We start from the raw sequence: 72089 nt of genomic DNA on the forward strand, positions 1-72089 counted from the left end.
TAAAAGCTGCAGCTACATTTGCAATGCTTCACAAAATAGTATGCCGTACTTTTTATAGGCATTTTAATGAGCTCTGAGTAGGTTGGTATAAGAGAATGTCTGATGAATTCTATAATGCCAAGAAAGATAAGTGGTCCCTTTTTATGTAAGAGTTATAAATGCCTACAGACATTACCAATTTGGAGTTGGCACCCCTAATATACCAGCTGACTTCTGACATAGTAAGAAAAACCTACACCTAAACCAAGTGTTTACCTCTAAAATGAAAAAAATTGAAGTTGCCGCAAATACATATGATTGGTTAAATGTCTTGGAGAATTTTAATGCTAACAAAGTACCTCACATAACCAAATATGTCGATTTGGTGTAAATTGAAGGTGGAAGGAGCAGAACAGAAAGGAACGGTAAGGAACTAATAATCTCAGCTGCATTGGGACTAATGCGGAATAAGTGTGTGTACTGGACTGGGACTCAGACCCAAGATCTCCTGCTTGCTAGGCAGGTGCACTCCATGTGTCCATGTGTCCATGTGTCCATGTGTCCATGTGTCCATGTGTCCATGTGTCCATGTGTCCATGTGTCCATGTGTCCATGTGTCCATGTGTCCATGTGTCCATGTGTCCATGTGTCCATGTGTCCATGTGTCCATGTGTCCATGTGTCCATGTGTCCATGTGTCCATGTGTCCATGTGTCCATGTGTCCATGTGTCCATGTGTCCATGTGTCCATGTGTCCATGTGTCCATGTGTCCATGTGTCCATGCGTCCATGTGTCCATGCGTCCATGTGTCCATGCGTCCATGTGTCCATGCGTCCATGTGTCCATGCGTCCATGTGTCCATGCGTCCATGCGTCCATGCGTCCATGCGTCCATGCGTCCATGTGTCCATGCGTCCATGTGTCCATGCGTCCATGTGTCCATGCGTCCATGCGCCCATGCGCCCATGCGTATCCAGACTGAGGATTGTGGATGCATTGCCCATCAACTAAAATCAGTTATAGGAATGTGTGGGGTTTGTTCTTTCAGACAGGTCCGAAAGGACACCAGTCATATGGTCATATAAATATATTCACTTTCAGTTGATCGTTAGCTACAAAGGTAGTGTACGTTATATAATGTACAGTGATGGAAATTAATTAGCGCGTCGCATCTTTCCATAGAAAATGGACCTGGTGCGTTTCCTCGGCCAGTAATTCCGGCAAGGATGACAAAACAGCGAAAAAGTTGTATTTTAAAAAGATCAGGATCTATTGCAAAGAGGAATAAAAAGATATTGTGATGAAGTAGAAACAGAACCTGAACAAGAACCTGACGTCGGCGACGAGGACGCTGAGGAAGATCCTTACTTGCCAGATATTCCAGAACCAAAGAAGTGGCGAAAATTCCGTTTGTGAACGACCTTCATCCCTTCAGACAAGTATTTTAGAAGTAGAAATCAAATGCTTTGTCTAGTATAAAATATGAGATCTCAGTGATTTATTTCAAAATTTTAGGATGTTTTTGGCCCATTCACGTCTTCAAAATGAAAATTTTGATTACAAGATACCATAAATCAAAAACACCAATATTTCAAAAAAAAATTAGAGCTGCGCAGGGTACCCCTAATTTGTCTCAGTTCGTGAACAATTTAAACGTTTTAAATTTTGTACATTAAAATGTGCTATAGGTCTAAAGGGGTTAATCACTTTATGTGTAATGTTAAATCTGAAAGTCTATACTATTTGAGAAAGGACATTTAAACGGTAACAATATACAGAGCATTAAAATGCGTTCTCTCCAAACACATTTGCCATTACCAATATTCAACCTGTAACAAATCTTACAAATTTAACGATATACTTTTTTTTACAAATTTTTCAAATTTAAAGTTGAACGTAAAAATTACAACAGTTCGAAATCCAAAGTTTTCGACTAGAGGTCCCTTTCCGCTTTCTGCCTCACAAATATTGGAAATAAAATTAGTTTCCCCTGGAAGCCGCCAGACAGACAACGTACAACGGCGATTGGGTGTCGAGAAGTGCATGAACTGGGATAGATGTTTAGTATTATAGATACGTGATAGTTCGGAACCTGAAGTCTTTAGTCATTTCTTTGTTGTTCATGGGACAGCAAGCTATGGCGTCTTTCTCCCGGATGTAATGTATTTACGATATCTACAGACTAGATTAGTCTTTGCGTTTTTGTTACAATGCTTGTGCATTGTAGTGGCCCTTTTTTTAATTTGTGGTAAGTTCTTATGGGACCAAACTGCTGAGGTCATCGGTCCCTGTGCTTACACACTGCTTAATCTAACTTTAACTTACGCTAAGAACAAAACACACGCCCACACACACACGCCCACACACACGCTCGAGGGAGGACCCGAACCTCCTACGGGGGGAGCCGCGAGAACTGTGGAAGGTGCTGAGAGCGTAGTGGCCCTAACTTTTAGTTTTCTTTATCGTTTCATAATCGCTGTAACTCACTCCGACCCGACTTCAGATGGATGCGTTTAACCAATAGTTATAGTTCATGTATACCCTTCGCTATCATAACCAGAAATAAAAATGTGTTCTTGGGCTGTCTTACGGGACGCTGAGTAATTACAGAGTGTCCATAATTAAAGCTCCAGTTTCAAACCACTGTAGAAAGAGAACCACTGCTCAGCGTGACCTCCAATTTTAACAGCATGTTACTGAGGCAAAGGGAAACGTCATGGGATAAAAAAGCTTAACTGAAATCTGAATAACAGATAGCGCTGTAACCGTCAGAATGCGCATACCAACAGACGTACAGCACACGGCTGTTCCTCAGTCTGCTTCCGAGACGTCCAGCATGCTTGTCCCCATGAAGGATCGCCTACTGCTGGTAAAGCTCTTTTACAAGAACGGTGACTGTGCGTTAGCAGCCCTGCAGAAGTACTGGGCACTCAAGGGTATAAAAAAAAAGGCATTGGTCCGATGGCTGCTAAGGGTCTGGAGAAAATGACTACAAAACTCTAAGAGATATCCTTTCGAAAAACAGTGTGGCAGAGGGAGTAAAGCAGTTGATCCAACGTCTGTCTGAGATCAGTTGCCCGAAAGTTGACATGCTTGCAAGCATGGTGCATAAAATCCTCCGAAGCATCTTGCATTGCTACCCATACAAAATCACCCATGCTCATAAGCTGCATCCTGTTGACCTGCCAGTAAGACAAACGTTCGCTCTGGAATTGTTTTCTCGCATCGACGTTACAACGAATGGCTAATGCACATTATGTGAACAGACGAAGCGCATTTCCATCTTCAAGGACATGTCAGAACTGCAGAATATGCGTAACGGAAAATCAGCGCGGACATCAACCAGTAGCATCGCATCTGGCAAAGGTGACTGTGGTGCGATTTGGCGACATCGTTCATCGCAAAGCCTTTTAAGTAGATGAAAGGAAGCCACAGAAAAAAATTGGAGAAGGAACTGAAGTTTAAGAAGGAGAAATAAAAACTGGGGTATACCATAATACTTTAATTCTATCAGCGATGGCACAGGATATGGATGAGCAGTTGAACGGAATGGACAGTGTCTTAGTAGGAAGATACAAGATGAAAAATCAACACATGGGTAATGGAATGTAGTCGAATTAACTCAGGTGACGCTGAGGAATGAGATTAGGAAATTAGACACTAAAATTAGTGCATAAGTTTTGTTATACTTTCCCAAAACTAGAGAGGTCAAATTCGTAGATAAAAGGCAGACCGGCAATGGCAAGAAAAGCACATTTTAAACTGCAGCCAAATTTCCATATTTTGAATGAAATGTGGCTGTAAAATACGTTTAATAAAATGTCACGACCGGTTTCGCGTCACCTGGGGATGTGTCTTCAAAAATGGCTCTGAGCACTATGGGACAACATCTGAGGTCATCAGTCCCCTAGAGATAGAGCTACTTAAACCTAAGGACATCACACACATCCATGCCCGAGGCAGGATTCGAACCTGCGACCGTAGCAGTCACGCGGTTCCGGATTGAAGTGACTAGAACCGCTCGGATGTGTCTTCAATTGACGCGAAACCAGTCGTGATTTTTAATAAAAAGCATTGTACAAAATTGAAGTGTTAGTAAGTGTTTTCCGAATATATTTGGAGTGTAGCCTTGTGAAACGTGGACTATAAGCAGTTCAGACAAGGAGAGAAACTTTTGAAATCTAATACTACAGAAGAATGCTTCAGATTAAATGGCTAGACCGCTAGATCGTCTAACTAATGAGGAAGTAATTAGTTGAATTCGGGAGAAAAGAAATTTATGGCATAACTTGACTAAAAGAAGGGATCGGTTGATAGGGCACATTCTGAGACATCAATGAATCAGCAGTTTGGTATTGGAGGGAAGAAGGGGAGGGGGTTAAACCAGAGGGAGAGTAAGAGCTCAGTGCACTAAGCAGGCTCGAAGGATGCAGAGGGCAATAGTTATTCGGGGATGGGAGGCTTGCACAGGATAGAGCATTATGGAGAGCTGCATGAAACCAGTTTTCGGACTGACAACAACGAGAAGTGTGAATATTTTTGAAACACACTGTAGTTCGTTTTAATATCCTGGGTCATCCTTCCAGGATTCGAAAATTTATATCAGCGCACCGTAAGACAAATAAGGGTTGTCCCACATCGGTACTTACCTTCTCTCCGGCAAATGAGAGGTCTGCCATGTCATCCCACGCTCTTTCTTACAGTTTCGGTAACAGGAGTCGTGTTTACGGGCACAGTTACAGAGCGTGTTACATTAGTCTCGTAACTGCCATCTCGTCTTTGAGCCCACAGCTTCTTTACGCTACTCATTTCGTGTTGCCTCCCACTCCATGATAAGACCAGGGAAGGAAGAGGGAGGACAGCAGTAATTACGTTGCCGCACTGCTCCGTCACAGTACAGACGAGGAAGTCGGATATTCCAGTTTCGATTTCCGATCCGGCAGAAGTTTAATTTGGTGCAAACTTTGCTACTACACGAAACTTGAGCACTCAGCAAGTAACGATCTTTGTCACTAACACACCCACGCACACCCACACACCCCCACACACCCAAAGAACAGGTAAATTCCTGAGGCTGCTTATGAGAACGGTTAGCGCTCAGGGTAGTTTTCGGCATGTAGAAAGGACATTGAACAAATAATTAGTCGACAGATGACTCACTTGATCGTTTTTTTTTTTTTTTGTTTCGCAGGATTTGATATTGGTTCTGATCTTGTATAAATGATGGTAGATCATATATAAAGTAGCAGAGATAATTATTTCTATTGACAGAGACATTATTATAATCAAGTTTAATTGAGACTTCAGCATTTGAAAATGGAAATAAAATTTTATTGCAAATTAGTAGCCGGTTCCCCTGCAAATGCGCTTTCCTTCAGATAAAAGAATATATGTTATTCTCTAAGGTAAAAGACCTGACTACGTCATTACAAATAATTAATGAATGTGAATTCATACATGAAAGAGAATATGGTAAGTTTTTAGATGTCTCAACTCTGCAGTATTTGTATTACGGTAAGACCACATTATTTACGCGGAAACAACAAAAACGTGGCACTTCCAGTTTTCATTAATTAATGCCATACAGAATCATATTCTGGGGCACCTGGTCATTGAGGAAACACGTGTTTACTGCACTCGAGCGAGTTTTCAGGGTAACGTGCGGCGTCCTCTCGAGAAACTGTTTTTATGGAGTTCCTTAAACAACTCGGGATATGGCACAAGCGTCACAAAGATAAATCCCTGCCGCGCAGCGTAGCCGCGCGGTAAGACGCCTTGCCACGGTTCCCGCGCCTCCCCCGTCGGAGGTTCGAGTCCTCCCTCAGACATTGGTGTGTGTGAATGTGCGCGCTTGTGCGCGCTTGTGTGTTGTCCTTAGCGTAAGGTAGTTTAAGTAGTGTGTAAGCCTAGGGACCGATGACAACAGTTTGGTGCCACAGGAACTTACCACCACAATTGTCCACCCTGATAGCTGAGTGGTCAGCGCGACAGAATGTCAATCCTAAGGGCCCCGGTTTGATTCCCGGCTGGGTCGGAGATTTTCTCCGCTGAGGGACTGGGTTTTGTCCTAATCATCATTTCATCCCCATCGACGCGCAAGTCGCCGAAGTGGCGTCAAATCGAGAGACTAGCACCCGGCGAACTGTCTGCCCGACGGGAGGGCCTGGTCACACGACATTCGCATTCACCGCCACCATTAATCCACTATGAATCCCAATTCGAAAACAGTCTTAACATTCATAAATACCATACTAGAAGGATAAGTAAGTCACACTACCCGTCACTCACAAAGGGAACAACAGATTTGTTAAGCATGGATTTCGATAAGTCTTAGGTATGCTGCAGAGGGACTTTTCCTAAGTGCCTGGCTGGAGGCTGCTCACGCAACGGCCCCTGGTTTCCGAGAAAAGCAATGTTTCAGTTCTACACGTAACTGCTGTATCCGTAACGTTAACTCTGTTTCGAATGAGCAGGTGTACTGCAGGCGTTAATGTTCGTCACTACCATGAAGGCGGTACTGGTACAAACCCTATGGGAGAACTTTATTTTCAGATTCATCGTGCAAAATAAAAGTCAATAACCTATGTCATGCATTACTTTTTATTCAATAACAGTCATTTTCGGCATACCAATTTCATTAATAAATCAGTCATTACAGCAAACTTTCTCCAAATGCGTATTTCGTTTGTTACGCAACATATTACAGACTTGCCTCACTCGCTATCGCTTGCATCGCTTACTGTGCTAGAACAGAAATCCAGATGGTATTTGTTGTAGAGGCAGCCGAAACAAATTCGTGGAGCACCACGGACATTTAATGTAAGCTACTGTCTTGCAGGAACAGGGATTTTTCAGAAGTGATACCGGAAAAAACAGTTTGAATTCAGAAAGACTGTCCTTTCTTCGATCAACTTCGATGCGAGCAACGCGTACTTTGTCATTCCTGTGGAAGAAGGTACACGAAACAGGTGCAGAATTAAATAATTTATTATTTTTCTTGCAATCTTTCCTCAGAGCAATTTTTCTATTCGTGTTAAGCAAGTTAAGAGCATATTGAATTTTATCGTGAAAATTTTAACGCGCCGGTAAGAGTAAAGATCACAGGATTCAGATATCAATACCGCCAACGAGGTAGCCGTGAACCATAACCGCTGCCCTACGCTCTCTCACTCACTCGAATCAGAGTTACGGATATAGGAGGTAGGCATGAACTTACAACATCGATTTTCTCGGAAATTAGTGGCTGTCGCATGATAAGCCGCTAGCCAGCTACGCAATAACTTTCCCGCTACAACACAACGAAGACTCATTCAAATCCGTGATTAACTGGTCTGATGGTCCCTTGTCAGCCTTAGTGTAGCACAGAGAGGAGGTAGAGAATCTGATAGATAATTGATACCCAGTATCATGTCATTTTTAACTAAGAAACAGTGCTACCAATAATAAAACTCTCTCTTTCCGCATCATAGCGAAAAACCGCCATTATCATGCATGGTACATGCACATAATTAAATTGAACCTGCAATTCTTTTGCAGAAATGGGATATCTTACCATACCGACGTTTCCTTGATTAACTGTAGGAATTACTTACGTCAACATTTTGAATTTTCGCGAAATTCATGCAGTTAATATTGCCTTATTCTGTTACCCATTCCATTGACATACATCACTCTAAAGACGGCAGCAGGTACTCATGGGAAAACTTTACGTCTCAGATATAACAGCAACCTAAAAGTTTAAACTTTCTGTACATCGTATGAGATACTTAGTGAAATTGTCTAAACGATTCATTGATTTTGTTATACAACATTTGAAACATCTCAGACAAATATTATGTTAATATTTATAGTATTTTCAGCAGGTAAATAAGACTAAGATATACGATAACCTGCATATTTCGCCATGTATCCAGCTTCAAGGAAAAACAGTGCAGTTTAGTGTTCTGTAGATATCGCAACATTCGGCGGCAGACAAAAATGATTTTTAGTGAAGTCTAGTTCTAAGCTGTTGTATCCACTATCTGTCACTTCAATTGCCTGTCACCAGTCATTTACTGCTGTCCCACACAAAGGAGCTATGGTCCCCTGCCACCACAGGAGGCTTTTTCATCGTAAAAAAAAGGGAAAGTTCACGAAGAGCAGTGACCAACTGTGGAGCTTCTTTACAGAGACATAGGTCCCGATTACTAAAATATACATCAGGGGCCTACGGTGCTATGCACTTACCACATATCCTTGCCCTATTATCGTCCAGTGACATCTTAAGCAGAAAATGGAGGAATGGTCTATCACTAAGAAGTAATCAGTTTCAAATAGAGGTAAGTTGCATTAGTTTTGCAGTAGGCTTGCACTTGCGCAAGGTAGTTTAGCATGGAAAACTGCATGAAACCAGCATTCGGTCTGAAGATAACGACAGCGACGTTTACTGTCATCCTGAGCCGGCCGCGGTGGTCAAGCGGTTCTAGGCGCTTCAGTCCGGAACCGCGCGACCACTACGGTCGCAGGTTCGAATCCTGGCTCGGGCATGGATGTGTGTGATGTCCTTAGGTTAGTTAGGTTTAAGTAGTTCTAGGTTCTAGGGGACTGATGACCTCAGATGTTAAGTCCCATAGTGCTCAGAGCCATTTGAACCAATTGTCATCCTGAAACGGCTTCTGTTTTCCGTTAGTAGATGAGAGACTATAAAGGAATCATGAATAAACAGCCTACCCTGTCTCACTGAGTTGTTATGCAAACGTTGTTCGTTCTGTAGCAGAAAGAACAGGATGCGAAAAGTAATCAGACTAACGGTCGTCAAAAAATTCATAAGAGAGATGAAACGCTAACTTCCGCCGAACATACGCGGGAAGAAATTCGTCGCAGAATGTTCAGGGAGCACCTCAGTATTTAAAATAACTTGGGGAAGTTGCGGGAGACCTTAATGAGGATAGCCGGACGGGAGTTTCAAATCCTGCTAGCATCTCCATTATGAATTCTTTTCTTGAATATTTCATCACGACTTTCCGCCTGCATCGAAGCAACACTTCTTCGATGTTTAGCTTAGCGATCCGAAATTACTTCTGAAAGACAAACGAAAACGTAGGGAGTAACATCATCTTTGAAGGTTTGGTTCACGGTTCCTTAGGCCTCTATTACAGTTTAGTGAAGTGTTTGAGGAACAAGGCTATGCCGAGAACGATTTCCACCCCGCAGAAGTTGTGTTTTCTGCTACGATACAAGACAGCGTCGTGTGATGTGTCCACCGTCTTCCTCTGGAGAACACGCAAGTGCGTAAGCACGTATATTTCTGTCTCATGTTTCTTACCTTGAGGCTGGTGGGCGCAGTTCCATTCCTGTGCCGCTTCCAAGCACGCTCAACAGATCTCAATGCACGCGAGAGAAACACTGACAAGAAGCGCAAGCCCGCCACACAGTCTAGAGTCGCCAGTTCACGGCCACACGATAAACTTTGCACACCACGGTGCAGCTTTCCGTTTAATACGCCAAACAGCGCCCCATTTTCCCAGACTTGAGTGATTCAACAAATAATACTTTGATAATATAATTTAGCTACCAAGATTTGTTTTTAAATTATTCATCTTCGCTTGCGTACTTATTAAGATCCAGACCATTCAGTTCAAATATCGACGTTCAACATCTTCGGTGTCAAACAAATACACTGTGTGTAAACAAGTTATAAAACTGCAAAACTTTTAACTGGGTCTGATGGAAGAGGCCGTTTGTAGAAGAGAAAGCCTTACAAGCATGAAGGACACGCTGATATTTACTTATTTTACTTTATTGTATTAATTGATGTCTCCTGCGCACACCATACAGACTGTAGCTTCTTACGTAGATTATACATCTGGGTAAAGGCCACTAATAGCTAGTAACAGTTCACACTGAAACATCACGGTAATGACAAATGCAACTTTCTTATTATTGAGGAAAAAAATATAGAGAAAATGCAAATAGACCAATTTGTTCTGAAGAGAAATATCTAATCCTCTGATTATACAACAAACTACATAAGGTAAACATTAAAGAATATCTAGAATATCGATACAGAGTCCACAAGCTCCATATACTAATAGGCAATTATATGAATAGTAAGGCTGGGTGCATCCGAGCCCAGGCTGCATTCTCGCTTCCCACGCCCGGGTTCCCGGGTTCGATTCCCGGCGGGGTCAGGGATTTTCTCTGCCTCGTGATGACTGGGTGTTGTGTGATGACCTTAGGTTAGTTATGTTTAAGTAGTTCTAAGTTCTAGCGGACTGATGACCATAGATGTTAAGTCCCATAGTGCTCAGAGCCATTTGAACCAGGCTGCATTACTGCGAATTCTTCCTTTCCCCTATTTCATACACTGTTGCCATATTTCCCCTTCCCAATCCTATGGCATAGTCCAATTATCGTAGGCCTACATATAAAATGGTTGGATATTCAGAATAGTCAATGTGCTAGTGTGAAATGGTGAGAGTTTGCTGCGCAGACACTGTCTCCACATACGCGTACACCATCTTTACTCAACCACGCAAACATTTGGGGTTACACGTTCCTGGGCGAGGTGGGGGTCTCCGCTGGGGGCCGAACCGCACAATAACTCTGGGTTCGGCGTTGGGCGGCGGTGGGGTGGGTGGGCTACGGCGGGACGAAGCCTCTACATCGTTTCTAGGTCCCGGCTCAATACACAACACACACAATCATCATCATCATCAGCAGCAGCAGCAGCAGCAGCAGCAGCATAAACTGAAGAGTAGCATACTGGAACTAGCAAAGGCGTGAAAAGCGATGCACGTAAAATTTGTATCCCGCACTTTAGTTCACCTGTATACGTCAACTGAAGAATGAGATATTATTACTAGCAGGGAGACGAAAAACAGTAACAAACGCTAAATCTGTAGTTTTTTAGTTGACCTATATAGGATACTAGTACTAGCTAAGGCGAAAAATGTGACAACAATTTTATCCTGTACTTCAATTGATCTACATAGGTCAACTAAAGAATAGGATACAACCTTCGTAGTTCAGCTGAGATATATTCCAGTGCTATGTATGTCTCTCTTTGCTTTCGCTAGCATGCTTGCCAGATTGTGTGTGTTCCAAGCATAGAAACCAAGCTGGCCACTTGCTTTTCCCCTGAGGTCACATGCCATGTCAAATCCAAGACATCAGTTTAAAATGACGGACAATTCTAATAGTCCAGCTACAATGATATCTAACAAGGGAACCTCCCCATCGCCCCCCCCCCCCCCCCAGATTTAGTTATAAGTTGCCACAGTGGATAGGCCTTGAAAAACTGAACACAGATCAATCGAGAAAACAGAAAGAAGTTGTGTGGGACTATGGAAAAAATAAGAAAAATATACAAACTGAGTAGTCCATGCGCATGATAGGTAACATCAAGGTCGGTATGAGCTCAGGAGCGCCGTGGTCCCTTGGTTAGGGTGAGCAGCTGCGGAACGTGAGGTTCTTGGTTCAAGTCTCCCCTCGAGTGAAAAGTTTAATTTTTTATTTTCAGACAATTATTATCTGTCCGTCCGATGCGATCACTTTTTTAGGAGTCATTTGATGGTGAAATACTGTTAATGAAGGTGGATTTGATAGTAATTTAATTTAGTTAATTTAACTAGTACTACTACTGGAAATCAGAAATGAAAAGGTGCAGCTCCAATCTTTAATAATAATATAGATCTGATTATTATTGATGGAATGAATTCTGTTTCTCGTCCTATTGGATACTTTATTTGAATCAACAAAATTGAAAATAATAGTATATACGAAGACAGTAACTTGTTCTCGAAAGAACAGTTACTGTTGATGACCGTTCAGCTTTTCCCTGGAGTAAATGATAACTAACTGACAACCTCAGCTGCCGACAGGTGTTGTTGAAATACCTCGATGTGGGCAGCTGAAAATGTGTGCCCCGACCGGGACTCGAACCCTGGATCTCCTGCATTTTCAGCTGTCCACATCGAGGTATTTCAACAACACCTGTCGGTAGCTGAGGTTGTCAGTTAGTCATCATTTACTCCAGGGAAAAGCTGCACGGCCATCAACAGTAACTGTTCTTTCGAGAACAAGTTACTGTCTTCGTATACAAGGTTATTACAAATGATTGAAGCGATTTCACAGCTCTACAATAACTTTATTATTTGAGATATTTTCACAATGCTTTGCACACACATACAAAAACTCAAAAAGTTTTTTTAGGCATTCACAAATGTTCGATATGTGCCTCTCTAGTGATTCGGCAGACATCAAGCCAATAATCAAGTTCCTCCCACACTCGGCGCAGGATGTCCCCATCAATGAGTTCGAAAGCATCGTTGATGCGAGCTCGAATGCGTGAGGATTCTCTACCGCCCAAATTCGCACATTGTGTCTGTTCACCATTAAGAAAAAATGTTGCTTCATCACTGAAAACAAGTTTCGCACTGAACGCATCCTCTTCCATGAGCTGTCGCAACCGCGCCGAAAATTCAAAGTGTTTGACTTTGTCATCGGGTGTCAGGGCAATTGTAAACGGTAAGGCTTCTGCTTTAGCCTTTTCCGTAAGATTTTCCAAACCGTCGGCTGTGGTACGTTTAGCTCCCTGCTTGCTTTATTCGTCGACTACGGGCTACGCGTGAAACTTGCCCGCACGCGTTCAACCGTTTCTTCGCTCACTGCAGGCCGACCCGTTGATTTCCCCTTGCAGAGGCATCCAGAAGCTTTAAACTGCGCATACCATCGCCAAATGGAGTTAGCAGTTGGTGGATCTTTGTTGAACTTCGTCCTGAAGTGTCGTTGCACTGTTATGACTGACTGATGTGAGTGCATTTCAAGCACGACATACGCTTTCTCGGCTCCTGTCGCCATTTTGTCTCACTGCGCTCTCGAGCGTTCTGGTGGCAGAAACCTGAAGTGCGGCTTCAGCCGAACAAAACTTCATGAGATTTTCTACGTATCTATAGTGTGTCGTGACCATATGTCAATGAATGGAGCTACAGTGAATTTGTGAAATCGCTCCAATCATTTGTAATAGCCCTGTATATAGTTAAAAAGGCTAACCAGCCATTGACCTTCGTCTGTGCGAATACGCACAGGTTGCCCAAACTCTTACGGGAATCGCCAAAGCGTGCGCGAGTAATAACTGGGTGGGCAAATGTCTATAAGGTACATTACATATGTAGAATTGTGGACAGTTGGGAATGTGAGTCTCACGGGAGGCATGCAAGGGATAAGTCCCTACAGTCGCGCTATTCATCTGTGTCCTCGGTGGCTCAGATGGATAGAGCGTCTGCCATGTAAGCAGGAGATCCCGGGTTCGAGTCCCGGTCGGGGCACACATTTTCAGCTGTCCACATCAAGGTATTTCAACAACACCTGTCGGCAGCTGAGGTTGTCAGTGAAAATAATAGTATTGTCGATGCTATTGCTTGGACAATAAAATATTTCCAGAATGAGATTTTCACTCTGCAGCGGAGTGTGCGCTGATATGAAACTTCCTGGCAGATTAAAACTGTGTGCCCGACCGAGACTCGAACTCGGGACCTTTGCCTTTCGCGGGCAAGTGCTCTACCAACTGAGCTACCGAAGCACGACTCACGCCCGGTACTCACAGCTTTACTTCTGCCAGTACCTCGTCTCCTACCTTCCAAACTTTACAGAAGCTCTCCTGCGAACCTTGCAGAACTAGCACTTCTGAAAGAAAGGATATTGCGGAGACATGGCTTAGCCACAGCCTGGGGTATGTTTCCAGAATGAGATTTTCACTCTGCAGCGGACTGTGCGGGCGTGTGTCGTGCTTCGGTAGCTCAGTTGGTAGAGCACTTGCCCGCGAAAGGCAAAGGTCCCGAGTTCGAGTCTCGGTCGCGCACACAGTTTTAATCTGCCAGGAAGTTTCATATCAGCGCACACTCCGCTGCAGAGTGAAAATCTCATTCTGGAAACATCCCCCAGGCTGTGGCTAAGCCATGTCTCCGCAATATCCTTTCTTTCAGGAGTGCTAGTTCTGCAAGGTTCGCAGGAGAGCTTCTGTAAAGTTTGGAAGGTAGGAGACGAGGTACTGGCAGAAGTAAAGCTGTGAGTACCGGGCGTGAGTCGTGATTCGGTAGCTCAGTTGGTAGAGCACTTGCCCGCGAAAGGCAAAGGTCCCGAGTTCGAGTCTCGGTCGGGCACACAGTTTTAATCTGCCAGGAAGTTTCAATAAAATATTTAATTGGTGACTCATTTATTATTATATTTTTATTTCTTGTTAGGAGCGAAACAAATGATAGTAAGTTGATCTCAAGTCCTATTCAAACTCCAAATCAGGAATTTGATGAAATGGACAGGATCGTTCCTATCATTAATGTTGATAGGAAGAGAAGTTTTGCAGAGTTGTTGGTCATTAAGAAGGAGAGGATTGATACCTTTATAAATGGGGTATGAAACCATTAGCTTGTTTAGCTTACCTTTTTACATTAAGGTGTATGATGCACGTTAGTTTTTGATACTAAAGGAGGTAGTTTAATTCTATCTTACGTAATTTGTTTAATGAAGGTAATTTTTATTTACTTAATTTACCCTATCAAGGTAACCCTTTAATCAGGCACTTCATTTATTTAATATACAAATTAAAAGTGTTTTTAAAATTTAGTTATGTATTATTTTGGTTATTCCGAATTAATTTATCTCGATTACGTTAATTTTTTGTTTTTCTTTACATATATATATAATAAATAATTTATATTAATATACTACATTTAATTTAATTTAAATACTTATATGTCTATTTAATTATTATTAAGTGATTATTTTAATACATTTATTTACTGAGGATTATAGCTACTTATGTTTTTAGCTTAAAATAGGTTATTATATTATAATACATATAATAATATGTAAATTAATGTTAAATATTATTATAATTGGATATAATAAATAAAATTAATAATTTTAATATAAAGTATTATATTAATATAAATAATTATTTTAATTACAATAATATAATTATTTAATTATCTATAGTTAGACTATTTAACTATTAAATATCTAAGTTAACTTAATATAAAGTTAATTTTATATTTGTAACATACTACATTAATTTACATAATTGTATAAAATATATTTATTATATTATTTAATCTTTCTTTATTATTAGTGAAAAGAAAGATTAAATAAGAAAGAATATAATACATTTATCGGTATACATGTTCCATATTAATCTTTATTTATATACAATAGAGAAGTTGTTGTGGTCATATGGGGATGCATGCCCTTTTTTTTGTTAGTGCTTGTGATTTTTTCTTTTTTTTCTTTAAATATTTGAATCTCTTTATTTTTTCTTCATTTGATTAATTTTTAAATTTCTTAATTTTTGTTCTTAAAAGTTTTATTCTTGCTTGTTTATTCACTTCTTCTTTGTATTACATGTAAGTTTTGTTAAACTAAATGTTCTTTTTGCAGTAATTTGATTTAATTATCAAGTGATTTTGGATTTAGCAATTAATGTAGTATCGGCATAATTCGTGCCAGCAGCCGCGGTTATACGATTGATACAAGTACACTACACTACTGACCATTAAATTTGCTACACCACGAAGATGACGTGCTACAGACCCGAAATTTAACCGACAGGAAGAAGATTCTGTGATATGCAAATGATTAGCTTTTCAGGGCATTCACACAAGGTTGGCGCCGGTGGCGACACCTACAACGTGCTGTCATGAGGAAAGTTTCCAACCGATTGCTCGTACACAAACAGCAGTTGACCAGCGTTGCCTGCTGAAACGATGTTGTGATGCCTCGTGTGAGGAGGAGAAATGCGTACCATCACGTTTCCGACTTTGATAAAGGTCGGATTGTAGCCTATCGCAATTGCGGTTTATCGTATCGCGACATTGCTGCTCGCGTTGATCGAGATCCAATGACTGTTAGCAGAATATGGAATTGGTGGGTTCAGGAGGGTAATATGGAATGCCATGCTGGATCCCAACGGCGTCGTGTCACTAGCACTCGAGATGACAGGCATCTTATACGCATGGCTGTAACGGATCGTGCAGCCACGTCTCGATCCCTGAGTCAACAGATGGGGACGTTTGCAAGACAACAACCATCTGCACGAACAGTTCGACGTCGTTTGCAGCAGCATGGACTATCAGTTCTGAGACCATGGCTGCGTTTACCCTTGACACTGCATCACAGACAGGAGCGCCTGCGATGGTGTACTCAACGACGAACCTGGGTGCACGAATGGCAAAACGTCATTTTTTCGGATGAATACAGGTTCTGTTTACAGCATCATCATGATCGCATCCGTGTTTGGCGACATCGCGGTGAACAGTGGACGTTACATTTCAGATGTGTTACGACCCGTGTCTCTACCCTTCATTCGATCCCTGTGAAACCCTACATTTCAGCAGGATAATGCAGGTCCTGTACTGGCCTTTCTGGATACAGAAAATGTTCGACTGCTGCCCTGGCCAGCACATTCTCCAGAACTCTCTCTGGTCAATGGTGGCCGAGCAACTTGCTCGTCACAATACACCAGTCACTACTCTTGATGAACTGTGGTATCGTGCTGAAGCTGCATTGGCAGCTGTATCTGTACACGCCATCCAAGCTCTGTTTGACTCAATGCCCAGGCATATCAAGGCCGTTATTACGGCCAGAGGTGGCTGTTCTGGGTACTGATTTCTCAGGATCTATGCACCCAAATTGCGTGAAAATGTATCACATGTCAGTTCTAATACAATATATTTGTCCAATGAATACCCGTTTATCATCTACATTTCTTCTTGGTGTAGCAATTTTAATGGCCAGTAGTGTAGTTTTAGCACATTTTTACCTCACTTTTCGCTTCATTGGCTCCTTCCGTTGTCATGAGGCAGACGTTGGGCGGAGTGTATTCACGCTATTTAGCAGTCAAAGTTTGTATCTTTGCACATATGGTTCGTGGTCCAACCCACCGCCTCCGCTCACCACCTTACGTTGTACATCTTTTCATTAATTTTGTTCTACTTTATTAGTCTCAGTTTTTAATTTCCACTTCTTCGTGTCACTCTGAATTTTAAAATTATATTTCAGATATTGGTCTGAAGATAATCATAATCGTGAAACTGGTTACTAGTTTGACAATATGCTATGTCAACAAGACTGTTTAAAAAATGTATAGATTTACAGTTATTTAATTTTTAAGGATATACTACAAATGATACAAATAAATTTCTGTGGCTGAAGTTTTGGGTTGCCCATCATATCGATTAACTGCAAATGCAGTATGTTCACTTTTGGATTCAACTGTCCATTACTTAACTGTTAAAAGTGAAAGACACCATAAACTCTTTCACAACAGGTATTCCTCGTTTAGTAATCATTCCCAGCCAAGAGAAACGTAGTTCCATTTTGCCTCTTAGCACACGCAGCTATACATTTAGTAAAAATGGTTCAGTATGACACACATCAATGGAGCAGACCTTTGTGCTGTCAGAATAAAAGATAAGAGCTTAACGTCCCATAGAGATGACATTAGTGGCGAAGCGCTTGCTCTGATCTGGACAGGATGACGAAGAAAAGAGGCCGTGCCCTTGTCAAAGGAAAAATCCCAGCATTTGCCTTAATCGATTTAGGGAAATCACAAATCTAAATCTGGATGTCTGGATGGGGATTCGAACCTCACTGCAGAATGACTTTGTTGACGGTGCCACAATCTCACCTATGCTTGCACCGCTTCATCACCATCAAAATGAAGTTCTCTAAGGTGTTCTTTAACGCTCTTTACCACGCACCGACATGGTTACGTTACACATCGCCGTATTATACGCTGCTATTCTGAGCCCTCTAGCAGCAGGGAGCTACAAAAATGTAGACATGAATAAAGAGGTAGAACGTTAGTAACGTTTGCTTTATTTTAAAAGCTTTAAGAGTTTTCACATAAAAATTCGGAGGCATTACTTCTAAGCACGCTCGATATGCCAAAAACTGAGGGATGTATGAGAGATTTCTTTTAGCTATGACTTAGAAACACGTCTAAAGCGTAAATACTCTGTCTCAAGCTTGTTTCAGATATCCATAAAACGTAACAGTGATATTATGCCCGTTCAGTTCAATCCAAAATTATGTAATCAGTAACTCCTATTATGGGAGACAACTAAGTCAAATTCCATCTTATTTACACAAGGGAGTGTTAAATTTCGTCAAAATTGCTAAGCTACATTATTTCAATTCTTTCCAGTGTACTGTAGTTTGAAATAGATGAGGCGTGCACATTATAAATAGGCAGCTATCTGAAGCGGAGGAAAAAATAAAGGAAAATGAAATCTTGCTGATTCCAAAAACCTTGATTTGTATGTGTGCACAGCGGAACCGCACTGTATTAAGTCCTATGTGCGAACTACACTACTGGCCATTAAAATTGCTACACCAAGAAGAAACGCAGATGATAAACGGGTATTCATTGGACAGATATATTATACTAGAACTGACATGTGATTACATTTTCACGCAATTTGGGTGCATAGATCCTGAGAAATCAGTACCCAGAACAACCACCTCTGGCCGTAATAACGGTCTTGATACGCCTGGGCATTGAGTCAGACTGAGCTTGGATGACGTGTACAGGTACAGCTGCCCATGCAGCTTCAACACCATACCACAGTTCATCAAGAGTAGTGACTGGCGTATTGCGACGAGCCAGTTGTTCGACCACCATTAACCAGACGTTTTCAATTGGTGAGAGATCTGGAGAATGTGCTGGCCAGGGCAGCAGTCGAACATTTTCCGTATCCAGAAAGGCTCGTACAGGACCTGCAACATGCGGCCGTGCATTATCCTGCTGGAATGTAGGGTTTCGCAGGGATCGAATGAAGGGTGGAGCCACGGGTCGTAACACATCTGAAATGTAACGTCCACTGTTCAAAGTGCCGCCAATGCGAACAAGAGGTGACCGAGACGTGTAACCAATGGCACCCCATACCATCACGTCGGATGATACGCCAGTATAGCGATGACGAATACATATTTCCAATGTGCGGTCACCGCGATGTCGCCAAATACGGATGCGACCATGATGAAACTTTTAACAGAACCTGGATTCATCCGAAAAAATGACGTTTTGCCATTCGTGCACCCAGGTTCGTCGTTGAGTACACCATCGCAGGAGCCCCTGTCTGTGATGCAGAGTCCAGGATAAACGCAGCCATGGTCTCCGAGCTGTTAGTCCATTCTGCTGCAAACGTCGTCGAACTGTTCGTGCACATGGTTGTTGTCTTGCAAGCGTCCCCATCTGTTGACTCAGGGATCGAGACGTGGCTGCACGATCCGTTACAGCCATGCAGATAAGATGCCTGTCATCTCGACTACTAGCGATACGAGGCCGTTGGGATTCAGCACAGCGTTCCGTATTACCCTCCTGAACCCACCAATTCCATATTCTGCTAACAGTCACTGGATCTCGACCAACGCGATTAGCAATGTCGCGATACGATAAACGGCAATCGCGATAGGCTACAATTCGACCTTTATCAAAGTCGGAAACGTGATGGTACGCAATTCTCCTCCTTACACGAGGCATCACAACGACGTTTCAGCAGGCAACGCCGGTCAACTGCTGTTTGTGTATGAGAAATCGGTTGGAAACTTTGCTCACGTCAGCACGTTGTTTAGTGTCGCCACCGGCGCCAACCTTGTGTGAATGCTCTGAAAAGCTAATCATTTGCATATCACAGCATCTTCTTCCAGTCGGTTAAATTTCGCGTCTGTAGCACGTCATCTTCGTGGTGTAGCAATTTTAATGGCCAGTAGTGTACTTCTTACGAAACTTTGATCTTGAGACAAGACACATTTAGAGTGTTGCCCCTCCCGATAAAATTTCTGTGGATGCCCACGCACGTGATTGCAAAACGCGCACGTCGTGCCCGTCTGTAACAAGGATCGCGAGAGCGCTGCGCTGAACTATAAAGCCTCACACTGACGCAGATTCTACACGATCCAGTCACAATGTGACCAATGCCTACGTGTGACGTCAACAGACGGCATGTAGCAGCACTAACAGTGGAGGATCAAAGCGTGTCGGGAGAAACGGAAACCAGTGCAGATGTTGTCATATTGTGGAAATGGGGCGATTTATCTGACGTCCAAAACGGCAGGATAATTGGTTTTCTGATCAAGGGTAGTAGCATTTCCGAAAAGTCTTTGTAAACTTGCGCATGCCACCGTGGTTAAAGTATATCGTGCACGGCAAAATGGCGCTATACAAAACAGCCCCGAGGCAACTGTGGTGCACTACAGGCCATAAATGATAGGGATGGACGACGACTGCGTAGATGTGTGCGGGAGAATAGCAGTGCAGTCGTCGTGCAACTGACCGCCCAATTGGAACCACGAGTCTACCAACAGCGTGTCGTCAATGACCGTTCTGCGAACGTTGCTGCTTCATGGCCTCCTCCACAGAAGACGTCTGCTTCATGCACCGACGGTGACTGCTGTTCGTCGACGATGAAGGCTGGAAATTGCACGCCAGTACCGAAACTGGCTGTGGTGACAGATGGCCTACTCACATAAATCACTTTATGCTCCATCCGACAGATAGCTGTTGGCGTCTACAGCGTGAGACATCTCAAAGCAAATGCCCTACAACAACTGTAGGAAGAATCCTGGCCGGGGGGCACTCCCTGACAGATTTCATCATTCTGGAAGGCAAAATGGATTAACACACGTATGTATCTATCCCTGGAGACCATGTCGACACTTACATGCAGTTTGTTTTTATCCTCGGCATTTTGGTATCTACCAGCAGAACAATGCAACCTGTCACACAGCTTTCAGTGAATGTGTATGGCTCGAAGAGCACCAGTATGAGTTTACCATACTTCACTGGTCACCAAATTCCCAGAATTCAAACCCCACCAAGAATCTGTGGGACCCCCTCGATCGGACTGTTCGCTGCATAGATGATCATCCGAGAAACCTAGCTCACCTGGTCACGGCACTGGAGTCTGCTTAGGTCCACATCCCTGTCGGTACTTTCCAGAACCTCGCTGACGCTTGCTGCTTGTCTTGCAGCAGTCCGCAGATGGTTATTCGTGGTTCTGACAGGTGGCCACAATGTGACTAGACAGTGTAGTAGAAGTAATAAAGATATGTCGCACTAGTGTACTCTAGCTTCTCTTAGCATCGAAGAACTATGTACGAATCCACACGGTTTCCAGAACTACCTATGTTCGATGACGAGATCCAGAAGTCAACAGACTGCTGTGCTCAGCGTGACTGTTTCATAAAACGTTCATTACAGTTTCGCACTGCCAACTAGTAATTGTGTACATTATGAATGGTGTAATGAATATCCCGCTGGATTAAGACTTCTAAAAACATCACTCAATATCCTTAGTGGAGACGCATTTGTGACATATATAGTTTATCTCTTTAGTCAACGTAGTACAGGGGAACATACTCATTTGTATAATAACTTGTGTAAAAAGTACTGGGATGGCGGGGGATGGCAGCCAGCATTGTTTACCAGCATCGCTTCTATTCGAGACCTCGTGTGAAGTCCCAGATACCATTCCCTGCCCGGCACGCTTTAGTTTTTAATGTTAGACTCACTCTGTAGCAAGCTCTCTGAACATTCGCAGATTAGTTGTACAGCCATTAAGCAGTTCCTTAATGGCACGTGGTATGGAACTGTGTAGCGAAAAGGATTCGGGTGGTTATGATTAAACTACAGCTACTCACTGAGGGCCAGTGAGTGCTGTAATTATCGTGTAGCAGCGAAACTTTGAAAGTGTGCCGATGTGCTAACGCGGAACCGAATTACGATGAAAAAAATAGTTCCAATTTTGGTCACCAGGTGCAAATCTGGCGCTGCGCATTGTATAATGCTATGACATTTGACAATCCACGACGTGAGTAAACAGTATGGCTGTCGAGGAGAGAGGCTGTGCGCTGTTAGTGAAACTGTTTTATGTGAACGGCAGCAATTGCAGCGCTGCACTGAGACAGTATCGCTGGCTGAAAAGTCTGAGGAGAAGCCCGATGTAATTAAGTGGTTTAAATAAGATAATGCAGTTGGAAAACATGGATGAGGTTGATGTGGCACCTGGACGGGGAAGGCGCCCTATTCCAGTGGAAGTTATTGACGAGGTGGTTGTTGCTGTAACTGACCGTGCCAGTGCTCGTGCCGTGTCACAAGAATTGTCCATCCCATGGCCAACAGTACAGAAAGCTTTGTCGTGCATTTTAAACTGGTACACATAGTATCCAGACAGTGCAGCAACTGAAACTTGAACTGGCTCTTCTGTTTCTGGCACGGTTTGAAGTTAATTATATCTGACCATACATTCTGTGAAATGACAAGGCACATTCTACACTACAGGGTGCAGTGAATACACAGAACTGCCGAATTGCGGTGCCGCTAAACAGTGTGATGTGTATGAATAACCGTTGCACTCGCTGTATGTGACTGGTGAGGATTCACAAGCACCTGCATTCCCGGCCCCTTCTGCTTGGAAGAGAATACACCCATAGGGGCTGTCAGGATTTCCGTGACGTCTGCACATTACAGATACCTTGTACAGTATGTGATTTCTTATTTGGACGGGCGAAACTCTGTAGAAAGCACTGTTTTCGTGCAAGATGGGGCAACACGTCAGGTCGCCCGCCCAGTTAAAGGTCTACTTAATGCAACCTTCCACGAACGTGTTATCTTCAGAGGTTTTCCAGATGCATAGTCTCCAAGATCAAGTGATCTGAATCCATGTGACTTCTGGCTCTGGGTATACCTAAAAGTGTTTACTGGGGACATCTTCTGTCTCCACCTGATCTTAAGGCCACCAAAGATGAACATGCTCAGGTTCCACAGAAATTGCTGCGAGCAACTGTTGATCACGTCGTTTTTCGGATACAGCATATCGTCGACGTCTCCAGAGCTCATATTGAAGAAACTGTAAGTGACGGTTAATAATAAAATCAACATTATGCCTTTCTTACTTGTTTGACCTTTCCTGGCCGTTACTAATCCACTACATATGGAAACATTTCTATACGTCTTTCTTGCATTCGCTGTGCCAGATTTGCACCTGGTAGCCAAAATTGGAACTATTTTTTTCCATCGTAAATCGGTTCCACATTAACGCATCAGAATATCTATAAAGCTTCGTTGCCATAGGATAATTACAGCCCACAGTGGACATCTCTAAGTAGCTGCACTTCAATTACAGCCACATGGTAGTACACTGCTCAAAAAAAGTTTGGAATACTTTCGTAAAATGAGGTCTACGATACTAGAGGTCTCATTGACCTAGGCGCTTCATGCATTAGCCAGTTAGAGCCCATACTGGCCGGTGTTCACTACTAGCATGTTTTGTGACCGTTTCCCAGTCGTGTAAACATACCGCTGCCGCAGCGGCACATCTCTAGCAGTCCAGTACCAACAACAGCTTCATTCTGTTTGTGTTCAGCACTGCAGTAACATGCCACGTAGAGGCACACAACACTGACAGAGTCAGGATAGTGACTTCACTGTCAGCAGGCTATACACAGCAAGATGTTGCCGATTTTAAAAGAAAAATATAAACGGCGCGGCGAAAGGGGTAGGGGTGGGAAAAAAGGGGGGGGGGCGAGCAAATGATATGTCGCTTGTGCGAAAAAATGTTCTAGAATCAGCCATATCTGGTGCAAGGAGTGCTAGCTGTCTCAAAACATAAATAAATGTAACGTAATGTACCGGAGTAGACCAAAAGATCCTATATTAAGCATGATGTGCCACAAGATTCAGTTTTGGAACCTTTGTTATTTTTTCTAATGATAATTTACATTTTGTACACGTTCTCACTCCACTTTCTACGCTGGTGATACCACTTTTTTCTGCGTCAGTTCAGACTTTGATACCCTTCAAACTATGACTTAAGTCACCCCATCACAAGTATCAATCTGGTTTGGAGGTAATGAATTTTTGCTCAATGATACTTTTTAAATGACGAAGTAATTGTCTGCGTGGCTAAGTATTCTGTAAAGTTTTAATACACATTTTTCTGGCGATGTTAAATATGGATATTCGTTGGACCAAAAGCCTTTTGACAAAGTCAATATACTTGCCAAATTATCCCTTCAACATTACACTATTTACCCAAATGTTTCATTGTTGTTAACAGGTTAGCAAACTTACGTTAAAAAGTGTAAGCTGCTCTTTTTTTCTTTAGTGGCACCAGGGTAACAGCGCTAACTAAGGGACGGACGTCCACGTCGTAAAATACAGTCGCTGCTATAATGCAAAGAGGATTTACACAAATAAACTGTCCACTATTCGCTTTCAATTCTATTAAAGAAGGACTTCACCCCTGTATCCGTGACTGGAAACAGTCTTTCCCAATAGCGCGCGAAACCTAAGTGAATCTTTGAGGCTGAAGTGACCATAGGCAATAGCGTTCTTCGTTCGAACATTTTCATACACTACGTAACTGATTTTTGTTTTCTATCAATTTAGCAAGTTTTTATGGGAAATATGTCTAACACTCCAAGAGGCGCTAAGCGTCCCAGTTCGGTTCTTATGCAATTCACGGAAAGTTTATTTTCTCCAATCCAGGAGAAATCACAGCCCAATTATGTGGGTTTAATACCCAATAACAGTCTGAGAAAGACTCTACGGCAAGACAGGCGCAATGATGAACCGTAGAGTAGAAAAAAGGCGAAGTCCATTAAGTACCTACACGGACAAAAGCAAGAGAGTTGCAACACAGATTTCGCAGTGTACCAGAGAAGTGATGCGCAGTCAGTTAAGTAGTAATTAACTGAAAGGAAATATTCTTCGTGATTAGTTCCGAGAATGGGAATCAATTTTTCGTACCACTTTCTTATTTTTAGGCAACTCATAAAACAGAAATTAGCAATTACTTAAGTGTCACGCGTAATTCTCAATATATTTATGAGAACCATTTCCTAAACAAAATACGAACCAGTTATAAAGGCACACTAATCTAAAATTCGTGAATAGACTTATTAACCGTTTCATCGGTCAGCTGTCTCGCGAATAATCAAAAATAATGCGCAGCTGTGAATGTCCAGAATATTTAAACAAAATCCTACAACTCATGTCAATTTGATGCGTGAAGGAAACTAATTTTTCTACAGACCTAACATAGTAAAAGGATGTTTCCGTTCGTCCCCGCGGAACTGGTGGCAAGACTCTTAAACACGCGCACAGATGAAATTCGACAACAAAATGAACTGACAACAAGCAAAAAAAGCACACTACAAGCAGAAATATGTAAGGGTGTATGTAGAGAACAAAGCGACTAAAAATTCCTACTAAAACACGATACGGCAATTCAGATACAACTACGGCATTACTTTACCGTAAACGTCACTCCCAGACAAAGTTCCCAGCACGGAGGAAACCGCATGAACTGTTGTTGAACGTTTGCTAAAACTATTAAGTCCACGAAATCGTCTGGACGGACGCGCTTATAATGCGACCAACCACCTCAGCCCAAGTATCGCAACTGTGTGCTACTGGTCCCTCGCACGTTCATGTTTTGTTGACGTATGAGTTCCCGCGATCTGTCTGCGCAAGCTTGTTGTCGTAGACATCAAAGCACTTCCACGGAAAGACGTACCACGATTAGATATCCTTTGAATACAGCATGGTCTGTGTGGAGAAACCTAGATAGATATTATTTTTTCACTGTCATTTCACGATAAATTATTTCCTGCTTTATTTCTGTATCGAACAGGTTCTAATATTTGGTTTAAAACATTTTTTTCTACAATATCAAGAGTTTTAGCTCGTGTCACCCATCATTCGTTTAGCATGTTGCCAACCTAATAACCATGTACACAATGCTATCATATAAACAACGTAGTAAAGAAGGCTACGAGTTTCCACGGTGGTGCCATCTGCGGCTAAGCCACGTCATATTTTGAGTCTCAAACTCTTCAGTTTATTTTACCAAAATGAATATATTTCGACTGGTGGGAGATTTATCGCATCTATTAGCAATAATAATCTTACTGCTGAAAATATGGAAGACTCGTTCTTGTGCAGGTATGTTTTGTAACGTGTATCATACAGACATTGTTAGTTGGCTGGTAGCCGGTTCGTCTACCGATAACCACCATAATAATGCAAATTAGAACGATAAATTTTGAAACTTTCTGCATCGAACTTCTAAATTACTTCTCTATTGTTATAATAAGCCATTGGATGTTACTACACGTGCTTTTGTGTGCATTATGTGTGAGGTCAGAGTAACTGTCACACAATGGGATATTGACTAGTGTACACGTTAGATTTTTCGCATGCCAATAAAGACTCTTAATGTGCATAACGTTGTAATCGAAAACATGAATATGTTTCAGGGATCTCTGGAAAATCCCAAATACTCTTCGCGTTGGTGTACACAACGCGATACCTGGATCTCCTGACGTCTTATATATCAGCATACAACACTGCCATGAAGATATTTTTCATCGCTGCTTCCTACGCAACAGTGTACTTGATGTATGTCAAATTCAAGGCAACATATGACCACAATCACGACACTTTTCGGTGAGTTTGTTTGTATCCTGCAAGTGGATACTGTGCCTGTTATTTTCAACAGTAGACCTTTGTTTTGTGATCTGGCTAACTGCATAGCTTTTGCAATTGATATTCATTTATATTGTATTTATGTCTGGAAAATATTTCCTTTTGGATCATGTGAGGTCAAGTTTTTACACTTTCAATCTGGCATTAATCTTGGCAAGTGATCTGTGGCAGTCTATGTCTTTCATACAGCATTAAATATAAATACACTAAAAGTAACCTCCAAGTAAAGCCTGTAATATATGTGGAAATTCAGTTGCAGCTTTATACAGAAATTCTTTCCCACCCTGAAACAGCATTGTATCTGTTGTACAGATTCCATGTTTGTATAGGAAGCCCTAATTTTCCCGCTGGTGAGTGATATCTTGAAGTTTGAACCCAGTACTTTGATTTGTTAAAACACTCATATTTGTGTTATTTCGTAGTCACCTTAGTAGATACTTTGTGCTGGCAAATAATTACTTTTTTGATAGAGATGCTGTTCAACGTTGATGGCTTGTATCACGTTCTAGACTCTTTCTGGGTCAGTTGAATCAACTGATACCAGAAATCAACTTCGTCCCATAATATGATGATATGTGATAGTGCATGATGTCATATATGTGTGAACAGAACACTGATGATATTTCTTTTGTGTCTGTATTAGTTTTTGGAATGTAAATGGGGGTGGCATATTGATCTTGTAGCATTGCCAGAGATCTATGTTTGATTGGAACATGACAGTTCGGGTGTGAATTGACAAAGCAGTAATGAACGTTTCAGTTAATCCCAACTTCTGATACCAACTGCTTGTTTAGTGTCTGATAGTCTCCTCCCACTCCCCTCTCCCTCTCGATATCTTAGTTGCGGCGATAAACTTTAATGTAGCATAGCCAAAGGCCTAGGTCCGATTGTTAGGTGACATTGTGGTTGTGAGATGAATTAAGAAAATTTGTGTTACATATAATACAAATTGTGGTTGTGAGATGAATTAAGAAAATTTGTGTTACATATAATACAAATATCTAACACAAAGAAAAAGGCAAGGGAGAGATTATATAACTCCTACCTAATTCTGTATTGTATATTGTTTCCTCCATGGATATGTAATTTACAGGCATCTAAAGCATGACTTCACTGCAGTAACATGGGCAAATATAAATCAGTCTAAATTTTGGATGCTGAAACATCACGAAACTGTTCTGATATGTCTGTATTAAGTAAGTTTATAAATGGCACTTAAGTAATGTAGACATACTATTTTCCCCAAATCACACTTGCTCGCTAAATGGAATAAGATTTTTATTTCCAGCTGTTTAAAGTTAAATACCGTAAATCAACTGTTTAAGCTAATCTGAAATTGGGTGATGTCAGTTGCCACATCACCTAAACTGTATATTCTCACTGCTCATATATTTTTCAATCCATTGTACATTGCTGATCGTCTGCTTTCAAACTTGGATAAGCAAGACTGTACTAAATCATGGTTCATATAGTTGTAAAGTTGTTTGTGGTCGGATGTATAGTTAATTGTTTTATTTATTTATTTGTTCAGTCAAGCGAATGGCTGAAAACTTGCCATGACGCAGTGTCTTCTGCAAATCAGTACATATATTCATTTTTCACATTTTGTCACCCGTAAATGTAAAATGGCATTCTTAATAGACCAGTTAACTAGTCACTCAGTAAATGTCAAAACAACTCATGCTATATGAGGATATTTTTCTCGTTGCCTCCCTTCTGTTTTTTTTCTTCTCTCCAAAGTGGTAGATACAAGTAATCCAGAATGAGATTTTCACTCTGCAGCGGAGTGTGCGCTGATATGAAACTTCCTGGCAGATTAAAACTGTGTGCCCGACCGAGACTCGAACTCAGGACCTTTGCCTTTCGCGGGCAAGTGCTCTACCATCTGAGCTACCGCAGCACGACTCACGCCCGGTCCTCACAGCTTTACTTCTGCTTCTGTAAAGTTCGGAAGGTAGGAGACGAGATACTGGCAGAAGTAAAGCTGTGAGGACCGGGCGTGAGTCGTGCTTCGGTAGCTCAGATGGTAGAGCACTTGCCCGCAAAAGCAAAGGTCCCGAGTTCGAGTCTCGGTCAGGCACACAGTTTTCATCTGCCAGGAAGTTTCAGATACAAGTAATGTCAATTTTGATGCAGTTTCTGGATATGACCATTGCCGATGCTTGCACAAATATGGGAAGTTGCTGAAAATGCAAAGTGCACATAATCAATACAGTGATAAGATCAGTACTAATGTTCAAAACATGATTAATTTCCTACAGCTGACTTTGTTCTCATTGTTTTATATTTTTAATATTGCACCTTGAATAACATGTGGAAAGGAAAAGATTCTTGATAATACATTCTTCCAGAGATGACTGCTTCAGTATCTCCAATGGACTGAGCGTCAATGCTGTCACGACCAGTATCACAGCTGTATAATAAGGAAGATGGCAGCAACCAAGAAACAGTCGGTTACTTCGTGACAATGGCCGAGGAGATGTGACCAAGAGCTCATGATGTATAACTGCTTGAAATGGCTGCAAACCCAAGAAAATTTCCCTTAGTCACGTTGTCGTGAGACCTTGCTTTCATACATTACACCTAGATGATAAATTGATGTGACTGAGGCAGGCACCATACCATTAATACTTTATTTCAACATTGCAGAAATGTTTGTTCTACCCATCCTCATTAACACACGTTCGGAATCCACTCTCAGGTATACATTTCTGGGATGGTTTAGTGCCATGTTGGTCTTTTTTAGCACGAAAATATATTTTTATTATACTGTTTCATTACTTGATTTGAATTTTCCTCATTTTTGAAATATTTTCTTGGAAGTTAACTTCAGTTCACTCATTATTTTGAACAGCTGCAGTGTGGATGACCATTCATCTTCTAGAGGGAACGTTAAACAGTAGAACTGCGTATAAATAAGGGTACTTGCACGCATTCTTCCGAAACTCCACCAGGAGAATAGTATGCATTCCCACTCCCTCCCCATCCCCTTCCATCTTTCATTTGTGTGTTTTGGGGTGGGGAGGGATCCATTATGAGAAGTGGGTGTCTTTGTTCGTACTATTGTTTGTATTCTTCACATGGTATTCCATGACTGCATTGCTGTTGTCACTCATTATCTTTTCATTTTTACAGAATTGAATTTCTGCTAATTCCGGCTGTAGCACTGGCACTCCTGATCAACCATGAATTTACAGTGTTGGAGGTAAGAATTAGCATTCAGCTATTAACCCCATAGTTACAACTATGCAAACAAATATTGCATTTCAGATTAATGAAATTAGAAATCAATAAATCAGTAAGTTGGGATAATGTAGATCTGCGAGAAATAACTCAAAGAGCTCCAGTACGACTTGCAGATAACTACTCAGCTGAAATTTATTTATTCACTAAATTGTGTGTATATAATCCCTACATTTGGAGACTATTGTAATTGTGCTGTCCTACAGACTTATGTCGACACTTTGTTTCGAACAAATAGATGTTATGTTTACAATCAAGTTTGTGGAGAATCCATTAGCAGGCAAAGGAAAATTTTATAGATCATATGCAGCCTGTGAATGTGTCACTCATATTGTTACATTTATTTCATCTTTTATGACAGAGTTCAAATTTTCCCTTACATGCAGCAGTGTGCAATTGTTTTGTGCCATTACAGGTACTGTGGACTTTTAGCATCTACCTTGAATCAGTGGCAATCCTACCTCAACTGTTTCTGGTCTCAAAGACTGGTGAGGCAGAAAGCATAACATCACATTACCTGTTTGCTCTGGGAGCTTACAGAGCACTTTACCTACTGAACTGGATATACCGTTACTACACCGAAGAACATTACGATCTCATTGCCATTGTAGCTGGTATTGTCCAGACAGTACTATATTGTGACTTTTTCTACCTGTATATTACCAAAGGTAAGTGATAACTAAACAAAATATTATATATAGAGAGTATTTAAGTCTTTCTCAAGTTAAATTTCCTGTTATATTCCTTTACGGTGACCATTACTCATAATAATTTAGATCATTGAACAACACTCATGTGAGATTGACCGTCTTTGATGGGTCCTTTTTGTAAGTAAATTTCAGATACTTAGGTAAAATGTAGTTTACTTGCTTAAAGAATATGTTGTGTTTTTTACAGAAATAAATTTAAGAAAGAAAACTTTTGAAATTCATACATTATGCACTTTGTGTACAGTCTGGACTGGGAGGAAATCCTTTAAGTGACTTAGATTGCCCTGCAACATTGAGGATATGTAAATTTATATAACTCATGTTGGAGCAATCCTTGATTCAAGCTCTGGAATGTGGAAATACAGAAGCGTCCGATCTTACCCGTCGGCTTTGACCCATGACGTCACAAATATGGCGGAAACGACCATAAACGACAATTCCAATATGGCGGATATAAAAACATCGCATACGTATCGTAAACACTGAAATACACAGGTTTCACAAAAAGCCTAATGACTCTAACGGGACAAGTGTGGGAAATTGGGGGTTTTTGGGTGGGGAGAAACTAAATATACACAAATGTAGCCACCGACCGCCATACAAAACCACGCAAAACGACGAAAAAAATCAACATCACGAAACTGACCAAATACCAAAAAACACATTCTTATCCAGAATCAGACACTTCCCTTGACCTACATAGATCTACAGTAACTCCCGATCCCATAAATTAGGATCGAACACTTCCCTTGACCTATATAGCTCAACAGCAACTCCCGATCCCATCTCCAATTACAAAAATCGACATACTCCACCAAACATTGAGATTAACACTTCCCTCCAGCTATATAGCTCAACACCAGTTACCAATCCCATATCGACCACTACCCATGACCTATGATCTCAAACACATCTTCCAATACAAATACCAATACCAACCTTCACACCCACAAATCTCAATGAAACACTTCCCTATACCCAATACACAACACATACACCAAAAACAAAAACAAAAATGGAACTTACCACAAAAAAGTTCCAGCCCCACAACCTAGATTGGCCACCACAATCACACACAAATGCACACACACACGCACACGCACACACACACACACACACACACACACACACACACACACACACACACACACCAACGAAAAAATACTAAACTAAAATAAAAACCCAACCCACCCAAACGTAAACCCCCTCCCCCACAACCCCAAAATAAAAAATAAAAAACCCACAAACATAAACCAAATACAACATAAAAAACATCTCAATCACACACTACAACTCAACAAAAACTTCAACAAAATAGATCCTCCACAACAAAAAGAAAACACACACACTCCCCCTCCCCCCCCCCCCCACCTTAACAAACACTATACAACAAAATAAACCACCCACCCCACCCTGAACCACAGCCACCCACCCACCTACCCAGCCCACCCTAACTAACCACTTTCGGCCTATACATTTTACCCACAACCCTTAAAAAAACCCGAACAATGCAATAGCCCTCTGGGACACTCTTCCGCCAACAGTACTCATCTAAATGAGACTGAAGGTTGGAAGAGCGCCTCTTCACCCTCCCAAGAACTGACTTAACCGCCCCCCACATCCCCTCAATTGTGTTAGTGCAAGCCCCTGTATCATAATTCTTAAACTCTAAACTGTGGTTCACTACTAAATGATTAAATCCCCTCTCACCCAACCCCCTATAAGAAGAAAAAGCATCGGAAACTACTGTGGACCCCCGGCTCTACATACTCCTCAATTAACCCCACTAGTTCAGCCTTCGACCTCCCCTCCACAACCCTAAAAACACATTCGGAACCCCCACCCCCCGGAACAACAGCCCCCCACACCCAAAGACCAGCCACAGACTTCCCCCTCCCATACTTCCTTATCCCAAACTGCGACTCGTCCACCTCCACAACCACCCCATGCCCCCCCAACTTACCCCTGTACTTAATAAATTCCGAACACACTTCACGACAAAAGGAATACCAGTCTAAAACAGTCCTCTCACTCACACCAGTCTCAAACGCGCAAAAACTCTGTGGGGATCTATAACAAAAATAATACGTAACAAGCACAATCTCACGCATGCCCAGTCTAGACTTCTCGAACCAGGTACCGCGCCTTATGGAACGCCATACGCCATCTTTCCTGCAGCACCACATGTACCCGTCCCTGGTCCGAGAGGCCGGAACTTTAACCAATTTCATCGCCTCACGGCAAAGAGAGCACTTTACAACTTCGGCAATTAATCCGAATAGCTGTAGAAACTTGATCAGTTCTAACGGTGTCTCGCCCATCATCGCCCTCAACCGAACACTATTCATGCGGTCTTTCATATCCATTCCTGAACAAAAAACCACAACCGAATACACTCAATAACAAACTCACCCAACATACAGCAATTACCATTACATTAACCATCACACAAAACCGTTAACTCACTAATACAAATTCCGCTTCAAAACCACGAACACAGCACTCACCACTGAGCAACAGCAAACTGACCCCAACAAACCAAACAAACGTAAACCATGAACACACCACCAGAGGGCACGACAAACACCCCCACGACATCTACAAACACGCCACAATCACAAACCAAACTCCGCGCTGTAATGACGTCACACACCACAACACGCTTACGTCACGGGTCAAAGCCGACGAGTAAGATCGGAGGTTTCTGTTGACCCTGGAATGTTTACAGCATCTTCTTTGGTGAAAGAATTTTGGAATACCATGTTCAGTAATTCCGCATCAGAGGAATTACCATCAGGAACTTTACCATTGCATTCCCATAGTATCTAGTTGCTGGTAAACTTTACATAAGACCAGAACCTCTTTGGATTTTCTGCCAGGTTTTGAGACAAAGTTTTGTTGTGGATACTATTAGAGGTATCCCACATTGAAGTATACAACAGATTTCAGGCATCTGTAAACCTCATAATTTTGCATTCCTTTAAATCTGGAATATTTCTTCTGTTGTTTCTTTAGCAATATTCTCACCTGTTTTGTGTACCATTGTACTTCTTTTCAATCTCATATTCATTTACTAGGTAAGGAGAGTTTCCCTCTCAATGGGAGGAAGGTATTACTGTTGTCCTGAAACCAGGGAAGGACCCACATATTTTAACTAACTAATGACCAACATCTCCATGAAATGGGCTGTGTAACCTATTTAAATAAATGGTCAATCACCATCTTTGTTGGTGCCTTGAAGCCGGAGGTCGTATATCGTGATTCCAAAGTTGCTTTCGGGCTTTCTGATCCAGTACAGATCACCTGGTTCATCTGGAATCTGCAGTGTTCAGTGCTTTCTCTCATCACCAACATCTGATTGCTGTGACTGTCTGGTGACATCTCATCCTATCTACATTTCATGAGTGGCATTTCTGGGGCAGTTTAATTTCCTATCTCTGACTTTTTCGGGTCCAGGTAGGTTTTTTTCTCTGCAACCAATATATACAGGAAACTGAAGTACCTCAGGGATTGGTTCCGAGTGTAATGCTGTTTGCTATCACCATCAATGGCACTGCAAATGCAGTAGGCCCCGCAGTCTCTCCATCACTTTATGTGGATGATCTTTGCCTGTACTATGCCTTTGCATCACTGCACTCCACTGAGCACCAGCTTCAGCGGGTTGTGTGGAGAGTGCATGATTGGGCTTCAAGTCACAGCTATCAATTTTCTCCTGCAAAATCACGAGTTGTGCATTTTTTCTGACTCGAGACTATGCATGTGCACCCAGAAATTTATGTTGGTGACCATTTACTTGAAGTCATTTAAACTTTTCAATTCATAGGTATTTTATTTGACAACAAGGTAACTTGGATTCCATATGTCTGCCAGTTCAAGGCAACTTGCATGAAGAAGCTAAATGCTCTGTGTTCTTAGTAACTCGTCATGGGGAGCGAACTGCATTGTTCTTCAGAGATTTTACAGAGTGCTGATTTTATCCCGCTTGGACTATGAATGTGTTGCCTACAGGTTGGCAGCACCATCCGTACTGTGCTTGCCAGACCCTGTTCACAACACTGTTGTGAGAGTGGCAGTAGGGGCCTTCCGTACAAGCCCTTGTGACAGCCTCTTGGCAGAAGTCGGTGTCTCACTGCTGCAGTTTAGATGACAGCAGCTTCTGGCTAATTACACAGTCATTATCTGTCAGATGCCTACTCTCTCAGGTCACCCAACTGTGTTCGACAATTGACTGCGCACTACCCAAAACTGGGTAGACCAGCTGGGATTTGATTCAGTACTCTAGTGAAGGACCTCCAGCAGCCTCCTTTAGTCTGTGTTCCAAGGGCTTCCTCCCACGGTCTGTACCCTGTCTTGTGATATGGATGGGCCTCTTTTGTGGCCCCAAGAAGGTTGCTTATTCTACCCTTGTCGGACACCTGTTTTGTTTGATCCTCCATGTTTATTCTAATTCAGTATACATCTACACAGACAGACTGGAAGTCAATGACAGGGTTGTTTACCGTTTTGCACAGGCCAGGGTACACGCAAAGCACTCTCTGTTAAGTGCCTGCAGTGTATACACTGCAGAGTTCCCTGCCATATATCAGGCTAATCGGGACGTCAAATCCCTTGCCATGACAAACTGTCTGATTTTTGTCTCTCCATAAGTTGCTTATAAGGCATACCCCTGTGCTATCCCAAAAATCTTTTGCTCACCAACAGCCAGAACCTACTGGTTGACCTTTACAGCTCTGGAAAGACAGTGATATTCATCTGAACACTGAATCACATAGGCATTCCAGAAAATGATCTTGCCAGCCATCTAGCTAAAGACACAACTACACGGGATCAACTTGACGTCGGAATACTGTGCCCAGACTTACAATTACAACTTTGACATAATATTTTGAGGCTCTGGGAATAGGAGTGGCAGGCTACTATTACCCAAACAAGTCAAAAGTCATTAAGGGATCCACTAAAGTGTGGCATATATACTTCCAGGCCTCTCGGAAAGATGCCAGTGTGTTATGCCGATTACGCATTGTCCACACAAGACTCGCCCATGACTTCCTTCTGCGTCGGGAGGATCCTCCTCACTGCAGCTGTGGTCATCTGCTGATGATAGCACTTATTCTTGTTCAGTGTGCTCTGCTCTCTGATCTGTGGCACACTCTCTGCTTGTGTACCCCACTACCTGAGATGCTTGTGAATGACGACAGCCACTGCAAAAGTGTTGAAATTCCTGAGGGAAAGTGGATTTTATGCAAATCTAAAATGCTACCCCATTTTCAGTGTGTGTCTTATGCATCATCAGAATTATTTCATCTCGTCTTCAACACAGACATCCAGTACTCTCTAACAAATAAAATCTCCGAACTGGCTTGGAATCGAATTCGGGATCCCACGACTTAGATGCTAACCACTAGACCACGAGCTGCAGACTAGTCAGGTCGTGGCGCACACCTGCAATCGAGGGTGCTCTGAGATCGAGATGTGGGAGAGGTCTGTAGACTAATTGCAGATTCTGTCGTTCGTGAACTCGCGAACATGCGCGCTACCTTCATCATGGTGTGAAGTTACTGAAACGGCAGTGCGAAAAATTTCGGCCGAGTGGCGCTCTCGGAGTTACGAGAAGCTGAACTAAAAAAATCCTCAGCAAACCGAAACAACGAATATAAGATTCCGGGTAAACCACAGCAGTTAACAAATCACCTGCAGTGTTCCCATTTCAAACAGTGTGAAACAGGACGCCCTCTAAAACCACTTAAACAGAGCATACATCTATATTTTGTTTGTACCTTCACAATGGTCCACATAACACTTCTTAACGGATGGCCTCCCTCTCAGACATCTCGTCTCCAGCAGAGGCAACTGACGCCCCACTCATTAAAATAGTAACATGTGACTGCAGGTTATCTCAATTTTCTTTTACCTATTATGTTAAAACTCTGTGACTTCCTTATATAGTTAGAGAAGGCCACTCCCCATTTCTTTTTTCACTTTTTTACCTGTTTCTCTTATGAAATGGAAGGACTAATGACCCAGTAATTTAGTCCCTTTAAACACACAATAATCATCATCATCATCATTAATTTACTCTGTATAAAACTTAATGCTGTCAACACTATTTCTTTCAACTTGAGCCATATTTGGTGGACACTAACAAGGTGTGGGTGGACTGGAGACACTTGAAGGTGTCAAGCTAAATTTTTATCTGCTTTTTTAAATAGATGCCGTTTTCATTGCTTTTGGTGTATTTGGATGTTACAGTGTGCAATCGCATGACTGTGACTTTGCATGATACTGTTTGCTCAGGATTTTTTGGCACATAAGATGTACATATTATCATAACTACTTACACTTAGTGGGCTCCAAACTAATTGCTCAAAGTAATTTTTGTAGAAAGTGTCTTGTAGAGTTTCATATGATGATTTATGCATGCCATGATTTTAAACATGTATTTTTGGCAGTATATCAAAGGCAGATTGAAGTCCCTGTCAACTAAAATAGTATGTACTTATTTGAAATGAATCTCAAATTTTCCAAGAACCTTTCAATAGTTTTAACATCTAAGATGAGGGTCAGTAAAAAGAAAAAGTTATTAATTCATTGTGGTAGCCGAGTATAGCTTCTACCCATATTAACTTACAGCAGCTATCAACTTCAGTTTGTCTATAACATAAACTACTTCCAACAGCTGTGAACACACCACCACCATTTGAGTTTATCCTTTTTGTACACCATTAGGTTCCTGATGAAAACTTGGCTGAATTTCTCTCTAACTTACAGTACCTATAATGCTTTCTAGGAGCACGTAGAGCTCTGGTCCTTTCCCGGAACAGCTATGACAATCCACTGGAATAATACTGTTCTGTTTTGTTTTTTCTCCAATACTCTCTCCTTATGTTCGACCGGCTCCGTGTGAGACTGTTTCTGACCATGTAAAGCACATTTTGACAGCATTTGAACCAGTCATAAATAGGATTTCTGCCCATAGCTTTTGTTTCACACTCTATTTTTTTGTATATTGTAGCAGCATTTGAATCACGTGCATTTGCACCAGTACACTGTGAGAAAGTCTTCAGTCCTATTTTATTTGAGTGACCGCAGCTCACAAATCCACTTCACCGTAATGGAGTGATTCCCAACCTGGGGATAATTACCACCAGTAGGGAACGGAGATGGAATTTGTTTGGATAATAAAAATAAAAGGGCTCAATTATGTTTTGGTCAGGTCACAAAACAAAATTAGTTTTCAAATATTGTTAGTGTTATGTCTACTACATAAGATTTACAATACTGATTACGTGAGTTTCCAGTAATTACATTTTCTTTTCAAATACTAACAGTAATGTGTAAAACAATGTCAGGGATGTTACAGCTTGTGAAAGAAATGTATGAACATCCTCTTCCTCACACATTTCACTCACTACGCACATTCTTTGTACCATGCATCTATGTCAGTAAAATCAAGACATACTTCTTATATATCATAAATATATCCATAAATGCATTCTTCAAGTTATAGGTAGCTCCTACAGTGGACCAAAAATTGCTTCATCGCATATTTCACAACAGATAAATGAACTAATTGATAGCACAGCACACCAGTAACTATGTAAAGGCCACTGTGCTTCTGTTGGGCTTAGCTATTGTTATTATTATTATTATTATTATTATTTATTATTGGCAGTGGTCAGTTACAACTTATTGGCAGCATGACGTCTCTTAATTTCTTCCTGTTCTGAAGTAAGTAGTAATAAAGTGTCATACAAACAGTGAGCGTAGTGCACACATAATAACTTGGTTGCTTTTAAGTGGGAGTGTGCAATGTGGATGAGGTTTCACTAGAGAAAGGAATGGTGCAGCGGAAGCATGTTTAGTAACGGGTGTCCGGTCCCAAAGTAGATACTTAACTCTCTTTTTCTGAGAAGGAGCTGTAGGTAACACTCTTGATGACTCAGAATTGTTTCATCATTCTATAAGAAAATGTTCCAATTGTGTCACTGACTCAGTAGTTCATTGTTCAATAAAACACCTACAAAAGCTAAATAATGATTTATCTTTTGTTGTTTTTAAAATGGTGTTCAAAGAGGGAACTTTTTCATTCTAAAGTTTAGTAAGGCACATCTGTTGGTGTGATCACACTTAGGGGTAATTGTCTCAGAAAGATTGGAAACCATTACCCTAATGTGTTGAACAGTATGCAGTGTTCCTTCATTGCTTTTTACACATGCCAAACAATGTGTTTTCACTTGTAATTGCCTTGAAAGTTTTTCTATTGAGTGAACTACTTAGACACATTTGTTTTTGTATATCTGCAGGGTCCTCCAGAATTATTTGGTCAAAATTAAATGAGAGCTGGAGAGAACCAAAGTGTACAGTGATTGCTGTAACAAATGGGTCCACTCAGCATACGCATCGAGAATGTTTCCGAATCAGTTAACAGCTGAATCAGAAAACATCCAAACCTGTGTACCTGACAGTTGTGATACTTGATCTTTCAGTGATGTTGCGCACAAACCTCCAGTCACAACTCTTTCCTTGGGAGAAGTTAATATACCTGTGGTTGAGAAACATTTGTCCACAAAATATAATCCCAGTTGGGTGCAGGCATTGACAGTATATGATTGTCAAGTTTGAGTTCTTTTCACGTGTATTGTTCATGTTTGAAAACACATTAATATGGAAGATCCCATTTAACAGTTGTTCATGTTGATGGGCCACTTGATGAGTACACCAGTTGTCCCTTGTATCTTCCTTTTAGGAGTAATTGACTACCTAGCTAGTGCACACGCCTCTTCAAACCATGAATATTTGTCACATAAATTTTTATGTTTCGCTGCTGTGGATTTATCATGTCAGATTTATATGTGGCACTCACGCTCTTTTAGCTGTTTCTTGACCGGTCAACCTGTCCCACCAATGTAAACTTACATTCTTAGAAGTGACATAATAAACTCAAGGTGTGTGCAATATATTGGTAGCACATCTGGTGGTCACAACAGGTTTATTATTTGTTTCTCTGATAGATAAATGTAATGCTCATTTGATGAAAAAAATTTCTCCGTATGCTTGGTGACTTCCTGCACATGTGGTAGTTCCACCTCTTCATCTCTGACTTTCGTGTTCTTAGTAGAGATGATTTTAGTGATCAGTCCAATTAGTGATCAATAAGCTCTGGTGATAGAACACAAGTGTACCATCTGGTGAGCTGTAAAATTGCACATCATGAAATGGCAACACAGACTTCTTTTCTATTTCTGAAGGAATTCATAGAGCACAATTTTCTCACGGAGGCCATATGACAAAGGTATTGTCAAAATAGCAGTGGTGCAGAATTAAAGTGTCAGTTCCTTGAAGGCTGCCATAAAGGGGTCTACTATTAGTGATCAGTGGTGAAACTCATTGCTAGGTAATCCATTTGCACGTTGTGACCGTCAAGTAGCATCGCTTGAGCTTACATTATGTCTGGAGCTATTTGTGCATTTAAACTGTTCACTGTCTCTTCCAGTGGTACATATGTGAAGAGCAACATTGTCAGAATCAACCATGTGCACTGTGGGCAAGGTGGAGTGTTCGTTTAGAAATGTGCAGAAACGGCCTGACTCCAGTGAATATGATGACATATTTGTCCATGATGCTATTTCCCTGTTTATCTCAACCATCCAAAATAATTTGTGTCCAAAAGTAAAATAAAAGAATGTTTCGAGCAACGTGATTGCCTTTCTTGAACTCTGTTCTTTATGAAGATATGATCAGTAGTACATCTTTTTTGAATAGCACTGTATATTTTGTTATTTGATAATCCAACTCCTCTCCTCAAGACCAGTCCAAAACAAACTTCCTGGCAGATTAAAACTGTGTGCCCGACTGAGACTCGAACTCGGGACCTTTGCCTTTCGCGGGCAAGTGCTCTACCAACTGAGCTACCGAAGCACGACTCACGCCTGGTACTCACAGCTTTACTTCTGCCAGTACCTCGTCTCCTACCTTCCAAACTTTACAGAAGCTCTCCTGCGACGCGTGAGTCGTGCTTCGGTAGCTCAGTTGGTAGAGCACTTGCCCGCGAAAGGCAAAGGTCCCGTGTTCGAGTCTTGGTCGGGCACACAGTTTTAATCTGCCAGGAAGTTTCATATCAGCGCACACTCTGCTGCAGAGTGAAAATCTCATTCCAGTCCAAAACACATCATAGTGTACTATTCACATAGAAATGACATTAAGAGAAATGTAACACAAAATTTTGCTTGTCATCCTGTTTTAGCACATCATCATACGACCTGGCCAAAAATGTGACCAAAAATGCTATGACACTTGATGGAAAATATTCCATCATATTCAGTACACTTCATCAGACTTGTAGAACACGAGTCCATCTTGCCAATGGAATCGCCCATTTGACATAAAGTTGCTATTCATAAATGTAGTATTGGAAAAGGCAGCGAAAATACTAAAAGAGCGAATTACCCACAATGTATGTAACCTTATGTGACACTGCTTGATTAGCACTTTTAAAGTTGAAAGGAAAATCTTATGAGCAGATGGATGGTGTAGCAGTGACATTGCCTATTCCATCATTAACAGGTGACATCTTTAGGGAAACATTAACGAATTTGCATTTAATTTGTCATTTCTGCAACAAAAATGTTGGCTTCCTTAAATTGAAAGTACATTTCTCATTTGATCTCGTAGAGAAATTGGTCCACAAACTCTACCAGTAACTCAATGTACAGCACCAAAACATACGATTTATGTTGGAAACAGGGTGTGGATGATAACACTTGGGCACACTATCTCCAGCAAGCCCACGAACAGTAATAGCTTTTTGCATTCTATATCCCACTATTAGCACCCACATGAATGAACTCAGTGTCACGCGACGCTGGTTGACAATGAAATGTTTTACGATAACATAGGGACTTTTGTGGTGTATATTTGGCTGCTGTTTTCAGGTAAAATACTTAAAAGATTTAATCACATGCAGTTTTGACAGAAATTTAGAATTTTTGTAAGGTATGGAAAACATAGGTATTTAATTGTTAAAATACCAACAGTATTTTGTGTTAAGGTTTGCAGTGTAATGTGCTACAGAAAAAATGTTTATTGCAATAGAAGGGTGCATGCATCCAGTGACAACCAGGCAATCCAGGAAAAAAATCTGGAATTTTTCATCTGGGGTAAAACCCAGGATTTTTTTATAATTCTGGGGAATTTTTTCATTGGTTCAGTTTTCAGTTAAATTTTTTCAAATTTGACTGGTAAGAAATAACAAAGAACTTTACTTTAGCCCGCTAATGCAAATACTTTAAAAAAATTTTGGGCCCAGAAGACCAGTCATTCATTCTACTATTTAAAATTTTATTGGCACATTTGTGTTTGATATATTATAAACGTAAACACGCTAGAACAGACCAAGCTTCATGGTTAGTTTTTTGTATTTATTTTAGTTCTTCCATAGATTATAAATTATGCAATAACTATGGCAAAAAGTATAATTATCCTTCAATAAACAAAGTGTGAAGTGAGTTCCTGAGCAATTTCTCATGTAACTGGCTTTTCTAAGGAAAAGTCAAAGTGCTAGGTGGAAAATGTACTCAGCCAGGTAACCCACAAAATATTCAGCTGCTGCAATTTAAGTTGTGCGCTTAGGGTCCACCTAACCACACCTTCGGGGAAAAAAAAACCAACCAAGAATTTTTGATGACTAAAATTAATTATATGTGTGAAGGCTTAGCTTTTCATGTAGCTGTGCTGTATCTATATTAATTTAAACCATTACCTTCTCCTATTTGTGTGTTTGTGCTACTTAACAATGATGCTGCTAGTTGCTGGCAAGATCATATGACATGAGCTATGATTGACTGACAGAAGAGCATGGCAATCTCAATTTCCGTGCTTCAGAAGCTGTTGTGCCGTATTTGGTGGAATACTTTCATAATATGAAAATATACAGTGTAAATGTTGCCAGTCATGAAAGATAAACATGTTGTTTTTCACTGGGTTTAATTCACTACAGTAGTACAAGTTTATATGCCAACTAGCTCCGCAGATGCCGAAGAGATCGATGAAATGTATGATGGGATAAAAGAAATTATTCAGATAGTGAAGGGAGATGAAAATTTAATAGTCATGGGTGACTGCAATGCGATAGTAGGAAAAGAAAGGGAAGGAAATGTACTAGGTGAATATGGATTGGGGATAAGAAAGGAAAAGGGAAGCCGCCTGGTAGAATTTTGCACAGAGCATAACTTAATCATAGCTAACACTTTGTTCAAGAATCATGAAAGAAGGTTGTATACATACTAGAAGACTGGAAATACTAGAAGGTATCAGATAGATTATATAATGTTAAGACAGAGATTTAGGAACCACGTTTTAAATTGTAAAACATTTCCAGGGGCAGATGTGGTCTCTGACCGCAATCTGTTGGTTATGAACTGTAGATTAAAACTGAAGAAACTGCAAAAAGATGGGGATTTGAGGAATGGGACCTGGATAAACTGACTAAACCAGAGGTTGTACAGAGTTTTAGGGAGAGCATAAGGGAACAATTGGCAGGAATGGGGGGGAAAATACAGTAGAAGAAGAATGGGTAGCTTTGTGGGACGAAGTAGTGAAGGCAGCAGAGGATCAACTAGGTAAAAAGACGAGGGCTAGTGGAAATCCTTGGGTAACAGAAGAAATATTGAATTTAATTGATGAAAGGAGAAAATGTAAAAATGCAGTAAATGAAGCAGGCAAACAGGAATACAAACATCTCAAAAATGAGATCGGCAGAAAGTGCAGAATGGCTAAGCAAGGATGGCTAGAGGACAAATGTAAGGATGTAGAGGCTTATCTCACTAGGGGTAAGATAGATACTGCCTACAGGAAAATTAGAGAGACCTTTGGAGAAAAGAGAATCACTTTTATGAATATCAAGAGCTCATTTGGAAACCCAGTTGTTTGCAAGAAGGGAAAGCAGAAAGGTGGAAGGGGTATATAGAGGGTCTGTACAAGGGCGATGTACTTGAGGGCAACATTATGGAAATGGAAGAGGATGTAGATGAAGATGAACTGGGAGATATGATACTGCGTAAGAGTTTGACAGAGGACCGAAAGACCTAGTCAAAACAAGGCCCCAGGAGTAGACAACATTCCATTAGAACTACTGACTGCCTTGGGAGAGCCAGTCCTGACTAAACTGTACTATCTGTTGAGCAAGATGTATGAGACAGGCCAAATACTCTGACTTCAAGAAAAATATAACAATTCCAATCCCAAAGAAAGCAGGTGTTGACAGATGTGGAAAATAGCCGAACTATCAGTTTAATAAGCGACGGCTGCAAAATACTAAAGCGAATTCTTTACAGACGAATGGAAAAACTGGTAGAAGCCAACTTCGGGGAAGATCAATTTGGATTCTGTAGAAATATTGGAACACACGATGCAATACCGACCCTACGACTTATATTAGAAGATAGATTAAGGAAAGGCAAACCTACGTTTCCAGCATTTTTAGACTTAGAGAAAGCTTTTGACAATGTTTACTGGAATACTCTCTTCCAAATTCTGAAGGTGGCAGGGGTAAAATACAGGGAGCGAAAGGCTATTTACAATTTGTACAGAAACCAGATGGCAATTATAAGAGTCGAGGGGCATGAAAGGGAAGCAGTGGTTGGGAAGGGAGTGAGACAGGATTGTAGCCTCTCCCCAATGTTATTCAATCTGTATATTGAGCAGTGTCTTGAAAGGAGAATATAAGACGAACGCCATCAAAAGCAAAACGAGGATAATGGAATGTAGTCGTATTATGTCGGGTGTTGCTGATGGAATTAGATTAGGAAATGAGACACTTAAAGTAGTAAAGGAGTTTTGCTATTTGGGGAGCAAAATAACTGATGATGGTCGGAGTAGAGAGGATATAAAATGTAGACTGGCAATGGCGAGGAAAGCGTTTCTGAAGAAGAGAAATTTGTTAACATCGAGTATAGATTTAAGTGTCAGGAAGTCGTTTCTGAAAGTATTTGTATGGAGTGTAGCCATGTATGGAAGTGAAACATGAACGGTAAATAGTTTGGACAAGAAGTGAGTAGAAGCTTTCGAAATGTGGTGCTACAGAAGAATGCTGAAGATTAGATGGGTAGATCACATAAGTAATGAGAAGGTAATGAATAGAATTGGGGAGAAGAGGAGCTTGTGGCACAACTTGACTAGAAGAAGGGATCAGTTTTTAGGACATGTTCTGAGGCATCAAGGGATCACCAATTTAGTATTGGATGGGAGCGTGGAGGGTAAAAATCGTGGAGGGAGACCAAGAGATGAGTACACTAAGCAGATTCAGAAGGAAGTAGGTTGCAGTAGGTACTGGCAGATGAAGCAGCTGGCACAGGATAGAGTAGCATGGAGAGCTGCATCAAACCAGTCTCAGGACTGAAGACGACAACAACAACAACAACAATAATAATTTCCGAAAGTGCCAGGAAGCTCTGTGCCAGTGCATAAAACCTTCACCGTTCAATGGATTGATAAGTTTTACAGCTCCAAGGGGAAGTATATCGCCACTTAACACAGAAAAAAATGTACTTGCACTGGGGTTATAGTGCATTTTTAACCAGAAAATCTGGGAAAAATCGAGAAATTTTTGTTTCTTGTCCACATATACACCCTGAGTAGTCTATATTACAGCTACCTATATATTTTGGTATTTTGGTGGTATTGTAACGTTGAGGCTTGTATCTTTCTTTTACATATAGTTTTTCATACAAACTTCATCAACGAATGGTAAATAGATTGGTGCCTGCTTGTGCAAATTTTACAATTTCAGGTGATGATATTAATTGTCCTGACCAGTTACGATACATCTGTATCAAGCTTGTAGTGCAATAGTGGCAACAGAAAGTCTGTTTGTCAGAGGAACATATTTCCTATACTTAGGTGCAAAAGGTTTGGATCTTGACAAGTTGTGGCTCCATATCAAGTGTGTTCCAGCTGTGTGGAAGGGCCGCACCTTCCTATGCAAATTGAACAGTTGTGCAAAAGACAAGCACTGATCTCAAAAGTCTGGTCAGTTCTATTCGTTCCAAAGGTGGACCCTAGAAAAAATTCTGCCTTGATTTTGCATAAAACTTGATATTACAGGGCGTATACGACCGGAAGATCCAGGAAAAACTCAGGAATTTTTTTCATCCGGGAGAAAACTGGGAAAAATCCGGGAATTGTTTAGAATTCCGGGAATTTTTCATTGTTTTAGTTTCAGTTAAATTTTTGTGATTTTGACTGGTAAGAACCAATACTCTAACAAAGGCTATTACTGTATCCCGCCACTGCAGGATTATACTGCAGCAACAAAACATGAACGAGAGAAAAAAAAAACGAAAATAAAACTTAAGTTGCAAATGAAATGCACCATATAGCCATATACAACAACAAAACAGTACTTATACAAGCGTCTGCCAACAGCAAAGTGTATCAAAGGCTTTAGGAAGACTGCAATGCTTCATAACAACAAATTGCCTCCGGTGAGCGTGAAGTGACAACTGTTTAAATTACAGTCATTTGAGCAGTTGCGGGCGGGCTCTTGCACATGCGCAGTTGAGTCGTGTATGAGTAGTACCTCTCCCGCTTCTGGTTACAGAAGTGTGGCTGGGCGCCACTACTTAATATTGCCCCGGTTGGGAGATAATAGTAAATCTGGGGCTGATGCACAGAGCAGTCTGACTTGTGGTGGGAAGTGACATTACACATTATTACAGTGACAGTAAGTGATCTGTGTTTACGTTCAGTGACATTGTTGTTTCCTCTTCGTTTGTTGCTCTCACGTTAAATGATAACAAAACAGATTTCTGTGGCTGGGAGCTATCAAATGAATTAAAATACATTCGCATAATTACGGAAGGTCAAAATAAGTTACTAGTTTCAGATATTATTTCCACCTTTCTGACAGTCAAGCTTAATCGCCTTGCAGAACAATTAAGTTATTTTTGCCGGTTTGCTAAAGAGATTTGGCTCTCATTAAGATTTATGCCTTTGTATTAGATCCAAAGAACACAATACTTCATTATAAAGTTAGTAGTGCCTTTATCACTTTTTAATATAGTTTTTTCGAATGTACTCGTATGTCTTTTAGAAGAATTTTCTGAATCTTCATCATTAGTTTTTGAAAAAAAAATTATGGCATTTCGTAGCTTATCAAAAAAACATAAGAATCACATAAAATTATTAAGAAAAAATAGCCATGTATTAATTTGTATATTTGTATAATTTTATCAAGAAGGTCCTAAAGTCTGTGATGTTGACAATATGAACTTCAGAAACTGTGTACCATAATCAGAGCTTATTAACACGAAAAAGAAACAATCAGTAAAATCAAGTCTACCAAGAACAAGAGTGATAGACAAGTTAGTGTGGAACATGTGTGCACCACTGTTGTCTTATACATGCAGGGAGTCACTGATTGGATGTGGTTTATCACAATGTGGCTATGAAGTTGCTCTGCTGGGGAAAAACCAAGTTAGGGACCAAAGATACTTTTGAGATGCTACCTATACCAGGAGTTTATGATGTTAGCTGCAAGTGCGTTACACTTGGCAGCCTGTCAGGACATGGTTAAAAGACTGCAAGCATCTCATACATCTTGGATAGCCTGATAGACCCACAGTGACTGAACATTAAAATTCGTGTGGCGAAGATATACAGTTCAAAGAGTGTTGCCACCAGCTACCTCTAACGGAAGGATATAGGTTCAGATTCTTTATTGCCATTGACCACATACAGTAGTATAGGATTTTACAGTGACAGTAAGATACAAATATCGATCATGTTTCATGTAAAAATTAAATATATTTTATACAGCAATAATCTTAATTATTAATATCAATATTGTCAATATCATAGAACTCTTTTATATGATAACATTGGTTTTTTGTTAGCCAGTCATATAATTTTATTTTGAACTTTTTAAAAGGCAAGGATCGAACGGTAAGAGGAAATTTGCTAAAAATTTTGAGTGCATTTACTTTATGGGAGTTTCCTATTATTGATAGCCTGTGCCTTGGAATGTCAATGTTTGCCTTATTTCTATTATTGTGTTTGTGAATTGTTTCTGTAGTGACTTGGCAAGACAGCCAAGCCACTTGGAGATAGCCGAAAGGCACGCGTTTAAGCTCACGCAGACTGGCGTGAGGTCTGGAACATGACAATGTGTTGAGAATTGCAAATAAAGTACGAAGATCTTGGAATACTTAACTTTAATCCATAATTGGTGTACATCGCTCTTGATGATACATAAAACAATCTCAATATAAAATGGTAATGGCGCCTTGCTAGGTCGTAGCCAATGACGTAGCTGAAGGCTAGGCTAACTATCGTCTCGGCAGATGAGAGCGTATCGGTCAGTGTAGCATCGCTAGCAAAGTCGGCTGTACAACTGGGGCGAGTGCTAGGACGGCTCTCTAGACCTGCCGTGTGGTGGCGCTCGGTCTGCAATCACTGACAGTGGCGACACGCGGGTCCGACGTATACTAATGGACCGCGGCCGATTTAAAGGCTACCACCTAGCAAGTGTGGTGTCTGGCGGTGACACCACAGTTTCCTTGATGATACATTCTTTAATGTTCTTCCTGACAAAGAGTGCAGCCGCATAGATATTCAAATTCACCACTGTTAGTATCCGAAGCCTGGTAAAAAGAGGGCTGCAGTGTTCTACAGGACCAGCATTACACATTATACGAACAATTCTTTTTCCTGATATGAGGGAAATGTCCCCATATGAGTAGGCCATATGATATATGTGACTGAAAGAGTCCAAAATATGCTATACAGGGATAATGATTATTTACCATCTCTCAGTTTCCACATGATGTAGTTCACTATTGAGATTTTTTTTTTGAGGATTTGGCTTATATGCTCTTCTCAAGTTAGTTTGGCATCAATATATATTCCTAAGAGCTTGACACTTTTATTTTGTATATTCTTAGATAATCCTAACATAAGCTTTTGGAGGGGACTGATGACCTCAGGTGTTAAGTCCCATAGTACTCAGAGCCATGAGCTTATGGGTTTCGTCTGGGTTACACACAAGTTTATTGGCTGCAAACCGATTCAATGCAGAGTCAAGAGTTTATTGTGTAATCCTATCAAGGGTTGGGATGTCATGGTGTGAAGTAAGCAGAGTTGTATCATCTGCATAGCCGATTACAGACTGTGATATAGAATGGGGCAGGTCATTGATAGCCACAATGAAGAAGAATGGGAATGCTTATTTCTAATTGAGACAAACTGTTTTCTGTTGATCAAATAGGAAGAAATTATTGCTTATGTAGATTTTTGTACACCATAATACTCCAGTTTTGTTAATAATGTATTCAAAGGAATGCAATCAAAAGCTTTACTTAGATCACATAATACAAGTGACATCATCTTCTTATTTTGAAAAGCTGTTGAAGTCTGATCAACAATTTCCAAAACAGCTGAAGTGCTATTTTTACCTTTTCTAAATCCATATTGATTGTTGCAAAGCAGATCATGATTTTCAGAATAATTGCTTAAATGAAAGTACATGAGTGATTCAATTATTTTTGGAAATATTGGCACAATAGATACTGCTCAGTAGTTCTAGTGGAGTTGTTTATCACCCTTTTTGAATACGGGGATAATTTTCGAGATTTTTAGCAAATCTGGAAAAACTCCATTCTCTAAACATTTGTTAAACATAAAGCTTAGTGGCTTACGTATGAGGTGGACTGTTCTTTTAACAACATAATTAGACATCCAGTAGCAGTCCATACATCTGGAATTCGATAATTTAGCAACAATTTTACGAACTTGATCAGGCGTGATATTGTTCTAGTGAAACAGAGGTCCTTGGGGCAGCTGGGGACCAAGCAGATCCCTTGCAGATGTGTCTGTGGCCTTAATTTTGTCTCAGAGTTCTCTGACTGACGTGACAAAGTAGTCATTCAGTTCTCTTGGATCAAGCAAGAGTTTGACATACTTGGCTGGAAGAATTATCTTGTCTAATAACCCCCCGTTGTATACATGGAAGAATCCTGGAGATACTAAAAGGTATCAGATAGATTATATAATGGTAAGTCAGAGATTTAGGAACCACGTTTTAAATTGTAGGACATTTCCAGGGGAAGATGTGGACTCTGACCACAATCTATTGGTTATGAACTGTAGATTGAAACTGAAGAAGTTGCGAAAAGGTGGGAATTTAAGGAGATGGGAAGGTGGGAATTTAAGGAGATGGGACCTAGATAAACTGACTAAACCAGAGGTTGTACAGTGTTTCAGGGACAGCATAAGGGAACAATTGGCAGGAATGGGGGAAAGAAATACAGTAGAAGAAGAGTGGGTAGCTTTGAGGGACGAAGTAGTGAAGGCAGCAGAGGATCAAGTAGGTAAAAAGACGAGGGCTGGTAGAAATCTTTGGGTAACAGAAGAAATATTGAATTTAATTGATGAAAGGAGAAAATACAAAAATGCAGTAAATGAAGCAAGCAAAAAGGAATACAAACGTCTCAAAAATGAGATCGACAGGAAGTGCAAAACGGCTAAGCAGGCATGGCTAGAGGACAAATGTAAGGTTGTAGAGGCTTAACTCACTAGGGGTAAGATAGATACAGCCTACAGGAAAATTAAAGAGACCTTTGGAGAAAAGAGAGCCACTTGCATGAATATCAAGAGCTCATATGGAAACCCAGTTCCAAGCAAAGAGGGGAAAGCAGAAAGGTGGAAGGAGTATATAGAGGGTCTATACAGGGGCGTTGTACTTGAGGACAATATTATGGAAATGGAAGAGGATGTAGATGGGAGATAGGATACTGCATGAAGAGTTTGACAGAGCACTGAAAGACCTGAGTCGTAACAAGGCCACGGGAGTAGACAACATTCCATTAGAACTACTGACTGCCTTGGGAGAGCCAGTCATGACAAAACTCTACCATCTGGTGAGCAAGATGTATGAGACAGGCGAAATACCCACAGACTTCAAGAAGAATATAATAATTCCAATCCCAAAGAAAGCAGGTGTTGACAGATGTGAAAATTACCGAACTATCAGTTTAATAAGTCACAGCTGCAAAATACTAATGCAAATTATTTACAGACGAATGGAAAAACTGGTAGAAGCTGACCTCGGGGAAGATCAGTTTGGATTCCGTAGAAATGTTGGAACACGTGAGGCAATACTGACCTTACGACTTATCTTAGAAGAAAGATTAAGGAAAGGCAAACCTACGTTTCTAGCATTTGTAGACTTAGAGAAAGCTTTTGACAATGTTTACTGGAATACTCTTTCAAATTCTAAAGGTGGCAGGGGTAAAATACAGGGAGCGAAAGGCTATTTACAATTTGTACAGAAACCAGATGGCAGTTATAAGAGTCGAAGGACATGAAAGGGAAGCGTGGTTGGGAAGGGAGTGAGACAGGATTGTAGCCTCTCCCCAATGTAATTCAATCTGTATATTGAGCAAGCACTAAAGGAAACAAAAGAAAAGTTAGGATTAGGCATTAAAACCCATGTAGAAGAAATAAAGACTTTGAGGTTCGCCGATTACGTTGTAATTCTGTCAGACAGCAAAGGACTTGCAAGAGCAGTTGAACGGAATGGACAGTGTCTTGAAAGGAGGATATAAGATGAACATCAACAAAAGCAAAATGAGGATAATGGAATGTAGTCAAATTAAATCGGGTGATGCTGAGGGAATTAGATTAGGAAATGAGACACTTGAAGTAGTAAAAGAGTTTTGCTATTTGGGGAGCAAAATAACTGACAATGGTTAAATTAGAGAGGATATAAAATGTAGACTGGCAATGGCAAGGAAAGCGTTTCTGAAAAAGAGAAATTTGTTAACATCGAGTATAGATTTAAGTGTCAGAAAGTTGTTTCTGAAAGTATTTGTTTGGAGTGTAGCCATGTATGGAAGTGAAACATGGACAATAAATAGTTTGGACAAGAAGATAATAGAAGCTTTCGAAATGTGGTGCTACAGAAGAATGTTGAAGATTAGGTGGGTAGGTCACGTAACTAATGAGGAGGTATTGAATAGGATTGGGGAGAAGAGAAGTTTGTGGCACAACTTGACTAGAAGAAGGGATCTGTTGGTAGGACATGTCCTGAGGCATCAAGGGATCACAAATTTGGCATTGGAGGGCAGCATGGAGGGTAAAAATCGTAGAGGGAGACCAAGAGATGAATACACTAAGCAGATTCAGAAGGATGTAGGTTGCAGTAGGTACTGAGAGATGAAAGAGCTTGCACAGGATAGATTAACATGGAGAGCTGCATCAAACCAGTCTCAGGACTGAAGACCACAACAACAAAGGTAAACATCGTAGACCATATCCCTCTGTTCAGACAATTGATTGTCCTTGCTTTTATATGTTCGATAGAGTATGAGCATATTTTGTGTAATTTCTGCCAGTTCTTTTGTATATCAGTTTATTTTTGTATTTTTATGTTCAACTGAGGACCTAACTTTTATTAATGGGGAACCGGAGCACCTTATATGTCTATATTTTTTAAAGAAAGCTTCAAAACCATTTTCAGCTCCTGGGTGACACTCATAAACAGAGTTCCAGTTTGTGTCCTTTAACTTTTTAATAAATGACATAATGTGCACCTCTCTCTGACCTCTTACCCATTGGTATAAGATGGCTTATTATGATAAAGTGTTAAAAGCAGTGGATCATAATCTGCAAAAACACAATCAGCCAAGCTAACCACATATTCCTCTCTATGCAAATTAACAATAATATTGTCCAGGCAGGCATCATTATGAGTAGGACACTTGTTTGTGCAGTGCAAGTTTAATAAATTAATATATTAAAAATGTTCTGGAATCTTGCTGCCTTGAATTTCCCATTTTAATATTAAAATCACCACAAATAACAGTCTTTGTTTTAAACTTAAAAAGTTTCATGACCACTAGTTCAACATTTGTGTCTCCATTTGGAGACCTATACAGGCTAACAATTACCATGTTTTCTTCAGTCAGTCTTACACAGCTAAACTCAGCATTTACATCTGAACAATATGGCGTTATATCTAATTTTGAAAATTGTTGGACATGCTTGATATAAATTCCAGCACACCCATTTTTTCTGTTTTTCCTTCACATTATGTCAGCTAAAACATATCCTTGAGGAACAAAACTGTCAGCTTATTTTCTGTTAGCCGGTGTTCTGACACACACACATCGCACATCTACATCCTTAATGTTACAAAAATGTTTTAATTCCAACACTTTATTTCTTAGACAACAAATATTGACTTGCAGTAACCTTAATATTTTGTCATTGTTTTCATTTTCAAGTGAGCACTGATTTGCATGTGGCAAATCCGAGTTGCACATCTTGTTTCTGAGTTGGATTTGCTGGAATATTTACTTCTGCTAAAAAAGCATTTTCATCAGTGCTCTTGGTACAAGTCACTGTTTCATTATGTTGCATGTTAAATTCTAAAGATACATCAGTTTTGTCTTTCAAATGAATAACATGCTTTATACCTCACTGCATGTTTGATTTTGCATGAACTATATCCAAGATCTTGCAACTAACAAATGCTTTTCCCAGTCTGTTGATGTGCAAACCATTTGATGTATGAAATCATTTCCCTAGTGTGCTTATATCAATGTGTGTTGTATTTTTGAATTCCCTGCATATATCTTGCACATCTTTATTTGTTTGTTTGTTTTTACACAGGACCAGTTATGTAAGTCTTCACGATGTGGTACAGAAAAAACAATCACATTCATGTTCCGGAGTCCGTGCAAGGAAGAGCACGAAATCTTTTGCTTTGTTTTTAGCTACATTGTTTGTCCCCGCAAGAAAGGCAGAAAAATCGCTACTGTTCAGACCTAAGATTATTTCGTGGCTGATTGCAGTTGCTGCTTTGAAATTTGCATCTGGTTTCACTATGCTGTTGACTTTGTCTGCGTATACTTTGCAGTTCAGACAGTATTCCTCACCCCTGACTATCAGTGTAAATGTCCATTTTACTTGTGGGCCTATTTGTTGCCGGAAGATCACCATTATTTGGTCTATAATCACAAGTACCTGTTGCGTCTTGATTCACATTTTCTATGTCTTCTTTTTTGTCAATGTGAGATGGTGATAACACACGAGAATTACTACCGGTTGGTAAATGAATATTGTTCACATTCATGTTATATAGGTTGTTTTTCCGCGACGAAATTCTTCCTTCTCTTGTCTTGTTTCTGCCGTCTTCGATGCTGCCATGTGGTTTCACATTGTTCAGTTTTTTCACAGTCCATATTAGAAAGTAATTGATAGCGATTGTCATTCACTAAATTTCCGTATACTACAGTGTCTTCAATGGTTTTTACTTTACGTGTGCTGTTTTTAAATGACATTTTTGTCTACTTTTGTGCGTTGTTATAACTACATTGTGGAAGATTTGAGTGCGATTGCGACTCACTTTTTTCTTTTTGAAGTTTAGAGGTATCCGTTTTTAATTCACTAATAACAAGTGGCAAACTCAGTTTCGTAATTTCATCTTTACACTTTGCACACACTTGCTTTTTCACTGCCCAGTTCACAATTTTTCATGGCGATACTTTATGAACTTTACCCTGGCAGTCATCTTAACTCACAAGAGGCGATAGTCAGGTCACCTCTCAATGCAAATTGCAATGAAGGTTACAAGCTTTCATCTCCTTGACTGCCAGTAGTAACCAGCTTACAGTTTGCAGACATAAACACTTCCATGGAAAGCACAAAATATACTGATCTGTCCTAACAGTATATAAGAAGTAAGTTGTGTTGTCCTGTTGGTTTAACATTGTATATTATGATGCAAACCTCAATGCAGGAAAATTTTATTGAATTGCTGCTGCAAGTATTTTATCAGTAAATTGTTGTCTTTGATTATACTCTTCATTACAAACATGGGTGACCTCCCTCTGCATATCCATTCAGTTGTCTGAATACCTCATGCTTGTTTCAAAAATGAGTAATAGATAATGTTAATTTAACTTCACTATAGAGAAGTTTGTCAGAAAAATTGGTGTCATAAATACATGTGCATAATTGGTATGGAAAACACAGATTTACATATTTTGGTAAGTGTGTTGAAATTTGAAATACATTTGTATTGAGAAAGTCTTTAATTTTACGCTTGTTGTAGATTGGTTGACAGTAGTGGGGGGGGGGGGGGGGAGAAAGAGAGAGAGAGAGATATTTATTCTATGTTTTTTATGTCTTAGTTGTCATAACTTGCTGGTTTACACCATGATGTTCCAACACATCATCATCATAATAATATGCAGTTCTTCAGTATCCTCCAACAATAACTTTACATACTGCTAGTTAATCAGTGTAATAATACTACTTTCACCACTGGCTACTTGTGAGAGAATACATTCCAACATGTGAAGATTTTTCTTGTGTGAAACTTATTACGGTCTGAACTCAACCTGCACTTATTGTATAATGTGAAGCAAAACTGAAGAAGATGTCGTTTGATGATAGATAAAACATTTTGTTTCAGTAAGGTCTTCTCGATTTACAAACTGTGGCTTTTCAAATAAATCACTCGAGCTTTCAATAGCCATCTGCGTGATCGTCATCGGGAGTTAAAATCGCTGACTGCTCAGGCTGGCACAGAGTCCTGTTTATATAAGTGTGATGGCAAGGACTGAAATCTTCCGTGCGTGGCCAAAGTGATGTATGCATGGAAGACAAGTTGGGCAATTCATAGAAGCTGCAGCCCACCTTGGGACAGAGGGATGTCAGTTGGCGCAAAGGGCAGGTGCCACATTTGAAACTTGTTCATGCCTCTATGCAAGTGTCTTTTCTTTGCTTTCGCTTGCAATTTAAGGCCTGACCCAGTCAAGTTCTCTTTGTTTAATATATTATGAGTACTGTTCACAACACTTATCAACAGTGCAAATAGTTTGTCCTATTTAAATGCTACAACATTTGCTGCATTACATCATACGCACCAGGAACTCAGACCTACTTTGTCATTTATGGGGCGTAACATATCGCACATCTTAAAGACGAGCTGGAACAACAGTCTCAGTCTGCATCTCTGCAACACATGCCCTGTCTCGGTAATCATTTTCCCTCAGTATGGAAGCAATGCAGCCAGCTTGGCCTCTTCCGCTGATTCATGAGATGTCTTTCATCGGTGCTGCCAGAGAGCTTTTGCAGTCTCTCCTTTGCTGTAACCATTTACCCTGGCCATATGTCTCAAATGTTGAAATTCCAACAGTAAATGATTTTAGTCAAATGAAATTTTTGCTGAAGAACGCGTATTGCTGTCTTGAAAATTGAAGTACTGGATTTGCAGTAAATTTTCACAACGAATATTGTCAAAAACGTATACGTGTTTTACAAAATAAAATTGTACTTAGAGCTTAGTGATGTGATTGTCTTTAGACAAAAGCAGTTTAATGGCAGTGTGGCCCATAGGGGTTAAATTGAGAAATACACACTGTCAGAAAGCAGTGCTAAACTTTCCTTGATATGACAGACAACAATAAATTAGATATTTGTCATAAAAATATTAAATCATACCTAATAACTACATCATATTCTCACAGTGTAAACATTTCTGTTTCAGTTTTAAAGGGAAAGAAACTACAACTTCCAGCTTAAGGTGCAAAGAACGTAAAGACCTCTGTTTAAATTGAGGTTGAGCTTGTTTTATGCCAAATGTTAGTCATCTGTGTGGGATTAGCTGAAAAGAGATGACGACTTATGAAGAATATGATTGTGAAACACTAGTGTTAAGTGCACAGAAACATTTCATTAGTGTCATGCTGTTTGCATGAAACTGAAACTGTAAACTTAAATTCACTTACATATATGCACATCGTTGGACTCAAGGATGAAGTTTCATTAACATGTAGTTTTGTAACAGATGTTTGATAATTTAATATACTTTCATTTTAGTAGTCTTATTATTCTCAAGACTGCATGTGAATATGTGTGAACTTCATGTTACGATTGTGTATGAATATAAAGCAGTTTCAGAAAAAATACTTCATGAAATTATTTGTATCTAAGAAGTTACCATATGGAATTCTATTTCTGTTTGTTAGAAATATTACAGTATAGGAGCCAGTGTGTACAAACATGTTTTGCTAAACTCAGTGGGGTGAAAACATTCCTGGTAAAGGTATCTTAAATGTGAAGTAATTCAGAATAATTGTCACATTGGCTGCTATTTTTTAATTTATTTTCTTGTTTACAAAGAAGCTAATTAAAGAAGCACATTGCAGACATAGTTTCTAACTTGGTGCATTTACTGTTCAGTATTTTTAAGTAGTATGTATGCTACTTACTTATGCCATATACCACTTCTAAGAAAAAATGAATTGCATGATTGAGATTTGCTGTATGACTGTGGCTGTTTATTTCAAAGCTGTAAAAAGTTTTAATGTGTGGTTTAAGTTGTGATGACTGTTTTTGTACCTCATGCTGTAAAAATTGCTGTATTTTCTAAAATACAATTTGACATCAAACGAGTCCTGTTCAGTGGTTAAGACAATAGTAAGAGAATATTTACAGAGATAGTAGAATTCCACTATAGTGTTCTACTAATTAATTTCAAACAGCGGTGCATATTCGTATGAGCATTTGTCATTATATGGGAAGAGGAACTAAAACAAGTTTTATGGGTATTCAAGGGGGTTTTCGGGAATAGTTTACTTAATTCAGTGAGAGAATAATGGCACTTGGAGAAAAAACTATAGTACTTATCAGATAAATGGAATGACTGTGTCACTAGTAGCAATTATATTTTGTTACTTTTAATGTTTTTTCATAGATGAATATCAGGCATGAATGGCCAGTTTAAAAAAAAACCATAAATGAATAGACAGTATGAAAAAGACATAAAATGTGTGTAAGTTGCTCCCACAACAGTGAGCACCTGTTTCACTTGCTTCATAATTCTTCCACTAGAATAATGTGTTATGTGGAGATCTCAGTGATTAACCATCCTCCTTACTGAATATCTGCATTCAGTTTCTTTTGCCTGTATTAAATCTCCAGAAATGTTTTGGTTCTTTAGTTTTATTCCTACTGTCTGTGTCATTACACTAGCATCGGGTATTCTTTTCTCTATTCTTATACTTGAGAAATGTGTTTGATATTGTGCTTCCTATAGTGTAAGATAGTCAGCATATATTGCTATGTTTTTTCCTTGGATATGAACATTATCATACATATCACTGTAATGCAGTTACTGACAAGGGTGTTCCTTCTTGCCATCTTTCCATAATGGTCAGTGTGAACCATCAGGTTCTGCATTATTTCCAGTATCTTTTGTGTGTTGAATGTAAGGTTTTTGTAACCAAATGCCTTTATCACCAGTAGCGTACTTCCAGGTATTCTGCCAAGTTGTTGGCTGCATTTTGTGCACAAAATGCAAATAATAGCTCAGTAGAGCACCAGAAGCACATTATTAATCAGTCATGCGGAGAACACCAGAGAGATCACCGTCTATATTTGCATTTGCTGGTTCTTTCTCCCTCCTTATTTGGAAAATATATTTCACCAATTGAGTATCCTCTGCATATACTTGCAGCCAGAGAAACAAAAAAAAGCTTTCTTTTTAATTTAATTTTTTTCCTTAATAATCTTACTATTGTGAGAACCGAATTCATCTTCACTTTTAGCAACATAACTTTATCACACACAGTTACTTTAAAAAGTTCGCAAATTTGAGTAGCTGGGACCAGACAAAGGACAATTTTTGTGTTACGTAAGTTACAAAAAATATGCCTTGAACTAAGCACCTGCAAAATAATGGAAATAGTAAGCAAGCACTGGCTACAAACCCCAAAGGAAATGCATATTGTCATTGTGTCTTCACAACTTGGAAATATTGGTGGCATGTGGAGCCACTTTCTTTGGTTATCCAAATACAGATACTTTTGTTATTTGTAAAACTGGTGGTACTGTTTGCATCTATTGCTCTGTAAGCTGTTGTGTGTGAAATTAAGCTCATTTGTATTAATGAGTCATTTTACCAGAAGCTACTCAGAGAAAATGTGTGTACTTAAATGCTTCATGAACTTTGTCATGCGACGTATGTTTTGGAATTAAAACTTTATATCAAGATGGAAACAGGTACATGTACCATTTTGAATTAGCAGGAAACTACAGTGTGAGAGACACACACAAATAACTGTTTGTACTAATCAAAGATTGTGTTATATAGCATAATTTCATCACATTCAAACCTGACATTTTTAAAAATTATAGACATTCTTGGATCTGAGTGTCATAGTACATTTATTCAGAAACACTTCCCACATTTTATATTGTTTTGTATTAATTCTACCAACTTATTTCACAATCATTCATCAGTTGGAGATTGATGCTGTACATGGCAGTAATGGCTGCACATTAGATACCTGTATTCAAAGCGTATGGGTTTAACAATACAAATATTATCTGCCTCCAAGAATGTTAGTTTTAGGTATAATATAGATTCTTTTAACTATTTATTGGCTAGTACAGCAGTTTTCTACAAAGTATTGTCTGGTGCTGCAATCACTTTTTAAGTTTATGAGATGTGTTATTTTAATATAATGTAATGAAAATGATTTTGTTTTGTTATACAACATTATTCAAAACTATTTCCTAATTTGTTATAGTAATTAAATGTTTATTATGTAATAAATGCTGCAGATTGCATTCAAAATTTCTTTTCAGTGGAAGGAAATCATTGTGGTCTGTACAGTTTCAGGCAGTTTTATTTCATAACACATTAGCTGAGTAACAGAACTTAACCTCGTTCAAAATTGGCTACATTATATAGAGGTCCTATAGCAACCAGTGATGGTCATAAGGAACTGTTACATAATTTTTTAGTTTTGTTACTCCAACTTCAGAAGTAAAAAAATATGGACCTACCTATACCAGGCAAGGGCTTTAACCTATGGTGTGATGTGTGATGCCTTACACGCACACACAGAAATAGAATGAAACATTGACTTTTACCATATTTTGGAATGTAGGTTGTGGTAACAGTCTGCTCTGCACCATAATGAAGGTTTAGGGTAGTTTGAAGGTGACAGTTTGGTTGTAATTTGGCAAAGACATGAATGTGAATATGAAATCTTTAAGTTTATTAACTTCAATGAAGTTTAGTGAAAGTAGTAAGTTACTTAAAACTGAAACGCAGTTGATGTTAATTTAAAAATCAGCCATGAGAAATATCAATTAGCATATCAGATAGTAGCTGAGCATCAAATACTTTGTTGAGCATCTATGAACACTATACGAGCAAATGGGATACAGAAATTAAAAACTAATACCTGTGATTATTGTAATATTGTATTGAAGCATGGAGCTAAAAATAATAATACATCTTAAAAATAACCATTGACTGCCAGACATTTGAAACAGTGTCTTATTTTTATGGAGCCAAGGGGAAAAAAGGAAAACTTCAGATGGTGTGAAGATTTGTCTTGGGAAAACATAGGAAAGTCACTTGCCATAAGAGCCACAAGAAGAGAAACAAAGAAAATGTATCCATATTTTGCAGCTTCAAATGTGACTGTACTCAGTACACTCTGGGTATGAATTAAAAACAGAACTGGAGATATACCTCCACAAAATCAAATACCAGAATCGATGTTAAATGAACAAACAGATTTCGCAAGCCACAGCTATTTCAGTAATTTTAAAGATCTGTTCTAAAGTTAGTTCCTGCATATGCCAATTGTTTAATACTTATATATTTAGCACTATGAGAAATTCATCTTTGACCACATCATGTACAAAAACATATGTGAAATTCTAACAAACATGTTTGCGAATGTGCCTTTTGAATGAAGTTATATGTTTGAAAATGATGGAGGAAAATACTTATGCTGTTGCTAAAACTTTAAAACACTCTTGGATTATCTGGTAAGTTTACACTGTTCATCTTTTCCATTATTTCGCACATATTTTCCGCGTCTCATTTACGAAATTCGTAACCTAATATCAAACCTTTTCGTGACAGGAATATGCATTTCATCTCATTCAGGAGAAAAAATAAAACATATACTAAGACGAATTACATCTGAAGACGGACCCACAGGGTCCGAAATGCATCGTGTACTGCATAAAACATGGAAAATTGTGACTGAAGGTGTTTCTTAATTCATACCTTGAGTGTAAAGAAAATGTACTTGGGATATTCTTGAATTGAAAATCTTTGATTACGTAGTCACACTTAAAGCAAGACCACGAAGAATTTATGAGTTTACGTAAGAAAAGCAAAAATATAATGTGAATCTATGCTTTCCCGGCGTATACAGCTGGCGAAGAGTTCTCGGGCTTCCAGCCGGGTGGCGGTGTCTTCAAACTGCGACGTTTCGACGAGTGACATACTCATCATCTTCTGGCGAAGTGCCGAGACTTTGCGAATGCCGGTCCCTTTATACCTGCGGTGTGCCCCCCCACCACCTGGCCGTGGGAGGCTGGGTCCAGAGGAGCCGGCGGGCGGGGTGGAAGGGGAAGCGGGTGCGCCGTTCGTGTCTCCGTCAGAGCATTCTGATCGCGTCTCGTGAGCTGGACGGTTCTTGTTGCGTTCCTGGCGTATTGCGGCTAATGCTGGATTCCAGGCCGCGCTCAGCTGATAGCCTTCGTCCCTGTTCACAAGATTCTCGTGGACCCGTATTTCTATTAATTCTTTAATGACGCTATCCCAATAGCTCCCGGCTCGGCACAGCACCCTGGTGTTTTCGAAATCAAAGGTGTGGTTTTCTTTGATGCTATGTTCAGCTATAGCAGATTTCTCTATCTGTCCAAGTCGAACATGCCTGATGTGTTCCTCGCACCTTTTAGAGATGCAGCGCTGCATTTGACCGATGTACTGCACACCACATTCGCAGGCAATGGTGTATATACCAGGTGTGTTTAGTTTGAGTGGGTCTTTAGCTGTGCGCACACAGATCTGTACCTCCATGCAACCAGCTGCCACCATCTGGCGCAACGCCAGTCAGTACTGACCACCTTGGTACATAGGGCGCATGTCATTTGTGACAAAGAAAGCCTCTCAGACGAATTACACCACCTAAGAGAGGTATTTCGGAAAAATGGGTACAGTGAAACACAGATTGGCAGGGCTTTCAAGAGGAGACAGGCTGACAAATTTCAGGAAGAGGAAGAGGAAGTTAACAAGAGACTCGCCTTTCTTCCATATTTGGGGCCCACATCAGCCAAAATCGGGGGGCTATTAAGAAAAGCAAGCATAAATACCGTCTTCCGACCACCGCCGAAGACGAAAGAGCTGCTGGGCTCAGCTAAAGACCCACTCAAACTAAACACACCTGGTATATACAACATTGCCTGCGAATGTGGTGTGCAGTACATCGGTCAAACGCAGCGCTGCATCTCTAAAAGGTGCGAGGAACACATCAGGCATGTTTGACTTGGACAGATAGAGAAATCTGCTATAGCTGAACATAGCATCAAAGAAAACCACACCTTTGATTTCGAAAACACCAGGGTGCTGTGCCGAGCCGGGAGCTATTGGGACAGCGTCATTAAAGAATCAATAGAAATAAGGGTCCACGAGAATCTTGCGAACAGGGACGAAGGCTATCAACTGAGCGCGGCCTGGAATCCAGCATTAGCCGCAATACGCCAGGAACGCAACAAGAACCGTCCAGCTCACGAGACGTGATCAGAATGCTCTGACGGATACACGAACGGCGCACCCGCTTCCCCCTCCACCCCGCCCGCCGGCTCCTCTGGACCCAGCCTCCCGCGGCCAGGAGGTGGGGGGCACACCGCAGGTATAAAGGGACCGGCATCCGCAAAGTCTCGGCACTTCGCCAGAAGATGATGAGTATGTCACTCGTCGAAACGTCGCAGTTTGAAGACACCGCCACCCGGCTGGAAGCCCGAGAACTCTTCGCCAAAAATAAAATGATTAATGCAGTGCGAACACAGCTGTAGCATGCAAAGTATTAGTCATAACAACAACAACTTGAGCTCACCTAATAGTGAAAGATGGATAGAATGCAGAGGAAGGTACTATTTTCTTAGTTGAGTCCAGCTGTGTAGAGGGAGAATGGATAGCCTATTTTGCTCTGTGGCACTGCAGAGTGGTGGATGAGATCATGCAGCATGCTTTGTGTGGTGTTTTTATATCTGAGAAAAGTCGTACACATGACAGTGCTGGTAATTGAGTCTGAACCTTGTATCTTGTAAACTGAAGCTGGACAGAAACCTCCTTGTATTCAGATTTATGAATAAGACTGATAATACTCTAACTGTTGATGGATTTTCTGAGAGCTGCAGCAGTATAACCATGAGGTGGTTTGATCAAGTGAGTGTTTTCTCCCCCGTATTATTTTCTATCCGTTTCATGTTTAATCATCTTTGTTATATCACATTAATGTTTCAATGTCCATGGTCTGGCAGAACAATTAATATTTTTGTATCCATCGGCATGCTGGCTCAACTGTCGATGAAAACGTATTTTAATTTGAAGTGAAATGCTGTTCCCAGTGGGAATGTCTTATTGTTTTGCTCAAATAACTTCGGAGAACATCATCTGCTTTAGAAATTAAACTAACTGGAAGAAAATGAATGTGAAAATGTCAGAAACGTTGATGTTTGAAGGTTATTTGTGACTCAATCTCACGGTATTCTGCATGAGACATGCTGCCAAATTAGGCTTTTCTGATCAGAGTACAAGTACAGTTCTTCATGATGACTTTAATTTCCACTCATATAAATGTTTTTTCTAGGAACTTTGTAGTGAGTGAATAAGCATACCAAAATAGAATGAGAGTTTGTTCCCAACAAGGTGCCATTATGCTTTCAAGTGACAGAACATTTTCATCTTTCAGCAAGTAGAATTATTGATAAAGGGCCACCATTAATTCATGAGAAGTTCGCTAGTGACCACACATAACTTTGATTTGAGTGAAATTTGGTTTCAACAGTACAGCTAGGTTTTTCATGGATGTTTCCTGGAAAACTCTAGTGGACATTAGGTTTTACAACCTTATGATATTCCCCAGACAGCGTATTCACCTGATACAGTGGTTTGAGATGTCCCTCCTTTTAGAGCTATATTGAAGACAGGAAACTTTGTTTGACCATATTCAGTTGCAGAATCAAAGACTGATGTCCACCGACAAATTACAGCAGTTCCACCGGTGATTACTGAGAAAGCCATTAGTGTGTGAAGAAAAATAGGGAAAACTTTGTGCTCTGTTGGCACTATACACTCTTTATTGTATTGTACTTTGGCACACAAAATTTTCAAGGTGCAAACAGTTGAATAGTGTGAGTTAACAACTGATGCTCTGGCTAAATAGTTTGTAATTTAGGCATGGCGCTGCTCCAGTGGATACTTTTGAAGTGACCATGGTGAGCCAACAAGATCACTAGCTGGGACAGATCACCTTGGCATGCTGCCCTTTGGGGAGTGTGGCTGCTTCTTGCAGTAATCGCTGGCAGCCACCAAACCTTAGGTGACATAAATTACATGTGATTTTTTTTTATTATTGAAATATTGTAAGAAAACTGCAAAAGTTTAATTTGATCCAATAAACTATGGATACATTTTTAATCCACCCTCCAAAATCATCAGATTAGCGTACTGGGCCCTTCATCACAAAACAGGAAAAGGTGTATATTTACCAGGCAGCAAAGACCAATTCATGTACAGATGGCTGCGAAAATAACTTTAGACATTTGGTTAACTTGGTGTCTGATCACCTTGAGACATACAAATTGCTGTGTTTTGTCATATGGATCCCTGTGATTCTTAAATTGTTTTAAGACTAAGTGCCTTTGATTACTTTGAGGCTTAAATTTTTGAGATCCTTTGCTCCATAGTAGACCACTTTTGCAAACATTGCATGTGCCCCCAACAGACATTACTTTCAAAACTACAACCTCCAAAGAAATTACAAAATACATCACATCAGTAAAAAGTATTGATTCTACTAGGCATGGTGGTGTTTCTAGCAGGTGGGGGACACTCATCCGTGGGCCTGAGTGACCTGTCCTCCTTTTTAACCTTTCCAACTCTTTTCCTCTCTCCTCCCTGAGGATCGAACTATTAGTACCAAAAGCTAGGGTACTGTATGTACTTTAATATGTTTGTCAGAAGTAATGTCATTTCTGCAGGAGGTAAGTACTGCCCAGCAGTTCAGTCACATAATTTTATAGTATTTTCAAGAGAATTTTCCTTTTGATCGATTACTAAAATCTTATGCTGAATGAAACTGGAGGTAAGCAAACCCATAATTACAGACCTATTTCACTCATTGATAGAACGTTGACTCATTCTTTGGAGTGGAAGTTATTAACTGCATCTTAATTTGGGTTTCCTGAGCGATTATCCAGAAAGAAGACAATACAAAAAATCACAAAAGAAGTCTTGACAGAGCTAAACAAAAAAAAAAAAAATTATAATGCTGGTACATTCTGTGACTTTGTCAGAGGCTTAGAAAGCATGAACCACAAAATTATACTTGTGCAAGTTAAAATGCTACAGCATTGGTGACATGCCTTTTAGCACAGGTGATGTTTTGCCTCCATAACAGAAAACAGAATGTTACCTTACAAAAGTAAAATCATATGGCATGAGTGGATGGGAGACCGCAAAGGCCTGGTTCAGCCACCTAAATGGGTTGTCCCTCTTCTTCACACCACAGGCACTTTCTTTCCTTGAAGAATGAGAGCAGTGTGCGTGAGTCAATCTGTTACGTGGAGGTGACTGTAATGGGTGTGTGTACATAGCATAGTGTTATGTTTGTATTTGAGAGAAAGGAAAGGATGAAAACTGGTGCTGACACATAATTTACTTCTCTCAGACAGCACCTAGGCATAACATTCCCTTCTGACAGACGGATCACTATAAACTTGTCCTCATTTGGAGAGAGACTGTGGAGAGGTTATTCCAGGACATTGGCGCAGAGACTTTTGATCAGGGGCTTTATGCCATCATCCCTCCCACCCCTTCTGCTGTAAAGACAAAGCGAAAATTGTCAGCAGCGCACCTCAACGGTCGCCCACATAAGAATTAGCCATCTCTGACAGTGCTTAACTTCAGTGGTCTGATGAACACTGATGTACCCACCACAGCATGACTGTTGACGCTGTTGCATTGATAGACTGGGTGACGAGAGAAACGAACGTTAGAATGAGGGCACATGATGATGGGTCCCACAAGTATTAGTACTGGATCCAGTCTTTTTTTAATCTCAATGAAATAATTTAAACATGGTTACAAAACAGCAATGTTCATTAATGGTAAAAGCAAGCTAACAAACTCAACCTAATCAGACAATACCTGAGCATGTGTACAACTGGTTTACAGCAAACATTTCATGTTTTAATCTCACAAAGAGTCATTATGTTGCTTTACATTATTTTAATGTACACAATTCATGCTGACAGCCTCTGATTGAAACTAGAGATACTCAAAAATTGGCAGGAAAATTAAGTTCATCCAGTTGTAATTCAGCCAGTGCAAAAAATCAGTTATTGTTATTGCATCAGAATATCCGAGGACTAAGGGGGCAAGCTTATTGAGTTGCTTATTTGTGTTGAAGAATTAATTGAGCAAACCAGTTGATATAATCTGCCTCTGTGAACATCACGTGACCACTGGTTTAGGTATGTAAAATGTTACAGGATTCAAGTTGGCTTCTTAGTTCTGTAGAGAAAATATGGAGAAAGGAGGAGTTGCCACGTTTGTCAGAAACTGTTTTGATTCCAAGAATATTGATGTTAATAAATTTTGCTCAGAGCAGCACTTAGAAGCTTGTGCAACAGAAGTAGTATTTCATAATAAGTCCTTTATATTAGTAGGCATATACAGATCACCTTCAGGAAATTTTAACCTCTTCATAAAAAATCTGGATGCTCTGCTGTCCCACCTCATGGTAAAAAAAAAAAAAAATGGTGGTTGCTGGTATTTTAATGTGGATTTATTGAAAAGCTCTGTCCGTTATTGCAGTCAGTAACACTATCATTCAATTTAGTTAGTACTGTGAACTTTACTACTAGGATATGTAAATGCTCTGAGACTGCTATTGATAATATGTTTGTAGACAAATCTAGGAAAAAACCAATAGTAAATGGGCTGTCTGATCATGACAGGCAGCATCTCATGTTAAATGTTGAAACTTGTTAGGATAAAAGGTCTATTAAATCTGTGAGCACAGGAGGGTAATAAATAAGTCAAAAATTGAGAAATTCAGGAAATTGCTCAAAAACATGAACTGGATAGATGTTTACAATACTTCAGACTCAAATGGAATATACAAAGCATTCATTAATAAAGTTACCTCCACTTTTGAAAATTGTTTTCCCCTGAAGGTAACTCAAATCTCACACAAGTCAAAAAATAAACTGTGGATTACACAAGGAATAAAGATATCATACGGGACAAAACGGAGACTGTATCTACTATCTAGGAACAGCTCTGATGATAGAATTGTTACGCATTACAGAGAATACAGCAAAATATTGAAGCAAGTAATCCAGAAATCGAAGCAGCTTTATTATGAGAAATTACATGAGGCAAAAAAATAATAACTGTATAGGATATAGTGAAGACAGAGACAGGTGGGGTCAAAAAGGAAGATGAACAGATAACTCTAAAAATAAATGAGACTTTGGTAACAAGTGCATGTAGTATTGCAAACCTATTAAACAAGTGCTTCATTTCTGCTACTAACAACTTGGGGTTATCACGTTCGATGAACAGTGCAGTGGAGTATCTGAGATCAGTCTTTAAAAATAACTTCAGAAATATGGAAATGACACTCACATCTCCCAAATCATAAAATCTAAGTATTACAGTGGGTTTGATAACATATCAATGAAGTTAATCAAAGAGTGCTCATGCGAGTTGAGCTGTGTCTTTAAGTTATTTGTGTAACCAATCTCTTATCAGTGGAACATTTCCAGACTGGCTAAAATGTGCTGAAGTTAAGCCTCTTTACAAGAAGGGGGATAAAGAGATACCATCAAACTACTGATCAATTTCACTTTTGCCGGCTTTCTCAAAAATATTTGAAAAGGTTGTGTTCAAGCATCTCGTTAAGCATCTGGCTGCAGATAATATATAGTCCAAGTCACAGTTTGGATTTCTTAATGGTTCTGATGTAGAGAAAGTTATTTACACTTGTAGTGAGAATATATTTAATTCGTTACATAATAAATTAGAGCCTACTGGCATTTTCTGTGACCTGTCATAAGCCTTTGATCGCGTGAACCACCAGATTCTCTTGAGTACATTAGAATATTATGGTGTCACCAGCAGTGCTGCAAAATGGTTTGAGTCTTATCTAGCTAACAGAAAACAAAAGTGTCATTGTGAAATACCTGTGCAGTAAGCAGTCAGTCTTCATCTGACTGGGAATTAATTACATGTGGTGTTCCTCAAGATTCCATCTTGGGTCCATTGCTTTTACTTGTGTACCTTAATGACCTCTCATCTGTTACATTGCCAGATGCTAAGTGTTTTTTGTTTGCAGATGATACAAGCATTGCAATAAGTAGCAAGTCAGGTTTAGAAATAGTTGTTAATCAAAATTTTTACTGGCATTAATAAGTGCTTTAAAGCTAACTCACTGTCATTAAACTTTGAGAAGACCCACTATATGCAGTTCAGATCCTGTAAGAGATTTCCTTCCAGCATGCGTATAACATATGAAGGCATGCAGATCGAAAAGGTTGACAGTGTTAAATTTCTGGGATTACAACTCGATAATAAATTCAGTTGGGAATGGCATACCACAGAATTGCTTAAGCTCCTAAACAAGTCTGTATTTGCAGTGAGAATGATGTCAGATGCAGGAGTTATAAATATAAACAAACTTGCATACTTTGCTTACTTTATTCTATTATGTCATAAGGGATCATATTCTGGGGCAACTCATCAAACCAAGCAAAAGTTTTTAGGGTGTAAAAGCGTGTGATAAGAATCATTTGTGATGTAAATTCAAGAACATCATGAAGATACCTGTTCAAGGAATTCTGTATTATAATCACCGCTTCTCAGTAAATTTATTCCTTAATGAAATTTGTTGCAAGTAATACATCTCTATTTATGACCAATAGCTCAGTATGTAATACTAGGAATAAGAACAATTTACATAAAGACCTAAAACCACTTACCTCGGTCCAAAAAGGGGTCAAATATTCAGGGACAGACATTTTCAATAAATTGCCAGCAACCATTAAAAACTTGGTTTTGGATAATGCATGTTTTAAACAGATTTTGAAAGGCTTTTTGGTAGGCAACTCCTTCTACTGTATAGATGAATACCTTAACAGAGACTATTACGCCAGTTTAAGTAAAAATGTCCATTAGATTTCAGTTTCGACAGCACTAGGTCACAACAGTCAAGATTAGGTATTTTGTGTGTGATAAATGTATTAATAGTGCATAACAATGTTTCATTCTGACAGTGTGTTAATTCTGTAAATATCAGCTGTTCCAGTTTACCGCGTTGTATTCACCTGTTTTGATAATCTCTTGACAAATGATCATGGTAGTAATTATTATATTCAAATGTTCTATGTTATACTTTCTGTTCCACATCCACGAGAATCATCTCATTTTTTGGGTCTATGGAACAAAAACTGAATCTAATTTAACCTAAAGACAAGAATGTTGCCATATTTTGAATACTTTCATTCCTTGTCATCTTGTGGAATTATTTACTGATGCAGCACAACCAAAGTAAATAAAATATCTTTTCAACAGAAATAAACAGTAAGAATATTATGCTGAGTAAATAACTATACATCTTCCTGAGACCGAGCGAGGTGGCGCAGTGGTTAGCACACTGGACTCGCATTCGGGAGGACGACGGTTCAATCCCGTCTCCAGCCATCCTGATTTAGGTTTTCCGTGATTTCCCTAAATCGTTTCAGGCAAATGCCGGGATGGTTCCTTTGAAAGGGCACGGCCGATTTCCTTCCCCATCCTTCACTAACCCGAGCTTGCGCTCCGTCTCTAATGACCTCGTTGTCGACGGGACGTTAAAACAACACTAACCTAACCTAACCCATCTTCCTGAGTCCCTTCTTAAGGACTTGGAATTCTCACTCTCAGTCATTCACTCCTTAATGGATTTTGTTGTCAACATTAAAAATCAGTTTCATAATAACATCACGAAACACAAAAATGATTTCCATGTAGACTATTCCTTCCTGTCTAATGTTCATAATGGTGTTAGTACTCTCGTGCAAAGTTATTCAACAAGCTCCCATCCAACCAAAAAACTGGGAATCTCTACCAATTCAAAAGGGAATTAGAAACTTACCTCATTATCCGCCTGCACAAGTTTTTTGACTTCCTAGATTGAAGGCTTAAACTGTCCTGTTAACAGTATGGCTAGTAGCAGTGGTCATTGAAAACCTATGTGGCAAGTATTTGTGTGTTTTAAAGAGACCCGTGTTTTTACAGATGTATGTAACTATTTTCTTTGAAAAATATTAATGTATTCTAGTAAATCTTAAGCTATCAATAAAAGATAAAAAGCAGTTGTTTAATATAACAGAGACAGCAGCAGCTTTCCTTCTAAATTGTTAGGTTACTTTTAGTTGGCGTAAGTATTGATAATATTGGGCAGTACAGTAATAGTTTGTGTTAATACAGTGTACGGATGAAGGTCATGTGATTTCCTCATCTTTTGTTAATGTATACTTTGAGTCATGTGTTAATGTCATCTATAGAACAAAATGAATGAATAAATCCACGGAATTTATGGTGAGTTAGAAAATCGTCCACTGCAAGTGGTGGATTGCCAGAGTGTTGAGTTGGAAAAGCAGTATCTCCACTTGGTAGAGGTGGTGTGTAAATTGGTATGTTCATGTTGGATTTTGCACATCAATAAGATATAGCTGCAGCTTTTATGTCAGCATTGTAGAAGTTCAGTTCAAGAATACTACAAGAAACATCCTCTTCCACAATAACAGCAGTTCTGTAATTGCCATTCCTGTTGATGTAAGCACACTGTATGGGAAAATGAAAGTTCTTAGCAGGCTTGATGTAAGTTACATAAATAGCACAAATTGAAGATGTGTTTTAGCTTAGTGTGAGAGACAGTTATTAAATTTCAGTGACCTAGCATTCCATTATAGAATTTTCTTAAGCATTTTTTTGCCATCATTTAATCCCTTAAACCTGAATAAATTTCTAAAATAGTGGCACTTTCGAGGTAGCCAAAACACCCAGGAGAATGCAACACTTGTCAAAAGCATTGGTAGCTCCATGCAGAATTAGCACCAACCGACACTGGCACTCAAAAACAGTTAAACTTACAATTATTAGCGCAGTGTTGGTATTCTGGGAATTCGCGACACTCAGCATTAAGGAGTTAACGAATTGGTGCAATGAGGCTGATAATATTAAGTCAGACACTCTACTACCAAGTAAATGCTCCCGGTTGTGGATGTAGTAGTGGTTGTTGTAAAAACTACATGACAAATAGTAGTGTATTGTTGGAGAGTGGTGAGTATGAAGGTATTGATGTAATTGATTAGGATGTCTATAGATAATGGAGTACAAGTAACAACTCACCATATAATTGAGCTGTTATAGCTATGTGAACGAGACAAAAAATATTGTAGGTCTTTCGGGCAATGCCATTCTTAATTGTTACAGGGCTAGCTAGTACAGAGTCCATATGGAAAGATAGAGAGAGCACCTAGCTTTGAGAAAGATAATTTCCTCAAAACTTAGCTATGTTTTCAGTCTTGTCAATGTGCATTTTGACTACTCAACACCTCAGCTATACAGTGAGTTGTTATTTTTACTGCATCCATTATTTACATATTCCACCCAGGACTTGCCATAATCATGATCAGGAGGTTTTTCAATTGTCTTCATGTCAATTGTAACTGTGGGGCATAAGAATTCCAGGACAGTAATGCCTTGGCTACTCCTTCGCCTGCAAAAGAAACTGCTGTATTTCTTTATATTTGTCAACAATACATACTGGAATGTTGTAGTTCCCATTATGTATTTATAGGCCTCAGTTGTGGCTTCAATTGATACAGTAGCATACTGGTCCACAAAACTACTGTCTAATGCCTTTCTCATCCATTTTTTACAGAATCTTAGAAAATATTTTGAGCCCAGGTGTAATGAGGTACCTCTAACTAAGAGAGAGAGAAAGAGAGAGAGAGAGAGAGAGAGAGCTTTCACACCAACCGGCATGGATTCCAAAAAACTCATCTTCTGCTTTCCTCGCATTACATCCTGAAAGTAATGGATTAAGGCAATCAAATGTAAGGAGGATTCATTTACTCCCAAAAAGCATTTGAATCAACACCACACAAAGGTACGATATTAATAGGTGTCAAATAAAAGTTTTGAGTAGATTGAGGGTTCAGAGTGTTATCTCAGATGGAGAGTCTTCAACAGATGTACAAGTAGTTTCAGGTGTGCCCCAGGGAAGTGTGTTGGCACCCTTGGTGTTCTTGCACAACAAGGCAGACAATATAAATAGTAACCACAGGCATTTTGCAGATGATGCATTTATCTATAATGAAGCTCTCTTTGAAAGAAGCTGCACATTATTCAGTCAGATCTTGATAAGGTTTCCAAGTGCTGCAAAGATTTTCAACTTACATTAAATGATTTAAAATTGTGATTTTCACAAAGTGCAGAAAAGTAGTAACCTTTTACTACTTACTGTGTCCCGTATCAGG

At 39.9% G+C, this 72089-nt stretch overlaps 1 protein-coding gene and 1 non-coding gene across 2 annotated transcripts; both read left to right on the forward strand.

Moving 5' to 3' along the window:
• The first annotated feature begins 13211 nt into the window (after positions 1-13211).
• Positions 13212-13285, forward strand: Trnat-ugu. Its single transcript has one exon. It is a non-coding gene; the product is annotated as a tRNA-Thr (tRNA).
• Positions 13286-25784: 12499 nt separating this feature from the next.
• LOC124594822 (ER lumen protein-retaining receptor) lies at positions 25785-56670 on the forward strand. The gene is made up of 5 exons (XM_047133266.1): positions 25785-25959; positions 26274-26463; positions 29638-29707; positions 30161-30413; positions 56005-56670. Exons 1-5 carry the CDS (start codon positions 25869-25871, stop codon positions 56037-56039), a joined length of 639 nt encoding a protein of 212 aa, XP_046989222.1. The 5' UTR covers positions 25785-25868; the 3' UTR covers positions 56040-56670.
• Positions 56671-72089: the final 15419 nt, after the last annotated feature.

The sequence above is a fragment of the Schistocerca americana genome, chromosome 2 (assembly GCF_021461395.2).
Source record: "Schistocerca americana isolate TAMUIC-IGC-003095 chromosome 2, iqSchAmer2.1, whole genome shotgun sequence".
Classification (NCBI taxonomy): domain Eukaryota; kingdom Metazoa; phylum Arthropoda; class Insecta; order Orthoptera; family Acrididae; genus Schistocerca; species Schistocerca americana.

What these genes read in the sequence shown, in the direction of transcription:
- LOC124594822 (XM_047133266.1), top strand. Translation starts at nt 25,869, where the DNA reads ATGAATATATTTCGACTGGTGGGAGATTTATCGCATCTATTAGCAATA. An exon ending in CACAATCACGACACTTTTCG is followed by an intron (nt 26,464 to 29,637) that starts GTGAGTTTGTTT and finishes TCATTTTTACAG; the next exon opens with AATTGAATTTCTGCTAATTC. An exon ending in ATGAATTTACAGTGTTGGAG is followed by an intron (nt 29,708 to 30,160) that starts GTAAGAATTAGC and finishes GTGCCATTACAG; the next exon opens with GTACTGTGGACTTTTAGCAT.